Source organism: Juglans microcarpa x Juglans regia, chromosome 1D (assembly GCF_004785595.1).
Source record: "Juglans microcarpa x Juglans regia isolate MS1-56 chromosome 1D, Jm3101_v1.0, whole genome shotgun sequence".
In the NCBI taxonomy this organism is placed as follows: Eukaryota; Viridiplantae; Streptophyta; class Magnoliopsida; order Fagales; family Juglandaceae; genus Juglans; species Juglans microcarpa x Juglans regia.
In genome coordinates this window covers 44,975,901-45,044,933 of record NC_054594.1, presented here as the reverse complement: position 1 = coordinate 45,044,933, position 69,033 = coordinate 44,975,901, and the positions used below count along the sequence as shown (strand labels likewise).

Sequence of the window (69,033 nt, the reverse complement as noted above, 5' to 3'; positions counted from 1 at the left end):
GCTTTGTTTTCATTGGCTGCATCAGTTGTGCTTAATGAAGTCCATGCATTTTCAGGTAAAGTAGTTGCTAAGTTCTGTGCCAAGTATCTTCACCAACAGGTGGTCAAGCATGATGCATATGCAACTGGAGATTTAGGTACTGCAGTACAGAAAGCATTTCTAAGGTAACTTCATTTTTTCATTCTTAATCATCACTTCATCGTTATCAGTGCATGCCTCTGCTATAAATAAATCAGTGGATGCCTTTACAGAATCATAAATCAACCATAGGCTAGCTGGAAAGTGTCTTTTACCTGTCAGTAGGATGTTATGAATATCTCAGGAATTTGTAACAAAGCTGTTTGTTATACCAGCTGCCTTTATTGCCACATCATTTCAATATCCTAACTGCCTATACATATATCGTTACAAGCCATTGTTATATGATTTCTTCCCTTTGTGCTTAGCGTTGTTGTGGAATGCTTTTTTTTTTTTTTTTTTGGGCTTATACTTCTGAGAGTATAAAATATTAAGTAGCATCCTTAATAGGAAATTGGACAAATTAAATATGAGGGAAGGGTCAGTATATGGGTCTCTGGTGGCATGGTAATGTCCCATTTCATGGTTTAATTGGTGATTTAGACGGGTTTCTCTATCGAATACTTGCTCACTATTTTATTTCCATGCTGTGGGTTGGTGCAGAATGGATGAGATGATGTGTGGGCAAAGAGGATGGAGAGAATTAGCAATACTTGGAGATAAAATGGAAAAGTTTTCTGGCATGATAGAAGGGTTGATATGGTCTCCTAGGGGTGGTGAAGTCAATAACCATAACGATAATTGGCTGTCAGAGGAGGTAATAATAACAGCAGAATGGTTTTTAGCCTTTTTTGTTCTTTTATTTCATGTAGTAATTTTAAAAACGTAGCACTGGCACAGTAATTGTGCCTTTTTTCTATACTGATCACCGTTATCACATATGCTTATGAGAAATATTTTGATGGGACATCTACATGGAATTTCGTGCTTTAACGTCCATAACTATGTTTAAATTTGACGTGGTCTATTAGACCTGCTAATGAATTAAACTTTACATGTTTTCCCAAATTCCTTTTTTATTTTTCTTGAAACATCTTTGCGATTTATTTATGATATAATCTGGGTGAAATTTCGAATTGTGAGCATATCTTCTTTCATCACAAGTCATTTAAAGTTTGTCACACAGTTTGTCGTATAAAAGAACTGTTATATTTGTGAATCATTATGCAAATCTATTTCTAACCCTGAAAATAGGTTATTTTTCTGAAAATGGAGGTTTTTAGCTTGATACGATTAGGTGTAGCATTTTGGAACTTGCAAGGAATATGAATCTGAATGAAGATAACAGAATGCCAAGCTGGAAAGCATAACTCAATTAGAAACATACAGAAAACTATTACTGCAGCATCTAAAACATTTCAGAGTTGTGAAGTTGCTGGTAGAAGTTGTAAATGCGTTTCATTTTTTGTCACATAGAATATTGCATTTGTCAAAAAAAAAAAAAAAAAAAAATAATGGTTTTGACACGTTTGTAAGATACTCGATGGTTACTGAATTAGGTTTTTCAATCATGTTTTGATAGTCCAGTACTGATCGGCTTAGGCGATAGCTCAATGGTGATCATCTCAAGTTGAGTGCTGTCTAATAGTTATTTCATGCACAAACTTTTACAGCCCGATCCTGTTCACTCAGAATGACAAGCAACAAGCACATAATTGCTGGTGTATATAAACAAGGCTACTTGAATAAGTGAGGCCAAAGAAAGAAATATAGTTATAAAAATCTTCATGAGTGTATTCAAATGGTAGTTGGAGGAAATTTGAAACATTCATTTAATGGGATATCGGGATGAAGTATCGAATGTCCATGCTAATGTTTGCAATGATTAGATAGAGCCTTTGGTTGAAAAGACATAGTTGCTTGTGTGAGAGTGAAGCGCTTTTGGGCTCAAGTCCGAAGATTATTGGAAGAGTTATCTTCTCTTCCTATGATCCCTTTATCCACTATTGCTTTGGATTTTTTCTTTTGAAAAAGAAAAAAGGGGCAAGAGATGATAGAGGTTCAGAGAAAAAAGGGACATTATCAGACATGAAGATCTAGCAGGAATGGATGCTTTGATGAAGTCCGCCCCCCACCCTCCGGCTCACAACATACGCAACAATGTCGTAAAGGCTCATTATCTGAAATAAGTGTAGGATTGTAAAAGAAAAAGCTTCAACATATGGCAAAACTCATTCTTTAGAAAATTTATGGAACTGAAATTTAATCTATGAAGTGTGTTTGTGTTGCAAACTAGGGGCCTCACTCTGACTTTGACGGACCAAATTGTGGAAGCACAGCTTGTGTGGCGATCATCCGAAAGAATCAACTTCTTGTTGCAAATGCTGGTGATTCTCGATGTGTAATATCCAAGAAGGGTCAGGTATCGGTCCCTCCTGTTTGAGAAGTTTTAAAACACTTTTATGCTCTTCTTCAATTTTTGATCTGAAATGGTGAGGATTGTCGCATGACATGCATGGCCAATCTGTGCTTACTTCTTATTGGTCTTTTGATTCCATTATGGAAATGCTAAGATATTCGAGTGGCTGTCCTTATATGTTAATGGGCATTATCTATGTGCATTCTTTTGAAATGTTTACTTGATATATTATTGAATGGATGGTAAAGCTTAATTGAATGGAAACTTCAAAGTGAATGAAGTATGGCACGTATGACATGGAGGTGATGTGAGATGTGTATCAGACACCCATCAGAGAATGTCTGCCAGCGGGAGGAAATTTTATTTTGTTAAGTTTTGTTACATGCATCTTTGTAGACAATTACACACACTTGGAATCCCTTATTGTGAACAAACAACCTCAATGCTTGGGCTGGGTGCATTCCTTCCTGCATATCCATACAAGACAATTGTGGGTTGAGGTCCTACGGGATTCTGGAACCCTTTCCAATTGGTGCCACATGCACATGCGCATGGAACCTCAATGCTTGGCCAGAGTATTGAAGGAAAACAGGACACATGATTTTTCTGTGCCCTTGTGTCCATAACTTTTGAAGGTTCAGGTGAATCTGACATCTCAATGCTTGTTCCTTGCCCTAGTTAACTCTCTGCTTAAATTTTGTATAAGCCCATATAATGTGGGGTTAATTATCATTCAAAAGGAGTTTCTTCTTTCGGTGTGCCAGGGAATCCATGGTACCTAGAATTGTATAATCTTTATCAAAATGTGCTTGTACGATGCCCTATCAAAGCTTTCATGTGCAGGCATATAATTTGTCTAAAGATCACAAACCTGACCTTGAGATCGAGAAGGATAGGATTCTGAAAGCTGGTGGTTTTATCCAGTATGGTCGGGTCAATGGAAGTTTGAACTTGGCAAGAGCCATAGGTACCTTAAGCTTTCTTAAATCTTAATCCCAATTTTAAAGGATAAAATGGTAAGATTTTAATCTCTTGTACCATTTCTTGTGTTCACAATTGTGATGGTTGCAGGAGATGTGGAATTCAAGCAGAACAAACATATGCCAGCTGAAAAGCAGATTATCACTGCCTTTCCAGACATAACCACTGTATGTATCGTATTGACTACTAAATTTTTACTGTACACTTTCTTGTTTTTTACTGTGCACTTTCTTGTTTATTTTTCTTTTTGTATGTTACTTTTATACTACCATGCAGTATGTTCATTCTTTTTAATTTTCATGATTGAATGTAGTTACTTATTTTTTTTATAAGTAAACGATTGTATTAAAAAGAATAGGCATAGCCCAAGTACACAAGATGGTATACAAGAGGTGACACCTATCTAGGAAGGAAAAATAGAAACAAGAAAATCATGAAAATCAAGGCCGTTGAAATCAACAGCTTTGACCCATAAAAATAAGGTTCTAACAAAAAGTAGTCTAAGCTCTTCCAATGAGTGCTCCTTGTCTTCAAACGTCCGGTCATTACGCTCCTGCCATATGCACCACAGAATACAGATAGGAACCATCGTCCACATAGCTGTGATTTGTGGAATACCGCCTAGATTTGTCCAACTGGCTAGAAGCACGACGACAGTGGTCGGCATAACCCAGGCTAGCTCTAATCATCTGAATATTTCTTCCCATAACACATGGATGCATATATTATTTTATTTTGTATCTTCCGTTACTTCGAAAAAATTGTTGGATTCCTGTCTCTTTAAGAATTTATTTTTTGAATAAGATAAAGTTACTTTGAGACTATCGTGCTGCTCATTACTCATTAAATAAGTAACATCAGGCTGCTTATTGCTTGCTATCTAGTTTTGCAACACCATTACTGGTGATAAGTATTGTCACTTGAAGAGATTCTTCTTTCCAAGCTCTAATTTGATATCTTTTTTTCTCCATGAAATAGGTTGAGCTTTGTGATGATGATGAGTTTCTTGTTCTAGCTTGTGATGGGATTTGGTAAGTTTGTCTCCACATTAGTTTATGTAATTGACTTTACATTTTAGAACTTGGATTCAGTTACACTGATGTGGCTCTTCTTTCAAAATATGCTGTCCCCTCTGAAATTTACTCTAATGCGGTAAGAATAATACCTAAAAAGTGTTTTTTTGGAACTCTGGTTTTTGAATCCAAACGTTTGTGTATCTGGTGAAGATGTAGATGGTCTGTGTCGGAGGATTAAGCCTTAGGTGTCTGGCACTGTGTTACTTCTTTTCTTGGTAGCTCTTACAAGTTTTAAGGGGCACATCCAATGCAATGGAGAGTTGGATGTTGAAACCAAAGTTTTAAATTCTGTTCTGGTCACCATTCTAGTTTAGGTACTAAAACAGAATATTTTGGTACTGGTGTGTTCCGGTGTACCGTTTCGAGATTGACATTTTATAAAATAAATATATGTTGAAACCCATAAAAAAGAAAGGTAGTGACATTATAAAAAAAATACAAACTTTGAGTTCAGATACAACACTAAAGAAGCAAAGAAAAAAATGAGATCTAAGAAAGTTTTTTTTTTTTTATTTTTTATCAGCAAACAAGAATTTTAAAAAGAATGGAATCTAGAAAAAAGAGGGGGCACATTTAAAGTTACTAACATGATTATAGAAATGTCATTAGATTAATTACAGAAATGCAATCAGATTCAGAATTACAAAAATGCCATCCAGGTTCGAAATTTACATAAATGCTGTCCAGGATCAAGAAAATTACAAAACTGCCACAAACACATTCTGGACCGTAATGCAAATTCTGGCTGTAATGGCCAGAACGAGCCGGAATTTGAAGCCTGATAAAAAACAAACAACAGGATTTGAAGCGAAATAGAACAAGGAGGTATAGTTTCCGGTCCAAGCGGAACTGAATTCAAAACTATGGTTGAAACTCATTAATTTGGTTGAGCTCTGTTTCTTGGATTGCATTTTCGGGGATCAGTTTTTGATAACTTTAATTCCCATTTTTTAACATTTTATTATACGGTTAATTATGATGTGTTCTTATTAAATTCAATTAGCCTTTTGTTATTCTTGTTTCCAATTTTGCTTTGGATGGAAGGACTTCCTGGAATATGTAAGTTTTTGTTTTGACAAGTCAACTTTTCTTTGAATCTTTTACATGCGTATAAGACAGAGGGATAGAGGGAGAAAAAGAAATTTTATGAGATCCCTCCCAACTTTCCCAACTGATAAGGTTAGGAATTATCTTTCCTGTCTCTCACTCAAGCAAAGAATCAGCCCGGTACTTTAATCAATTTTGATTTATATGCCATTGAACCTTCTACGCGAGTATATTGTAGTGTTATTCCAACTAAATCTCTTCATACTTCTAGTAGTCCAATTTTACTGAGTTAATTTGAATTATTTTTGTAATCGAGTTTTTTTTAACCTATAAGATAATTCATTTATTTTGTAATTTCTAAAGCTATAGTTATACGTCCAATTCTTGTATGAGAGGGGAAGGAACAGGGAAAATTAATTCAATGGACTGGTTAGAATCTTAGGTTATGGGTTTGTGATGTTTGGCGAAGGGAAGATAGAGCAAGATTAAGGTGAGTTATGGCTGGGCACTACATTTTTCAATGTTCCCCATACACGTCAGTTTCATTTATAGTTGTTTTTTTCCCAAGTACAAGCCATACATAAATTCAAGTCAATAGGAGGTTTCTGATGGTGGTTTACAATGATTACTAACAACTTGTGGATTTAAAGTGCCCTCGTGCAAGTTTAAAGCTTCTATGAGGCGTCGACGTCCTCTAATAACTATAGGGTACTGCAGTTGGAGTGGCATTGCCTTGGCAAGGGTAACTAAGCATCTTTCCAAATGTCTGCTAGGGAAAATATAGTCTTGTTTTTTTTTTTGTCATAATTAGGTTTGATCCCAGGCCCTCAAAAACAATTTACTCTTCAAACTTTTGCAAGCATTTTGGTTTTCTGTTAGTTCACTGTTATTTGATGAAAACCTGTCTGTCTCTCTCTCTTGCACTAGGGATTGCCTGTCAAGCCAGCAACTAGTGGATTATGTGCGGGAACAGTTGAAAACCGTGAGTTTTTTTTCCCCCCTCTTCTCAGATTACTGAAGTACTTTGCGTTAGAAGTAACATAGATTTCTTTTAAATCATACAGGACAGTAAACTTTCAGTCATTTGCGAGAGAGTGTTTGACAGGTGTTTGGCACCATCGGCCGGTGGCGAGGGTTGTGACAATATGACCATGATTTTGGTTCAGTTCAAAAAGCCTGTTGATAATACTTCTGTTGGGAAGCAGATGGCAGGGGAGCAGCCTTCGTCATCTGATCAACCATCTGAGACTGAGACTGAGACTGATAGAAGTTCAATGGAGACTTAATCAAAGTAGCAGTAACTCTGTACACTTGGCTACAAATATTCGTGCAAGTTGAAGCTCTGCAGAGCCTAGAATTCTGGATTGAATTCATCGAGAAAGTGAATTCTCACTACATGGCTGTAAATGTTTAGGATGTTTCAGGTAGCCGATCAGCTATTTGAGTTCTTGTATATGTTGCTGGGGTCTCTAGATTTTTAAGAGACTTGCCTTTTACCACTTGTCCCGGATCAAGCACACCAATGGGCAGTTATTATACTACTAAAAGAAACAGCGTAAACGTTACAGTTCGAAAGTGTCTTGCCACTGTAATTGGGATAATGCGATAGATCTAGTATTCTGGAATCATCTACTTCAACCAGATCTCGACTATAAAGTTTTATAATCTATTGCTTGTTCTGACTCACTAGGCCTCCCCGGTCTTGCTACCACCGACATGAGTAATTCAGGCTGCATGTGTGGTGACTTTGATACTTGGTAAGTGCTGCAGTTCTCTTGATTGGAGAGAGGTTTTGAACTTTCTATGAAATGTATGCTAATGTATTGAAAGAGCATACTTGAAATTACCAAACCCACAAATAATGAAAGCATCCCGAAAACGCCCGGGGTCCAAATATGACTTTGAAGTTTGGAATTTTGAAATAAGTGGGAAACTCGAATTTCATTATTTACAAATAACGGGAAATCCTAATTTTCTACTCAGGTTGATGTATAACTAGATTGCCTACCATTACTTTTTCAACCTTTTATGTTATTTAATCAATAGAAGAATCTCTGATGAGATGAGAACTGAACTGTAATGTAACTATGGTCATGTAACCTTGGGCCTAATTTCAACCGTTGGAATTACAACACATTGCTTTTAACAGGCACGTTTATCAATTATGATGGTTCCAATTCCAACCCAGATCCAAGTTTGAGGGTGAACTTTGATTGTGCAAGAAAATATTGAGACTTTGAGCACTTCCATGGAAATTACTTATATTATCCTTTGAATGTGCAAGAAAATAATCACCGAGTCCCTGGGAAGGGGGAAAAAAAATTAAAAAAGAGAATTCAATGGAAGTTTTATTTTCTTAGAATGTATTCTAAGATAATTTGTTTTAGCTTTTGATTTATGTATTAAAACATACTTAAATTTCTTTATACTGAAAGATAGTGTACTTCGCATAAAAAAACATATATCGTATCCCCTTTTATATCTAAAAAATGATGATGCTGAATCTAAAGGACAACTGAGGGTTCAAAGCTAGATTGCTGGCTGCCAATGCTAGAGTCACACATGAGACTCTTGAAAATGACCGTTTCAGCCTCTTCGAGAAACCTGACGTTATCCAATAAAAAAAAATCATAGACACGTCACCTTTTACAATATTTTACACAATAATATTTTAAAATGAAGGTTATTTTTGTAAATTAACTTGTAAAAGTAATATCATTTTATTAAAATATTCTTATTTTACAACAATACATTGTGTGGGTATCATTATTCTAAAATAAAAGAGAAAAAAAATAAAAAAAATGCATTTACACTTATCGGTCCACTTCATCTATTAAATCATCGGTCCTAGTAGCACGATCCATTCCTATCATCTATGCCCCTCCTTTGGGGACTAGCGCATGTTAGATACCCAAATACACATACATGTAGGTATATTTTTTTCCTGATCGATGACCAGAAATGCTCAATTGCCAACAGGTTGAAGCACAGAGCACTACCCTCAGAAACAATGGGTCAAATGTCGACATCTATTGTTTATTAACAATCTATAAACAAACCTTTCATTAGAGAATGGTGAATTGGTTAATTATTTTCTTGAATTTCAAGTAAAAGCTTTTTTTAATCATATGAACAATCATATCAATTCTGTATATAATCTTATAAAGAAAATTTTGAAAAATAGAGATATGCAAGAGGTCCAAAAACTCAGTCAATATCCCCAAATAACTTCTTTCTATTGGGCTAAAAAAATAGAAACAATTAAATGAAAATGAGAATATGTAAAACCAAAACAAGAGTCTTGATATCTGCTGATTAGGACCGATTAAAGAAAAGGAAAATAATAGATAAGCACGGACTCTCTCTCTCTCTCTCTTCTCTCTCTCTCCACTCCACAAAATGCGACAACAAACGTCCGCACCACAAACCTGCCCACTGAATAAGAACCCTCGAGGATTTTGCCCACTGTAAATTTAACAATTCTACGTGAGATGGATAGATTCCCTGTTTGAAAGCTTCTTCTATCCATTATTATTATTATTGTTATTATTATTATTCTCTCATCAACATCTTTCACTTCTCAAGAAAACTTTTTAGTTTTAGTTCAAACCCGCCTCCCTCGAGGCCAGGCCTCTATATATATATATTTATTCCAAATCGGGTTGCCTTGTCCATTGGATCATCTTCAAGCAAGAACCTTTTAAATTCCTTTTGTATTTCGAAGGCAACATTTTCTTGCTTTATTTAAAGCCGGAGCTTTGAACGGTTGGTATTGAGTTTTTACATCAATGGCTGCAGCTGGCTGCGACTGGATTTATTGGTGGTAATGGGTCGTCTTCTTCTTCTTGGTTTCAGCTCGGAAATGGGCAGAGGAGGAAGAAGAAGATGGTGAATAGGGTTATGTTTTCTTCTGCTTCTTCTTCTTCTTCTTCTTCATCGTCATCTTCATCTTCATCTTCATCTTCTTCTGTGATGGACCCCTATAAGACTCTGAGGATCCAACCCAGTGCCTCTGAATCTGAGATCAAGAAGGCTTTCAGACAGCTTGCTTTGCAGGTCTTATTTTTAGGAAAACCTTGTTTATCCGATTCTTCCTTTTCTGGATATTATTGGTTTTGTATGAACTTGAAGTTCTATAATTCTATGTTTTTAGATATGGTTTCTTAGCCATGTTGAGTTTTATGATTATGGTTATTAATTTAAGGTCATCTTCTCTGATTGATTTAACTTCATATTTCAGTATCATCCAGACGTATGCAGAGGAAGCAATAGTGGTGTGCAGTTCCACCAAATCAATGAAGCTTACGATGTACGTACTAATCCTATCCTCTGGATTCAACTGAATCTTTTATGTTTTCTTTTTCTATGCCTGGAATTGTTGACTCGTAGTGAGCGGTGCTTTTGATTAATTTTTGTGTGTGAATTTATATGCAGACTGTGATGAGTAAATTGAGAGGGGAATCGATGGCGTTGTCTGAGTCGTACGATGACGATATGGACGAGTCGATGAGAGGAATGAACGATCCTGATTGGGAGTTGTGGGAGGAGTGGATGGGATGGGAAGGAGCAGGAATTCGTGACTACTCGTCTCACATTAATCCCTATATTTGAAAGTTGTAATTAATAATCATATAAGAGTTGGACCGACGCCTTTCAACCAAAAATGGCTGTTTATTTGTGTATATAATTTCATTTATCCCTCTTCCCTTGTAAATAGTTGAAGCTGAATAATTTAATGAAAAAGTGCAGACAGTTCTAACATATAATTTTCATAGTTTATTAACGTGATATATTTTAGGCCATTTTAATACTAATTATTTAAAATATATTATATCAGTCATTATATTTATATTTGAGTAATTATTTTTCTTTCTTTCCGTATATCCATAGAACTCATAAGGTGGTTATTTAATTTATAAAAAAAGAAAAGAAAATTAAATTATGTATTTCGCCACCCAAAAAGGAAAGGGATCCAAATTAGTCAGGATCCGTTGGGTATCTCGGGTCAAAGTACCGGACTCCAAAACACAAGGAACGAAGTCCCGATTTATTTTCTGAAATTTACTATTTAAATAAGTGATTTTTATTTTTATAGAAATATTATTTGAATCATAGAGGGCGCAAACGTGTCTTTTTTTTAAAAAAATAATATGAAATCTATATAAAAAAATTAAATTTTTGATAATAAATTTTACTTTTTTTTTAAAGAAATACGTGACACAAACTCATAATTTTATATGACATTACTCTTTTGTTTTTTTATATATATTTTAAATTTATCTATTTTTTTAAATAATTATGTACATTTACAACGATTATAATTTATCACACCACCATATTAATTTTATTCTCTAGCTTCCAGCTCCGAATTCTATTGCTTCGAGCACGTCCAAATTCTGTCTTGTTTATTTTTATAGATGAGATGAGATGAGATGAGATGAGATGAATTAAGATTAAAATTAAAAAATTAAATAAAGTATTATTAAAATATATTTTTTAATATTATTTTTATTTTAAAATTTAAAAAATTTATTTTATTTTATATTAAAAATTAAAAAAATTATAATAATGAGATAAGATGTAATATTTTCTGAAAACAAAAGCGGCCTAAATTATACTTCTTTTTATCATGGACGCTCTTCCTCAGCGAGGGTTCTCTTTCCGGTAAATCCAAGGCTCTTATTTTTTCCCGAATTTTTGTTTACATTTACATTTTCATATTATCTTTTCTTTTCTCTTCGTATTTTACCTTTACGTTCTCGCATGACCGATCTGTACGATCAGCGACAGTCGTTCAACCAAGATACCAGATCATCTGTCCGGGAAGAACGCCCTAATTTCTTTGTTGCAGGTAGTTACCGTTATTTCCTGGTACACAGCCTTGAGTATGATTCTTCTTTGTTTCTAATCTTTTTAATAATCGATTTAATTTACGTAAAAGCATGTACATCTAATATACATGGTCGCGCGTGCGTGTACACGCTGCTTGAGTGTTTGAAGTTCTTCTTCAAATCATGAAGAAAGATACTCGTCCTTCCTCCTTTTGTATGCGGATAGATCGAGTGAAAGAATGAATAAATATGACGTATCATGTTGTTTTAGCTCTATTAGAATGCGCTACTTTCTAAGTTAGTTGAAGAAGTCGAATTCTGTGTTGTGCCTAGCCAAATGGAGTTTTAGTTTTTATGGGTCTCAATTTTTGGACGATTTCAGTTCAAACGAGCCATGAAATTCATAAGCATGCACAATCGTATTGCTATGCTCATTTTTTTCGTCTTATGTATCACAGCCAATATTCAAGAGGATTAAGGCATCTTGTTTAGCCAGTCCAGTTATAGGCATAGTCTTTTTGAAGGTTTGATTTTTGCGTACCATGCAACATCTTTCAACTTATTACTTATAAAAAACACATATTTCTTAGATAATCCACTACACGATTACATATACTGAAAACCTAAATACAAAGTGCTTACAGTGAATGAGTTGCATCATTACATATCACGGGTAAGGTTTCTTCAAGGCAAGCAAGTGCCTTATTGATATGATTTTAAATCTCATCTTTGCAACTTGTAATTGTAACTGTACCATTAAAACAATTGGTGCATTTGATTTTTCAGCTGTTTAAGAAGTTGTGGGGGTTAAACACTCATTGTAAATGGCGGATCTTAAAGAACACCTGCTCCCTCCAAAACCTCATTCAGCTATAAACCTTCGGGATGCAGCTTATCGATCTCCAGCCAGTGGGCGGCAACCTTTTCAGGGTATGGATGTTTTGGGGCTGAAGAAGCGGGGCCAAGGCCTTCGATCTTGGATTCGTGTTGATGCATCTGGGAATTCCCAAGTCATTGAGGTTGACAAATTCACTATGATGCGGCGTTGTGATCTTCCTGCCCGTGATCTGCGACTGCTTGATCCCTTATTTGTTTACCCCTCAACGATCCTGGGTAGGGAGAAGGCTATTGTTGTAAACTTGGAGCAAATTCGTTGTATTATCACTGCCGATGAGGTTCTTTTATTAAATTCCCTAGATAGTTCTGTATTGCATTATGTGGTGGAGCTACAACGTCGATTGACAACAAATGCTGCGAGTGAGGTCTGGCAGTCAGATGCCACTGACTTGAACCAAAGGAGGGGAAGTAGAAATTTGGAAAATGTTGTGTTTGGGAGCCCATCACCAGACTATTTGCCATTTGAGTTTAGGGCCCTTGAAGTTGCCTTGGAGGCTGCTTGTACATTTCTTGATTCTCAGGTGCGTACAGGAACAACTCTAAATGTACAATTCACTCATTGTTTGTCTTTGCTCTCTCCCTCGTTTGTCAGTGTTAGAGTTATATGAGGGGTGTTTAAACTTTTGGCCAAGATGAGTGCTTTCTACCGTTAGTAAAAGACTTATTTTCTGAAAATATTCACCCAAGTCATATATCCTTTCTATACCTGTTCATGGGCTTGGCAGGCTTCATTGACTATTAAACAAACTGTAGAAGTGCAAGTCATCCCTTTCCTGGACTTCAATCTGCCGAGTTTGGTTCTTGTTCCTGTCTTCAGTTTTGCCCACATATGGGAGAGATGACACAAAAAATTATGGGTATGGACTGGGCCTTTTAGCATTCATGTGAAACAAAAAGAATTTGGTTCTCTCAATATGAGAGGGGCTGGAGACTATAAATACAGGACATAGAGATTTATCTTTAGAAGCCTGAAGGAGTTGAGAGCTAACATTTCTCATGGAAAATAAAAGTTAGAAGGAAAAGTAGTTCACCAGAGGCAACATTATGTGCACTGGTGTCTTGGTTGGTAGGGGAAAAAAAGACAAAGAAAAAGAAACATGGGTTCAAATCGTGCCATGAAAAAAATTGAAAAAGGACCAAAAGGATATATGGATAATAATTTCTCTATTTCATCCTTAACTTATAAGCAGCAGTTTGAAGATTGTTGTACACTAGATTCTAATGATTAATGGATTTGGTGAAGGTTCATTTGTGTTTGTGCATTTTGTAAGGTCCCTTTGAAGTTTTGATGGTGATACTTGTGTTCAAACAGTATTTATTTTGTGCAGAATTGTTCAGCTCCTGTTTAGGTTTGGACTCTTCTCTTTCACAATGCTTCCAAATCTATCTTCAAATCTGTAGGGGAAATCAGAGCTCTTATGGGTCTTTCTGTGATAACTATCTCCCGCCACTCTTAAGAGCTCTTTCTGTGATAACTATCTCCCCCCACTCTGTGGGACTGCTTGTGCTCTTTGTTAATGTGAAGGTCACATTAGCTTGTTTCATCATGTATTTATTGGTTTGGAGCATGTGTATCAACTGTTAACATGAATATCTCATAACTCATTTGATATTTGAATTTTCCAAAGGCAGCAGAACTAGAAATTGAAGCATATCCGTTACTAGATGAACTTACATCAAAGATCAGTACACTCAATTTGGAACGAGCACGTAGATTGAAAAGCAGGCTTGTTGCGTTGACTCGAAGAGTGCAGAAGGTACTGTATAGTTGCTAGGGCTGTTGATGGGTTTGGTACATGTCTGGCAGGATCACACGAAAAATTTGAAACCTAAGAACCTAAAACACAGATTTATAGAAAGATGAAATCAAAATCAAATTCAAATAGAAGTACAGAAAAGCACATCTAATTCGAGTATGTATTTCTGTAATATATCTGTCATGTTTATTCATTCTTTGTTAAGAAGACGAATTTATTGATGTGTGTGTATATATATATATATATATATATATATATATATGTTTCTCTACTTTGTATTATAATAAGAATCAGATCTTAATCCAATCAAATATCCAAGTTTATCTTCAATCTGATAACGACCAAATCTTAAGAAGTACCATATTTGAACTTGAACAGTTTTATCTTATTTGATACTAATCAAATTTTGATCAGTTTAGTGACCATATCCTGACCACACCTATTGACAGCCCTATATCTTTCACGTTATTCATTTTTTTTTGTACTTATCCAAATAAAATTTTGCAAACAGTATCTTTTTTTTTTTTTTGTTTCCCCTTTCCTACTGCTCTCATTTTTGAGTTGCATCACTAGGTTAGAGATGAAATAGAGCAACTCATGGATGATGATGGAGATATGGCTGAAATGTATCTTACGGAGAAGAAAAAAGGATGGAAACATCATTTTGTGGTGATCTGTCATTGATGGGATACAGATCAACAGACTGTACATCTGTTTCTGCTCCTGTGTCTCCTTTTTCTTCACCCCGTGAAGCCCGGAAACTTGAGAAAAGCTTGAGCATTGTAAGGAGCAGACACGAGAGCATGAGGAGTTCTGAGAGTGCCACAGAAAGTATAGAAGAGCTTGAGATGTTGTTGGAAGCATATTTTGTTGTCATTGATAGCACCCTAAACAAGTTGACATCGGTATTTACAGCATACATTATGTTGCTATTTTTACTTGTTCTTGGGCTATGCCTATTTATCTCATCAATAAAATTTTTGTTTACTAATAAAAAAAATAGTATTTTTACTTCTCATTTTCTTGTGTAGGATTAAGCGACTAAAAATTATTTTCTTAAACTTGTTTCAGTTGAAGGAGTACATCGATGACACAGAAGATTTCATCAATATTCAGCTGGTACTTTTTATTTTTCCTTTTAATTTCCCCTTTCTTGGTATAGAAGCTTGTACAAAAATCCAAGCACTCGATCCAAACAGAAAGAACATCACAGGATACCCTAGTGGCATTCATCTTTATGTCAAAAGGTTCCAATGCCACATTGAACGATCACCACTCATAAAGCATATCAGGAGGCATCCTCCTAGAAAATTTCATAACAATCTTATCATCTGTTGAAAATGTTTTGGTTGACCTCCATCAAGGGTGATGATATCTATTCAACCCAATAATTCCATTACAGTGAACGATCTCTATCAATGGCTTTTAGTACCCCTAAAAATATAATACAAACATATATCTAGAAGCCAATAGAAAATTCAAGGTGATAATGAGATTAGTGAAAGCGAAAAACCATACAAGTCGCAACAAACAGACCACAGAATTATTTTGAAGATTTATGATGAGGTCATTATCTGAGTCTTCAACCCCAATGACATCATTTATACTAAAGCAAGCATTTAAAAACGGAAATTGATATGAGGTTTATGCATGCAGGATAACGTTCGAAATCAGCTGATCCAATTTGAGCTGCTGCTCACGACTGCTACATTTGTTGTTGCGATCTTTGGGGTGGTGGCAGGGATCTTTGGCATGAATTTTTCAATATCCTTATTCGATGACACTAGTGCATTTAAGTGGGTACTTGTAATCACAGGAATTATTGGGGTTGTGATATTCAGCGCATTCGTGTGGTTCTTCAAGCACAGAAGGCTAATGCAACTGTAAATTTGACACGACCGCAACTAGGAAAGTACAGAGGAGAAAGTCATTATTGTTTTACCTTTGTACTCTAGAAGCTATTATAGTAGATATTATCTCTATTTTAGAGCAATTCTTTTGAGTCAATATAGGTTCAATTGTAAGAAATTTTGTTAGAATGTCCATTAATTGTATATTATGGCGAGGAACGTCCTTATCAATCAAATGTGTATTAGAAGGGCGGGGCACCACCATGATTATAATTGGGATGGAGAAGTGAACCGTTGAGTATATAGTTGGAGAAGTAGCAGTGGATAGTAGATTTGAGAAGACTGCTCTCCAAGCCGAGTCACCCGTGGATGGCACCGGCCTCTGCTTTCTGAATATTGAAGAATTCAACCTATAATCCACTGTATCTCAATGCTTCTCCAGACCCTTAAAAGCTGGTCTGCACTAGAAGATCCGGTATGCGCTCTCAGTTCCCCCTGCTCGTTTATCTTTTGTAGTGGAAAAGGTCTGCCACTATGTACTTTCTTAATAGACATGTTTTATGTTCTTTGGTAATGTGATGTGCAGCGTGCTTAGTAACACTCACATATGGAAATAAATGGGGCAGTATGATGTGTCGATTTTTAGAACTGGGTAAAGTCAAAATTTCTTTATGACTCGTGATTTTAATACATCTAATTTTATATTGGAATGTATTGTACAAACTCCGTCTGGTTACAACAGACTTGAAGGAAGTTAATATTGATTATAATCCAGCGATGGTAAAGGGTGCTGTGAAGAGGTTTGCCTGGACTCGACGTTAACGAGTGTATTGGGAAGATGTTTTTCCTTCTTGATTTGGTGGATGTGACAAATAAATGAAACTCGGGCTATATGATAAGTTACGAACATTCCCAAAACTTATTTATTTGTTTTTTACACGAAAAATTTGATGTTTACGAGACAACTAATAAAATATTTACATGACATAATATGATTTGGAAGATAATTTTAAAATTTAAATCTTACAAATTATATTTTATATTATTTATTCAAGTAATGTTGATGTTATGTTCTACACATGGATTTAAGAATAGAATAACTTTATTTACAAATCATTGATCTACCACTGTATTTTTTCTTTTTCTTTTTTTTTTTTATTTTGTTTACCATATATATATATATATATATATATATTACCTTAGTCTGTAACTTGCACGAGTCCAACCTGTTTTTACATGCAACAGCAACACTCCTGGTAAAATAGGTATTAAAACTGGTCGGTGAAATATATTAGTTACTATCAATAGGCGCTAGGAACCGGATGAGTGAGAATTCTTGTTTTACACCCAGACACATGACACATATGGATTATAGCAAAATGAGTAATAGAATTGTATGTAGTCTATTCCTCACAAAATCATCTTCTTTACGGATCTTTTTTTTCCCCTCTCTCTCTCCTACCCATCACTCTCTCTCTCCCCTTCGAAGGTGGGTATCTCAAACCCCCCCCCCCCCCCCCCCCCCCCCCCCCCCCCCTTCCTATTTCTCAAGCCCGAAAGAAAAAGAAAATCATCCCAATCAAGTTCCAGTCCTCTGTTAAGTACAACAATTGAAGAAACATTTTTTTGGAGAAATATGGAAATGTTTCTGGGCATTAATATATCCAAATTCGAAGCACAACATCCTACTACTTACTTTTTCCTTTCTCTTCTCAAATATAAAAATATTATCTTTAAAAGGTTGGGGGGAGGGAAAGGGAAATGGGAGAGAAGAGGGAGAGCTTGGGGAGACGGGGAAAACTGAAATAGAAGGAATGACCCCCTCAACTCACACCCATCATAAATAAATGTCCTACGTGTCTAAATTTTGTTGGAGGGTCCGGTTTGAAGCTTTACCCGTTAACGTTTAACTACTCAAAATGTCGCACTGCTTTTGGTAGACCCGATGGCACATCTTCCCTCCCTTGCAAGGAGACTGCCACGAACGGATCCGCACTTCTTCCTACCCCTCTCCATGCTCCACCCTATCACTTGCTCACCCTCTCCTTCTCCGGCTACGGCTATACTACAGCCATTCCTTAGTTACCTCTTTCGCGCATTTCATCAAACACGTCATTTACCCTCTCCACAGACCCGTCGCTTCTCAACCTTCCAACCCTTCTCAGCTCAAAATTACCACTATCCATTTGACTTTGACAATTTCAAATTCAAAGCCACCCACGGCACGCAAGACCCGGGTCTTCCCCGATTCCTTGAGATGCTCAGAGGAGTCTCCCAGTGTCCCTCAGAAGCGAAGGCCGTCGAGTCTCTTGACGAGTCAGGCATCGAAGCGAATCGAGAAATTGTTTGCTCTGCGATTTGGGAATCGAGGGAAGAGTGGAGACTGGCATTTTTGGCTTTCAAATGGGGTGAGAAATGGGGCTGCACTGATGAAAAAGCTTGCTATTTGATGATATGGGTTTTGGGCAATCATAGAAAGTTTAATATTGCTTGGTGTTTGATTCGGGACATGCACACGCACCGTTCTAAAATGGACACTCGTCGGGCAATGCTTATTATGATTGATAGGTGAGATTGTATTTTCTTTCACTCTACTCTGTTTAAGTATGGTATGTTACATGTATATTGTCGTTGATTGATATAAGTATGTTACAAGTATGCATAAACATACATATATTGCTTTTCTACTAGTTCACAGTATTTGTAGTTGTAAAACAGATATTTGAGATACTTATAAAAAAAAAACTGATATTTGAGATACTAACTGTAGTTTTTCTTCCATATAAAGCTTAAAAAGAGATTCTATTTGGTTGTCCAAGTTCTTGCTTTGGTGCATCCACGCAAGTTGATTTGAACTTCTAAAGTTCTAAGATTTTCACACTAATTTCTCTTTTCATTCCTGAATAACGACTTTTTTCTTGTATAATTCAAAGAGTTTTAGATCCATATATATTATGCTAAGGTTCGGGATATAGTTAGAAGAATTCAGGATCATCTCTGATTGTATTTCTTTTGTTGAGTTTCCCTTTCATTTGGACGTAGGTCAAACCGCATAAATATTTGTTTTGTTTCTCTTAATTATTTTGTTGTAGTTTCTTATTTGTATTGGGTTGCTTGTAAAAAAATATTAAACACATAATAATTAAGAAAAGAAAAAAATATCACATGGTGTCAAAAAAAAAAAAAACCAAAGCGATTAGGTTAAAACTTTCCTCGCAAAGTTTTATGATCTCCTTCTTTCTTGCTTTTCTCAAAGGTTTAACATGTCATACTTCACGTGAAAATGGATTTGCTGAAGTTTTTCTTATGAAGTTTTTATTTTAATGTTTCAGTGACAATTCTCAATAATTAAATGTGATGCAGGAGAGTACTGGATAAATATTATGCTTTATCTTGCTTGCTTTTCTCAATTTGTTAACATGTCATACTTCATGAAGATGGATTTGCTGAAGCTTTTCTTATGAAGTTTTTATTTTAATGTTTGAGTGACAATTCTCAATAATTAAATGTGATGCAGGAGAGTACTGGTGTTTCTCATGTATACTACCTGTGTACTTGGGCTTTGCCTATTTCTATGAATATAACTTCTTGATTACCGATAAAAAAAAAATAAAAATATTATGCTTTATCTTAATTATAACAAATGTTAATTCAAGTTATTGTTCTTTCTATGTTTCCATTTGGTAATAATCAGATATGCATCTGCAAATGATCCATGCAAGGCCATTCGGACATTCCACGTAATGGAGACGTTCAGATTGACCCCTGATCAGGAAGCATTCCACACCGTTCTGAAGGCACTCTGTAAATATGGAAACATTGAGGAGGCTGAAGAATTTATGTTTGTAAACAAGAAGTTATTCCCACTGGAGACTGAGGGCTTTAACATTATTCTCAATGCATGGTGTAACGTATCTCTAGATGTATTTGAAGCAAAGAGAGTTTGGAGAGAAATGTCTAAATGCTGTATTACACCAGATGCAACTTCATATACTCTCATGATTTCCTGTTTCTCAAAGGTTGGGAATCTCTTTGATTCACTTAGACTCTATGATGAAATGAAGAAACGAAGTTGGATCATAAGCCTTGAGGTTTACAATTCATTAATATACGTACTAAGTCATGCGAATTGCTTTGAGGAAGCTCTCAAAATCCTGGACAAAATGAAAGGTTTAGGTTTGCAACCGGATTCTACCACTTACAACTCAATGATACACCCTCTGTGCGAAGCAAAAAGGTTTGAGGAGGCAAGAAATATACTGACCACTATGATGCAGGAGAATCTCAGTCCAACCATGGAGACTTACCATGCATTTCTTAGGAGTGCAGGTTTTGAGGGAACATTGGAAGTTCTTAACCGAATGAAGAAAGCTGGTTTAGGTCCTACTGGGGATACCTTTCTAATAATTATTGGCAAGTTCTTGAAACTGGGGCAACCTGACCATGCATTGAAGGTATTTATGGAAATGAAACAGTATGAAATAGTGCCCAATTCCTCGCATTACTCGGTGCTGGTACAAGGGCTGGCAATGTGTGGGTGGTTGATCAAGGCCAGGGAGTTCTATGCAGAGATGAGATCAAATGGATTTTTAGAAGACCCAAAGCTTAAGAAGCTCTTGAAGGAACCAGTCCGATGCAGTGTACATGAAGGGAAGCGACAGGTCCAACAGGTTAATAGAGATGAGAGGACGAATCATAGGAAAGGCAGAAGTATGAGATGGACAAATAATACCCACCAATCAAGAAAGAAGAAGAAATCAATCGAAAAGTCCAATTTGGAACTTTGACTGGACATAAAAAGCATGACGAGTTATCTGTGCCATTTAGTATGATAAATGAGGTGCTTTTGCTGGTTGTAAATATTGAAAGAATGACCGAAGAAACTCCTGCTTCAAGAGGTTTGCTTGGGGAGGAGTCTTATGAGGCCATCTGGTTCTCACTTCTCAATAACCTACCAATTGATTTGGCATGCCCAGAGAAAAGCAGCTTTGTCATTTTTCTCTTTACAAGAAAATTTTCTTCCCAGTGTTCAAACATCTGAGAGTCAACGCTTTCAAATTGTTGCCATATACTTCCGGTATGCCTTTTTTTTTTCTTTAATTTATTCTTTTTATCATTGTGGTTCATGAGGCTCTGATGACTGGGGAGCTAAAATGTCTGGCAATTAGTTCAGTAACATGATTTTCCAATTCATAGGGTTTACAATACTGAGACTTTTTTTTTCCCTAAAGAAACATGATTTTCCAATTCATAAGCTTCTTGTTTTCTCTGATTGGACTGGAGATCTGTTTTCGGGAGCTGATGATTAGGTTCATTGCCACCATTTTCTTTTCTTTTTCTTCAATTAAGTGCTTTGCCCAACGTATGTTTGGACTGTTTTGAGTCTTTACATTCCTTTTAACGTCTTATTGTTTAGACCTCCCCCTCTTCCTCTTCCTCTTCCTCTTCCCTGCCCAAAATAATGGAAAGAAAACACAAGTTGAATGTGGAGCAAACATGAGTTTCTGTTAAATCCCAATTTATTGGAATTTTCTTATAATAGTGCCACTTCCTCATGCTCTAGGAGATGAAAAAGGATACCCCAGTACCTTGAAAGTTTGGTTTGTCCATTTTAACTGATTTAAGTTATATTGACTCCCTTATCCAACACTTGGATTGCTTTGTTTTGAGAGGGTCTAATTCCCACCACCATTTGCATCCCAGATTTAAGAGTATGTGTACTTTTGGCCACTATGAAGTTTCATTGCTCTTATGAAAACGAAAATCAGGGATCCAAGGGTCCTCTGTTTTTTTTTTCCTTTTCCCCCCTTCTATTTTTCCCCAATTAATATCGACAATAGAGTTAGGTGCCCAAAAAGGTCGACTGTTTTTAATGATGCATTTTGACTCGTGGGATGCCTGACAATGGCCAATGGCCAATGGCCTGACGTCAAGGTCAAACTACCAGGGGATCAGAGGTGCAAGGAAAAGCTCATGAGTCGGAGAAAAAAGCAATACCGTAAGGTCCACATAGGAGTAAAGTAATAATCTTTTCCGAAAAATATCAACGGTTATTTTCTGTTGGGGGTAAGGCAGTCCTGCCATAACTAGTCACTATGGTGTGCGGATTGGATTTAGGGATGGAATGCGGGTTGGACTTAGGGATGGAATAGTTTTAGATAAAAGTTAAATAAAATATTAGTTTTTAATATTATTATTATTATTTTAAAATTTAAAAAAATTAAATTATTTATTATATTTTATATAAAATTTTAAAAAAATTATAATAATGAGATTAGATAAAACATATCACAGGAACCTAATTGTAAATAATGTGTTTAAGGTAGTTGGCTGCATGTTTCTATATTTTTCTGGTAGCTACTTATTTTTTATTCAAATAATTTTTACAACTCTCAAATTCTTATTTGTAGAAAATTATTTTCTATTAAAAACGAGAGTTTCTTAATAAAAATTAAGATCTGCCCCCGCTCATTTAAAAAAAAAAAGCTTGTATGCCGCCCATAGTAGGCCGCTACAGTATACTGCTCTTAATTTTTTTTCTTTTTAACTTAGTACTTAAGAAAGTAATTTTAAGTATATTAGTGTATTTTTTTATTTTTAAAAAATATGAAAAAAATTAAAAAAATAACTAGCAATATAAATATTAGCCGTGCTACTAAAAAAAAAAAAAAAGGTTCCTCTTAGGGTTTTAAACAAATTGAGATTAAAAAATTGCATCTTCATGGATGAATGGGTGTGCCATTGACAGTCTTACACATAATTAACTTCCACTTTATTGCTTTAATTCAAGAAAAATCATTTTCGTTGTTTTTTTTTTAAATTTTTTTGTATGTGGACTGTTTTAAATAAAAATAATTCATCAAGTAAAAATGTAAAGAATAATGATAAGGTTATTACTCTACTATTATCTTTTTTTTTTGTATTTAATTTTTTTTAATTTTATTTAATAATTAAGAAAATAAATATTAGTAATGTTATATATTTTTTTAATGATTAAAGATGTTAAAAAAAATTTTAAAAATAATAAAAAAATAAAAAAAACTTAAAATGGATTTGAGTAATAAACTCTGGTAATAGAGTAGTATCACTACCCAAATGTTAAATGGGTAGCAAGCAACTACTGATGGAAACGCATGTGACCCTATCTGCAAAAGACTAGGTATTTTCAAATTTTCTTGGACCAAGTCAAAGACAATTATCCACAGCTCTCTCTCTTTCTCATCGTTAAAAGCGGCTGTCAAATCTCAACCGATACAGAAAGAGAAAAACATCATGATGTCCAGCTCAACCCACCTAATCTTCTCCCTCTTGCTCATCTCCGCCGCTGCTACACTTTGTCCCGTCCATGCCACCGACCACATTGTCGGTGCCAACCGCGGCTGGAACCCCGGCTTCAACTACACCCTTTGGGCCAACAACCATACCTTCTATGTTGGCGACCTTATCTGTAACTTCTCTCTCTCTCTCTCTCTCTCTCTACGTATATATGTTAGATCTGTTCCAAATATGCTGGTTCTAGATACACTTTTTGTATTTGTGGGTAAACCCGCTCTCTGTTTTACTACTAAAGCAAAATTCAATTCATATTCTTTCAAGAAACGAAAAATGAGAAATTTATTCAATACACGCAAGATTCACTTTCTTTTGTCAGCTCGTTACATTTTTTTCCCGTGTATCATGTGGCTAGGTTTGTATGCTTCTCTTTTTTATACGTGAAGGTTTGTGTGTTTTTGTACAGCATTTAGGTACCAAAAGAACCAGTACAATGTGTATGAGGTAAACCAGACTGGCTATGACAACTGCACCACTGAAGGTGCTGTTGGAAACTGGAGCAGTGGCAAAGATTTCATACCCCTCAACGATGCCAAGAGGTATTACTTCATTTGTGGCAATGGTCAGTGCTATAGTGGAATGAAGGTATCTGTTCTTGTCCATCCTCTGCCGCCGCCCCCATCGTCCTCCATCGCTCATTTGAATCCCTTATCGGATTCTGCTGCCCCGGTGGTTCTGCAACAGAGAGGATTCGGGGTTCTCATTGTGTCTTTTGCTATCAGTTGGCTTGGATCTGGGTGGATGTGGTGCTAGCCGGATGTTTTGGCTTTGTTTTGATTCTTTTGAAGATGGTCTAGTTGAGGGCAGTGTATTATTTGTCTGTTTAATTTTCTTAAAGTGTTTGGTGTTTGTTTTTGGATTTGTGTTGGTTTAAGTTATGGGAGCGCCTGGAGCAGGATCTTGTGTGATTAAACATTTTGCACCTCCAATCATGAGATGCCACGAATGAATTTCTCCCAATGTGAAATACAATTGGTTCCAGGGAAATAATTGATTTTACAGGGACTTCCCCCCTCTCCCGAGACCTGTGACACAACTCTCCTCACCCCTTTCGCCTTCTCGCTCTCGCTCTCGCTCTCGCTCTCACTCAAGCCGAAGTGAGGAACCTCACTCTTCAATCGAGATCTCTATCGGCCGTTGTGAGTACTCTCACCCTCCATCAATCTGAAGGTCTTAGGTATTTAGCTGCAAACAACAAGAAAATAATGAGCAATTGCAACCAAGGCACCTTGTGTTTAAAGAGAATTGAAAGCAGGAAACTTCACTCTCAAACGATATGGTCAGACTCTCAAACGAAAAATCAAACTCAGACTATCAAACTCAAACTCAGATTGTTAAAAGACAATCTGAAGTAGTTCATAGCAGCAGCAATAAATGCATACCCACCCCAAAATGGCAAGATGACTACTAGCCTTGAAATTAATGTACGCTAAATGTGATTCAAATCCATAATCTGAGAAGCGTCAAATTACTAAACCACCATCTAATCCCAATTTCTTAGATTTGCAACATAAAAAAATAATAATAATAATAATAATCAGCAATCATATTGGAGTGGTATCTAAGTATGAAAGTTTGAAGCAGAAGATGATAAACTACATAAGAGCATTGGCAATAGGCTAGTCAAATGTCAATACAAGTCCAAACTTTAGCTAGATGTGAGAAAAAGCCTCCATATTGGACTAGCCAATGGTTTAAAACTTAAGACTTGATGAATAGTAAATCTTAAGTCCTCTACAAACATGACTAGCTACTATTCACAATGGAAAGCAATATTTAATTATTTCATCACTTTCCTCTCTCTTTGAATGGTAAAATATGCATGGCATGCACATTATTTCTACTAATTGATAGAGTAGACACATTATTTCTACAAAGCATGAAGATCTAAGAATATATAAATTGTATTTGCAAAAAAAAAATAAAAAAATTATATTATATTATTATTTTAACTTTATAATGGCTAGTCCAATGTGGACTCACCTAGTCAAAAGTTGATATAATAGTCAAAAGTTAAGATTTTAGTCAAACTTTAGACTTTGGCAATGGCCATTGCCAATGCTCTAAGAGGATAGTTAGGAAGAGTTCTGCAGAAGTCAATAAGACCAATAAAAAAATAAAGGAGATGAAGAAGGCAAACAAGAAAAAATAAATAAAACATAAACAAAAATAACATAAAACTAATCGATGGGAGACAATCAAGAAAAAAAAATCAAAGGTTTTATAATTAAGTCCATATATATATATATATATGCAAATTGTGTTGTAAACGTAACAATCTACTTATAAAGATTAGGGTGAAATCGATGGGAGGAATAATCGATTTCCAATCGCGATCTATGCTCTGGCTGAAATAGATGGGTTCCAATCGTTTCCTGTGCTCTGGTTGAAGTCAGGGCTGGCTCCTCCAATAGGCCACTTAGGCAATCGCCTAAGGCCCATAATGGAAGAAGGCCTCTAAAAATATATATAAACATTATATAAAGTAGAATTTTTAAAATATATATATATACCTAATAAAAAACTTTAATTAACTCAATGGAAATGATAATATAAATAAGATCAAATAGATATTATATCATTATTAGTTTTTAAAAGTATCACATATAATAATTATTTTATATATTCTCATTCTAGGAATACACTTCTCTTTTTTCATTATTAGTTTAATATATAATTAATGTGAAAATTATAAATAACAAATTTTAATTTTTCAATGTTCATAAAATGTTTTTGTATAATCTTTTGAAGAAGCAATGGCCCACTTTTTTTTCAAATGTGTAAGTTGTTTATAGAATTTTATTGACAATAAATATTATAATTGTGTCTAAGAGTCTAAATTGTAAAACTAGATTTGATAAAATTCTCTCTAAATCAAAAATTTCCTAATAAAGATTAAGTCAGTTATTAATTGAAAATGTGGTATAAAATCTTAATCAATAATCTTACTTTACAAAATGATAGGAATTATTTATAAATAAAAATATAATATAAAATTAGAAATAAATTTATTTAATTTTACCTTTTAAAAAAAACAGCCTCACTCAAAATTTTAGCCTTAGGTCCCGGAACATATTGAGTCGGCCCTGGTTGAAGTAGATGGGAGAGAGAGATGAGAGAGAGAGATTGAAAGGAAGAGGAAAACCTAGAGAAAGGAAGAAAATTGAACAGAGGAAGCTCTTCCTTCAGGAGAATGAGACAGAAGCAGGGGTACTAGTGTAAAGTTGCACACACCGTAAATAAAGTGAACTTCTTACGTGTACCCATTCTATTGGATGGTGTAAAGTAGAAATTTACACCATCACCGGTTTGAAGTTTTTCTCTTAAGTTATAATACTGGGAACGTCTTCAAATGTACTAAATTTCTAGTAGCTTGGTTGCGGTAAACTGATATCTTAAATTATACTATGTTTTTATCTCACATTAATTATTATGGTTGTAAGGGGATTTTTCCCCCTCAAGGCCCAACCAAGTCCAGCCCGGGACGAAAAACCACAAACCCAACCCATTAAGAGAATCATCTGTACATGACTTGTAGGAGGGATGGTGTAGTAGGAGATGAGACTCGTCGGTCTGAGGTCTCTTGGGTAGTATTTAGTCATCGAGTGCTCGCCTACACGACAGGCGTGACATACAGAGAGTCGTTGATCTACTGACAGAGAACACATGGGAAGACTTTCTTGTTTATTTACTACACTCCAAGAATATTTACTAACTTTGGCATTGAAGACTTCCTGGCCCAAGGTCGCCCTCTCAAAGCCGCAGTATATTCTTCTCTATGTAGGACTTGTTTTTTAAAACCTAAGTTGTTGGAGCTTGGCCTAAGGGTGTGCGAAACATAACGTTAACAATGACACTGTTTATGGGATAGTAATAGATCTTGCGTGTCCTTCTCACGCTTGCGACAACCCATTCCGAACAACTCAGGAGAAACGTGGGAGACGCCATGGAAGCAAGGTTAAAAGTCATGGAAGAATGGGTGACAAAACTGACTAGCGAGGTGGAAACACTCTGCAAGGAGAATGCGGAACTAAAAAAACCCCAATGCGAGCACGAGAGCGGGGAAGGCAATGACACTGAGCAAATGAGGTCTCAAATATGCAAGTGGGACCAAGAAGGAAGAGGAGCATAAACATATGCATGATGAGCTCCGAAGCCTAAAGGGGAAGTGGACCAGTTGCTCACAAGCATTGGTCTACCATATACTGAAGAGGTGATGGGATTTCCTTTGCCACCGAAGTTAAGAGTCCCCGTTATGGAGATGTATGACGGTGGTTATGGCTGTAAATGAATCAGTCTGTTCAATAGCCCGTTCAGTACTCGCTCAATTAAACTAAAATCGAACTCGACTGTGAAAAAAAAAAAAAACTCGTTGGTGAAAGCAAATATCTGCTTGATTTGTAAACGACACATACCCGACAAAACTCGACTTGACTAGGCTAAGACTCGTTAAGGCCCGCTCGTTTATGCTCGAGTCAATTCGTTAGCTCGACTCGATTAAAACTCAATCATATATAAATAAATATATACATACACCTATGTATATATACATACATATATATATGTATGCTAATAATATAAGCACACTACTTTTATAATTAAACATATAATATGTAATCTAATTACTTATGTCTATATAGTGAATATATTTCATAGGTATATTTTATAATTTGTATAATAATTAGTTGATAAAATTTAATAATTTCATATACTAATATGTAGGAACCATATATGAAATAGATATATGCTATCACATTAAGTGTATGTATTAATAATATATGTAGGCATATAATATATTGTTATTTTGGATAAATATCAACTAATTAGATATTAATTATTTATAAATTTTTTAAAATTTTATAATTAAATAAAGGTTATATTTGTTAGTTGTATAAATTCAATATTAAATCTTTTATTTTTTCTTTGTTTAATTTATTAATTTTTAAATCTTATTCAAAAAATTAAAAAAAAAAACAATTCGAGCTAGAGCTTGAGCTCGACTCAAACTCGTTTGTGGGACGAGCTCGAGCTCGAGTTGAGAGTTTAGCTTATTGGGTCGAGCTCGAACAAAGAATAAAAAAAAAATCTTGAGCTCGGATCAAATCGAGCTTGAGTATTTTGAGTCAAGCCGAGCTCGACAAGCCAAAAAACAGCTCGACTCGACTCGATTACAGCCTTAACGGGGGCAGGGACCCTCTCGAGCACTTGGAAACTTTCAAGGCTCACATGACGCTGCATGGTGTCCCTGGAAAAATCGCTTGTAGGGCATTCCCGCTAACCCTAAAAGGGTTAGCACATTCATGGTTTGGGTCACTAGCACCTAAATCAGTGGACAACTTTGGCGAGCTAGCCAAGCTGTTCCTAACCCAATTCATGTCCAGTCAGTGGAGGCAGCACCCTGCTGCATACCTCCTCACTATCAAACAAACGGAGGATGAGAGCCTGAAGTCTTACTTGGCCCGGTTCAATAAAGAGCGCATGACCATTGACAACCAAGACGAGAAGATTACCTTGACGGCGCTCTTGTAAGGCGTTTGGCCGTGCTCCCAGTTTATGGCCGAACTAGCCAAACAGACTCCCTTGACATTGCGAAAATTCATGGATCAGATCGACAACTTCATCAACGTGAAAGACACCCTCCAAGCATTGACAAAGCCGTGAAGGAAGTAGAGCGCGAAGGAAGGGGAAGTCTCCAACTAAGGCCAAGCCCCATGAGAAAGAGGAAAGAGACTCCCAGGAGAAGCAGTAAGATGAAGTCCCGGCAAAGGGACCTGGGCCATGGTACGACCGACCCACGTTCACCATTCAAAAGGAGGACGATCGGGAAGCAATGCGCCGATACTACACGTACCATCGGTCCACCTCACATAACATCGAGGACTGTCGTGCCCTTGGAGGAAGGAAGGAATATGCAGAACAACAAGGATGTCGCCACTACCCGGCCAGGAGAGAAGGGCAAGAGCTGAGGGGAAGATCGAAGGAAAGGAGCCGGGACCGAGGTGACCGTCACTGGTGGGAGAACAACCTTCAATAGGGTGGCCACCGCCAGATCACCCCCAGTCGCCACCAAGGCAACATCCCCCTCTTGGGGAGATTTGAACCATAGCGGGAGGGTTTGCGAGCGGGGGCATCACTTCGTGAGGATAGAAAGCCCATATCAGGTGGGCCCGATACTACGATGTATATTCGGCTGAGTATCATCCCGCCAAGCAACGAAGTGACGACCCCACTTCCATAATCTCATTCGCGGAGGCCAATGAAGAAAGGGTCTTGTACCCCCACGATGACACCCTGGTAGTCACCATACTTGTCACCAAATTCACCACTTGAAAAATCCTCATCGACATCAAGAGCTTTACGAACATACTCTTCTAGGAAGCCTTCATCAAGATGGGTATTGAAACCTCCCGACTGCTGCTAGCCCTCATGCCTTTACAAGATTTCTTCGGAGGCATTGTCCGGCCAGTGGGAACCATCACATTATCTATCTGGTGGGAAATAGCCCCTGCACGACTCCTGTTATGGTCAACTTTCAGGCAGTGAAAACTCTGTCAGCATACAACGCCATCACCGAAAGGCCTACCCTCAACTGCTTAAGGCCCGTCACATTGACCTACTACCTCAAAATGAAATTTCCAACTCCTCAGGGAATGGCGGAAGTCCGATGGGAGCAGGTGTAGGCGAGGGAGTACTCTGTGCAGGAGCTGAAGCAGAAAGGCAAAGAACCCGCCTTAGACGACACCAAGAGGACAAAATAGGCTGAGCACTGCCGAAGAAACTATGACAGGCTTCCGTCTACAATTCACCCTGCCAAGTTTCTAGGGGGAAAGGGATGGTGCACGGCCTTGGAAAATAGGACGGGCGATACCTCCCCGGATCGGGATCCCGGGCCCCTCAAATTTTGTAACGTCTCCACACTAAGCTTGTACATTCTCTTTTACTTAATAAAATGTAACTTTTCAGGGCAACACAAAACATCTGCTACACCCTTTCATATTATCAGTACGGCACCAATAATAAAAAGCACAGCTAACAAGACCCACAGCGACAAGGTCATCAACAACTGACCTCCCCGCAGGGCACCATAAGGAAATGTAAGCCTAAGGATTGCCTTATCCCTCCTGCGGTGGGAAGTGGGTTAGTCGATGGCCGAAGATAAAACTTACCTTCCTTGCGGACGTCAACGGGAGGGTGCGGATCCAATAACAAACTCCCAGAAAACTTACCTCCCCACGAGACACTATAGGGAAAGGTCAGCCCAAGGGTGACCTTAACCCTCATGTGGAGGAGAGCAGGACTGGCACACAACCCTTTCGAATAAATTAACCAGACCTCCATCGCAACGAAGGGTGGGATCAATACCAGCCTGACCCAACACTTACATTTCCTGTGATATCAACGAGCAGGAGCGGGTCCAGTAACAGATAGTCCAAAAACTTACCTTTTTGTGGAACACTATAGGGAAAGGTCAATCCATTGGTGGCCTTATCCCTCCCATAGAGGAGAGCGGGACCACGCACAACCCTCCTGAGCAAAATTATCCCGACTCCTATCACGGTGAAGAGCAGCCAGCTAAATCACAGCCCGAACTTACCTTCTCGTGGGATACCATAGGGAAATGTAGGCCTTAAGGTAGCATTGTTCCTCTCATGACGGAGTGCGGGTTAGTCCTCAGCTACCCGACATTAGAAAAATTTACTTTCCTCATGAGTGTCAACAGGCGGGAGCGGGTACAGTAACAAATTGCTCGAAAAACTTACCTCTATGTGGGATACAAGGGGAAAGGCAGGCTTGAAAGGTTGCCTTATCCTCCCCGTAGAGGAGAGCGGGTTTGGCCTCGCAGCAACTCAAAAACTTACCCCGACCTCCACTTCGAATGAAAAGTGGGTCTAACACCACCCTGGCTCAAAATGTTACATTTTCCTATGATGTTAACGAGCGGGAGTTGGTCCAGTAACAGACTGCCCAAACAATCTACCTTCTTGTAAGACCCAAAAGGGCATCCCTCAAAGGAGAGTGGGCTACACCTGCAAGGCAACCCGAAAAACTTACCCCGACTCCTATCACGGTGAAAGAGCGGACTACCCCAATGGTAGTTTGAAGAAATTACCTCCTTGGGGAACCAAAAAGGGGTAGGCTAACTTGAGGTAGCCCAACCCCTCCCCAATAGAGTGTAGGTTTAACTCTTACGAATATCCGAAGAAATAAAACTCTACAGAAAAGAAGCAAATTGCGGCAAAAAAGGCCGCACAAAGCATCATCGAACAAGGAAAATACAAATAAGGTACAGCCGGATACACAAAATTATTTTATTACTTATGCAGGATTACACAGAAAAAAGGCGGGAAGTGCGAGAAAAAATACAAGGAAAATACGGAAACAATACTGCGAGAAAAACAGGAAACAATACGACAAGGAAAATGTGAGGAGGATACAGTCAGATACACAAAATCGTTTTATTAACTACGCAAAATTACAAGGAAAAATTATTACATCATGGTTGCCACAAATTACATCATGAAGCCACCAGGAACACATTACATCACGAAGTCAGATTACAAAAGATAAATTACATCATGAAGTTGCAACTTCACAAAAAAGTGGAAAAAATATAGATGGATGCACAAAAGTGTCTTATTAATCATGCATGATTACAAGGAAAAAATTACATCACTAAGCCACAAGGCTATAAGGAACAAATTACACCATAAGGTCACATACAACTGCATGAGCTATAAAGAGGATAAGTGTTCTAGTGCAAAGGTGCTCTCAAACGCAAGGAAACCAAACGGTAAACTGCAGGCCACATTTCTGTGGAAGGAATGAGTTCGGAGTCTGCAGCCATCCGTGTTGTAGACAGTGACGAAGATAGCGCCAAGAATCAAAACATCTCGAAGTTAGTTTCGACTTTGAGAATTGCTTACTGAACAAAGGATAGTCACCACAGCAACCAAGTCATTCACCACAGCAACCAAAGCACTTCTCCACTGTGAACAAGCAGGCAGTGAACTTGGGTGAAGGCATCCATGGAAAAGAATTTTGAAGTTGGGCCCCATAAGTAAAAGGGCTAGAACAAGGAAGCACAATAAGCAAAAGGGCAAGAACGAGAACGGAGGGTCCAAGACCCCAACAACGATGGACGGGCGGCTCCACCCTCCGACGCTCAGACCGTCCCAGCCAGCAACGGCCTGAACACCACCAGATGACCTGTCGCCCACTAAGGTGCGAAGCATCCATCAATGGAGCTCCAGAACAAAAGAGAGGCAGAGATGAGTACAATGGAAATTCTAACTAGGAGAATGGTCCTATATAAGCGGGGTGGGCTCTTGACCTGCCCAAGCGTCATAACTCCACGAAACGCCACAAGGCACCATGTGTTCCCTCCCCAGAGAGCCAAAATCTCTCGATTATCACAACCACTGCAGAACGTATCTGTTGATACAACGTGCAGAGTTAATACTAGTAAAGAACAGAGCCATAATGCAGAAATCGAAGGGACGCTATTTAATGAGGAAACGTAACTGGCACTGTGTTACCAAGTTCATAAAATACGAGCGATCACTCAACATACGACTAGGCAAGCTGGGACTATGAAAGATCTATTTCTATTACTTAGAGCCCACCGGGTTTTCTAAGTATCACCTGGCCCAACGGCGCAGAATAGTCAACAAGGCAGGAAAGCCTGACGATCCGTGGCTGCTCTCAAAACCCAGAAATGTGAAGGAAAAAAAAAAAGAGAAATAAGAGGAAGAAATGAAAAATCAAGCAACAACGGGAAAAAGTTAGCCACCGTAGTTAAACCCTCCAGTTTGTTTCCATAAAAACTTGTGTGAATTCTGTTTCACTAACATAATCATTTTATGTGGTGCGAAAATCAACTAGTTTCAATCGGCAAAACCAACTCCATTAAGCTGGAACTCCATCAACAATGCACCTTTCTATGAAGCGCAAAGGAAATGTAAGCCTAGAAGGTTACCTTGTCCCACTCACGGAAAAGTGCGGGTCGACCTTTGGTCACCCGGAGACAAAATTCTCATCAGTGGAATCTTCAGCAACGAAGCGAAGGATGCCAACGAGGTAGGCTGGGAAACTACATAGGTATGACCGAACACAGCCACCCAAATAATGACTACAACAATAGCCACATTCCAAGAACAAATACCCACAAAAGAGAGAGAAGCGCAACATGACCGACTAGTGGGATAGGCAGGGGCTCTGTAGACCCCTTTACCCCGATTTCCCAGGTCGGCCACACAACAACAAAGAAAAAAAAAAGGCAAAACAAAGGCATGACAAGCAAAGATATGTGCATTGATCAGTATACCTCTATGTACAGGCCGTTAAATAACAAAATGTGGATATGTGTAAAAAAAAAGAGTACAATGAGATGCATAAAGTCCCAAAGTTTCAGTGCCAGGAGCATCGTTCTCAACAACAACAAAAGCGGGGTCATCCTGCTCAACGGCCGCAGGAACAAGGTTGGTCGGATCCACTAACACCGGCGCGAGCACAGTTGAATCAAGAAAAGCGTTTGGCATCTCCTCCCTTTCCAGATTACGGTTGGCTTTAAAGGATGTTTTGATGGTAGGAATATCGTCAAGCACAAGTCGCTGAAGGTACCTGGTGAAATACCTTAAACGCAGCTCCGAACTCCGAAGAAGAAATGACCGCATTGATTTGTGGCCTTCAGCAACCCCATGTCCCCACGCCTTATCACCGAGCATCGGGAACCACTTTAGCTGCTTTTGTAAATAGAGGTTGGTGTCCTAAAGACTTGTGTTTAGCTATCCCAACCGATCGTTCTCTTCCCACAACAGCCCCTTCTCCTCTTGCTCTTGGGATAGGTCGAGCCGAAGAATTCGGTTGAGTTGCTCCAGTTGGGTCTTCTCATCTTTCCACTTATGCTTCTGCTTCCACTGGCGAAGCTCCAACTTCTTCGATCTCTTGCGCTTTTCCGATAGGTCAAGCCTCATTGTCTCAAGCTCAAGCTCCAGCAGTTCCTTTTCCTCCCTGTCGCTGCAAGCGCAGTCCAAGCACTCTTGAGCGACCACCTCCTGATCATCCACAATAAAAGCCACAAGCTGAGAAGCACGCTGACAAAGTAAAGACAAGACTAAGGAAAAATGAGGAGGTAGGAAGAAAAAAGTAAAAGGCGGGAAAGGAACACTCAAACCTCATGGAAGAAAGCCGACAGACATTCGACAACCCGGCCAATAGTTTCCTCCCGACTCCCTTCCATGGCTAGCTGGGACAAAGAATGAAGGGTCTCCGCAAGACCTGCAAATTCAAGAAGTCCCCTAGAAACCTCGAGAGAAGCGGGCGGGACCACACTTGAATGGCCCAACAGGGGGTCGATTGCAACATCTGATGGGAAATTGTCCTCTAATGGATAGTCAGCTAGGGTGAGCAGTCCCTCATGCAAACCCTCGCCGGTTGTATCACTTACAAAATGCCACCTGCAAGAGGCTCTACCTGGACAAGTGGATCGATGACTGGACCCCTCGAACCTTCGTCGGCTTGAATGAGAGGATCTGCAACAGGTTTCGTAGGGCTCCCCAGGACGTCAATGTTTGGAGGAGATTGACCTCTTGTGCAATCTTCTACCTTTGCGTAATTGCTAGAAGAAGGTTCCCCCCCTCATTGACCGCCTTGAGAGAGTGACTCCTAGCGGTTGAAAGAGACGAGGAAAAAGGAGAAATCTAGGAAGAAGAATGTTGTGTTGCTCTTCCCCATGAGGGGAAGATGCGAAAATACTTTCGAGAAGGGTGCCCATTTCAACCGCAACCCGGGGTGCCTCACCCATCGTCGTAGGAAGGAGCACTGCGTGGAAACTACCCACTGGTTCGCCCATCAAAACCAGTGCAAGGGCCATTTTAGTAATCGGATGGCTAGCTTCCAAAGTAACCGTTTCTTGCATCAAAGGGTCCTGAACCCCGGGAAGAGGTTTGTCCTCAGCCTGATTGGCTTTCTTCCCTTTATCCAGAGAAGGAAGGTCCAAGGAACGCTTCTAGAATGGAACAACCTGTGACCGTATAGCCATCGGCCTATCGCCAAAAGGAAGGTGTCCCAGTTGAGGTAGAGAACTCTCCAGACTCTCCTCAGAAAGGAGGACCTCGGAACAAACGCTGTCAAGATGTTTTTGCACCCATTCTTGCACGATCGCAAGACGCTTTGACTCATAAGGAGTGGTCGTCGGATGCACGACCCTATCCTCCGGAATCTTTCCCCAATCTATCCATATGGGAAACTTCTAGTGGTTCACCTGGCCTACCGAAAACTCCCAACCACGACCAGAAACAAAGAAAAACTTTGGAGACCAGTCTTTTTATCTTGCAGTACCACTGCTCCAAGGTAACCAATGCATGGGACGCCTTGAAACTGTATACATTCTCCTTTAGGCGTAACACCCTATGGGCAAGAAGAAACTCATGGCCGGTGAGATCTGCATCGTCTGGGTAGGATTCCAACAAAGCCTGCCGCCAGATAATGTTACAACAAATCAATAACCGCCAGGCGTTCAGGTGTAATTGGGAAGGGGCCAAACCAAGGCGGTCCAGAAGGTAACAAATGGGGCAAGAAAATGACAATCTCAAGCCGCACGAAAACATAGAAGGGTATAGGGCTACCTTATTGGAGTGGCCCTTTGCATCAACGGCGCCCTCGTCAGGGCCAGGAACTTTAAAGGAAACAGATTCTAGCACTCGATAGGTGAAGGCTAAAGAAGCCAATGTTGACTTGTAAGTAGTTGAGCACCATCCGCTACCCAAAAACACTGGCCTGACGTTGGCAGGAACACTAAGTTGAACAAATTTGTCATAAGCCATCACTACTAAAACACGAATAATAGAGGAGACTGGTCGAAAATAAGAAAAATCAAGAGGACAAGAATGGCGGGGTACTCGCCACTTCAGCTTCAAGAAACATGGTTCACGAGGCTACGCCAATATGAAAAGCCGTCTGACACCCCTTCAATAATGATTTTGAAAAGATATAATGAAGGAGAGTCCATCATGGAAAAACGCCATCAAGGGTGGCTAACCCACAAAAGCTTCCAGACGTCAGAGAACCTAAATAGAGTGCCCGGCCTTGGGAGGAAGGCGGAATTAAATCATGATAAATTCTCAGTGAGAATTAGCTGGGTAAGTGTAAGGGGATTTTCCCCTCAAGGCCCAACTAAGCCCGGCCCGAGACGAAAAGCCACAAATCCAACCCACTAGGAGAATCCTCTATATGTGACCTGTAGGAGAGATGGTGCAGCAGGAGATGAGACTCGTCAGTCTGAGGTCCCTCAGGTAGTGTCTAGTTATCGAGTGTCCGCCCACACTACATGCATGACATACGGAGGGTCGTTGATCTACTGACAGAGAACACACGAACGGACTAGGAAGAGGGCAGGCTAAGAGAAGAAAGTTGGAGAACCACGCTGTATTAATGGCTCAGCCACCTGGACAACACACTACATTAATGACGACATCGCAGAGCGACACCACATTAATAGGGCCATCCCAGAGCCACACCGTATTTAAAGATTCTGACAACATAAACAGTACAGGGAACCCAAACTTCATGAAAGCAAACATGATATGCTCTTCAAACCTATAGTATAAATAATTGATCCCAAGTATGAGGAAATTCTCTCTGATTCTTAGACTTTCTTACTTATTTACTACACTTCAAGAACATTTATCGACTTTGGCATCAAATGTTTTTCGGCCCCAAGGCCGCCCTCTCAAAATCATAGTATATTCTTCTATGTGCATGATTCGTTTTTAAAAAATCTGAATTGTTGGAACTTGGTTTAAGAGTGCGAAACATCATATCAATAATAGTAATACTATCATTTCAATACTAAAAAAAAGAAAAGAAAACTGAGATGAGTGTATTATATGATATTTTTCTTTCTTTAAAACGTATCGAAGACTAGGCCTCGTTTGTTTTCAGGAAATATCTTATCTTATCTCACTTTATCATTACAACTTTTCTAAATCCATACATAAAATAAAATAAACAATTCAACTTTTTTAAATCTCAAAATAAAAATAATATTAAAAAATATATTCTAACAATATTTTATTTAACTTTTTAATTTTAATCTTATCTCATCTTTCAAAATAAACTAGTCCTTAAATTTCCATTGACTTTTTTTTTGTGTGGTAGGAGGACAATATCCAGTCCTAGCCACGCCTCAGTTGGATCTTGCAACATCACTAGTTGCGTCATACTGCAGGCGTAAAGATGGTCTAAACAAGCTTTTATTTGTGTTTTGGAAAATGATAAAAACTAAAATGCTAGTTGAAAGAAAAAATAACAAATAAAAAAGTGGGCTGGTTTCATTACCGACAGAGCCAAGAAGAATAAGAAGAACTCAAAGGTTTTTGAAACCAAGGCCGAGAAGTAATCGTTGAGAACATGAATCTGGGGTTCCTTGTTCATGTGTTGAAGTGAAGTATGACTACAATAATTGTCGATGGGCTGCAACACCAAAAAAAGCTGTCAATCTTTTATGCTTGACAATTGAGTGCCGACCAAAGGTTGCCTCTTGATGAAGCAATATGCTTCATTCATGCCACTTGTTTTTTCTTTTTCCTTTTTTTTTTTTTAATAAGAAGAAAGAAAGAATGGTAGTCAACTGGCTAGATTGTTTTTTGTTTATATGGAAATATACAACTTGTGCCCAATCATGCAATTAGTCTCAGCCCCTCGTGGCCTGATGATGTACATATTATAGTGTTTGAGTAACTTTATCCCGTGATTATGGCTTCTTTGCCTTTCTATCCAGTCAAAGAAACACCAAAGGGGAAGAAAGGGTAGACAATCTTCTGTAGTTAAATGAGGGAGCCAAATTGTCAGGTGAACAGAAATCGCTTTAATTACTAGGGTTTTTATGGCGGACCGACTCTTTTCCATCCAGGCACAGTTTAGACTTCATGACGCCGGAAGTAACCTTTCAAAACATGAACATCTTACCCAGTTGAAGAACATTTTACCCAGTTCATGACGCCGGAAGTAACCATAGTTAAGATGGTGCCCTCTTTGTAGAGTATGGATGAAAATCAAGAAATTATCTCAAAATCTGTTTTATTTTTCTTTTTTTTCACCATTTTTGCACTGTAATTATTGTACTAGGACGTTTATTGGGCAATCTCACCCCCTACTCATGTATCATCTTTTTCGTTTCTAATAAAAATTTGATTGCTTAAAAAAAAAAACAAATATATACCGCTTGTCCTTCCATCAACATGGGAGGCATTTTGGACTGGATTTTGAGTTTTTGGCTCGCAGGCTAGCAGCTTTGTTTTGATACATGCTTTACCACTTCATCAAGGTGTTAAATCGAACGAGCAACGGAACAAATGTAAAAATATTAATACGAAATACGCGCCTGCTAACATCCTTGTTGCAGCATACTCTTGAAGTCTTTTTTGTTCATGAATTCATTGCCAAACGTTGAAGCACTTTTGATGGTTTGAAGCGTATATCACGGTAATTACTAATTTATGGTGATTCCCCTTTGCAAGAAGATTAGTGTCTCAAAGCTGAGCATGAGGAAAAAATATCACAACTTGCTTTGGTTCTGCTTCCTGATGTTCCAAGGGTGCAGTTGACTGGTAGTAAGATGACAATGAACTTAATGGAACAATTGCAGGATAGGATCTACAATAATGGTTTTTGAAGATCTTAAAACCGAGAAAAGCAAGTTGGAGAAGACGGATAGAGGTTACTTCTGAATGGTAAAACCTTTAAAGAAAAGGAAAGATGGAGAACCATTTTTCCAGAACCGATTATTAAAGAAAAGGAAAGATAACCATTGATTTCTTGTGGCTTTTTTTATAAAGGAAGAGAACTTTGAAGCAACTTGTGGAAGCTACCAGTCTACCCTGTAAACTTAGCTTGCATTGGCTGGATAAAAAATGAGTGGCAAAGCAAGAACATGCGCCATCAATATTTGCATTCATTAAGTGGCCAAAAAAAGAAAAAATTATTTATCTAATGTACACATAAAAACAATTCTCACAGTACACACACCTTCAATTCCCTGAGACTGTTCTCTAATAACAGCTACAAGTCATCACTCCTGTATATTACACTCAGCATCACCCCAACATTACAAGGTAAAGTAAATTAAACGAACTTTCTGATCCAAATACTACTCTGCATTGGCTTTTTGTTTTCTTCTTGACCTGCTGTATAATTTGGAAGATGGGGAGGGAGAGAACTCAAGTGGAAGGGGTGGGAGATCCATCTCCCCTTTCAATATCTTTACAATTTCCCCAATATCTGGCCGCAGCTCCGGCAATTTCTGTAAGCAGGTGAGTGCCAGGTTAATACACAAGGTTACCTGGTCCTTATTATAATCATCTTTCAACCTCTCATCCACAAGTTCTAAAATGTTTCCAGCTTGAGCTAAGTGCCGACACCAGCTTATCAAGTTTGCTTGCTCAAGCTTCATAGGGGAGGCAAGAACATGTAATGGCCTTCGACCAGATACAATCACAAGTATCAAAACCCCTAGACTGTAAATATCACCCTTCTCCATTAAGTACCCACAGCCACCATATTCTGGTGCTACATAGCACAAAGTCCCTCTCATACTCGTGGTACTGCTGAGCTCGCGGCTAAAAAGATCTCCACTCCACATGTCACTACCAATAGACCGGGTGCTCTTTTTCTTCCATCCCCTTCTAAAACTGAACTCCCCATTTAAATCACACTCATTCCGATTCTGCTCCCCAAAGTTCTTTCGTCTGTGAAAGCGAAAACGTCTTCCCAAACCAAAATGCGGCATTTTGAAGCCAGCCCTCCACTTGGTTTCAAGCCTTTTGAGCTTACTACCCTTCTTGCTAATTTCAGCAAGATGCTCTTCTTTCCACCACTCTTGCATCTTTCTCTGTTTCTTCTTACGATTTTTCTTGCCCTTTGACTCTTTCTTCTCATGCCCTGTATTGAGGTTTTCATATCCAATTTCTTGTGGTTGGGCTTCATTCAGGTCTTCTAATTTATCTAATGGTGTTGAATTATCCAAGTTATTTAGCTCAGGAGCACTCTTCTTTTCTTCATCCCAATCAGGATTTGAAGACGGGCAAATCTGGCTCCCTATCCATTCCATCACATAATCCTTACTACACAATTCACCACTCCCATCCTGCTTCCACCACCAATTCTTTCCCCACTGTTTTGTATCCACATCCTCGTCAACAGCCGAAGATGCATTAAAATTCAACTCCTTACTGTGATCAATGCTGGAGAACTCGTCATCATAAGGCACAAACCTATTATTCCAATCATCCCCACCCACGTCTACAACCGAAACCTCCTTCCCCTTTGCACTACTAGTCTTGCCATCATTCTCACTCGCCATGTTAGCATTATAATTGAAAGAATTCGTGTTCAATGCTCTAACACTATAAGATATCCTACTATTTTTGGATGAAGTAGAGGCTTGTAAAGCAAGAGCAAAATCTACCTCATGAGCACTCTCCACCGGAGTACCGATTGCTGGAGTCTCCGCGGCCAAATTCCCTGAAAGCTCTTGGCTTTTCCACAGCTCCTGACTCTTCCCCAAGTCCTGGCTAAACAAATCCACCCCAAACTCACCCTCCACCTTAATCCTTGACAACCCGAAATCGGAAATCCTTGCCCGGTACTCCGAATCGAGCAAAATATTGCTGGGTTTAATATCCCCGTGAATCACCGGTGGATCGCATCCAAGATGCAAGAATTCTAGAGCTTTAGTAACGTCCAAGATTATGTCAAACCTCCTTTCCCAACTCAAACTAAAAAGCCCATCTCCAAAAAGCGATTCTTGCAGGCTGTTGTTGGGAATATACTCGTACACCAACACTCTCTTGCTCTTTTCAACACAGTAACCCAAAAGCGCGACCAAGAATGGCGACCGTAGGCCACCAAGAATCTGCAACTCATTTTGAAACTCTCTCTCCGTCTGCAGAGAAAGAGCGTCCAAACGCTTAATAGCAATGAGTTTTCCATCTCTTAGAATTCCTCTAAACACGGTACCTGACCCGCCTTTGCCAATGATATTGGCAGTGTCAAAGCCATTGGTGGCCTGCTTTAGCTCTCTGTATGAGAATCTCTGGAGCTTAAGAGGAGCGCTGGAGTCAAAGGGAATGGTTTTCGCTCTGTGCACAAGGGAGTGCCAGATATGATAAAGAAAGTAGAAGATTGAGACCAATATAACAACAGAAGCTGAGATGGTGAGGGTCAAGAACAAGACCCTAGTTTTGGTGAAGAAACTTGGCCCCGGAGAGCTAGGAGTTGGAGCTAGGGGTCTCGAAGGCATGGCGGGTTGGTTTGTGTTTCTGGGTCTTTACTGTTAGTGGCTTTGGATGCAGGAGGGCAGGAAGGAAAGCAAATAGGCATGGATCTTCATGTGTGCATCAGAATCCAATGTGGGTTTGCTTTACAGTTGGGTTGGGATAATCATATTGGCATTGTTAATTCTCGTTTACTAGTATAATCTTTTGTTTTTCCTTGGATTTTTTATGATGAGTTTAATGGTGACGGTTGAGGAAAGGGACTGTTAGGTTTGATTTTCTTTCTTTTTCTTTCCTTAAAAAAAATCTTGGTTAGTATATTAGATTATAGAAAACAAGTTTAGTGACTGGTAAATGAGGATCGGAAAATGTGGGGAAGGGAGTTAACAAGGTGCTTCAGATATTTTGACTAGCTGGTTTGGATAAAGTAACATCATCTCATTTTTTAATTTTTTTAAATTTTTATATAAAATATAATAAATAATTTAACTTTTTTAAAATTTAAAATAATAAAATATTAAAAAACTTCTTCTCATTTCATTTTACCCTGAAACGAGACCTAAAGATAAAAAAAAAATGTGCAGAAAAAAGTCGCGAGTCATAACAATGGAGGAAAAAGAAGTAAAGATAACTGGAGGGGGAGTTGGGTTACAGTTGTAGCGTGGAGAAAGTTGTTGTTTTGTCTTACGCGCCATGATGAGAGTGGGGCAGGGCACGTGGCATTTGTCCAGACAGTGGACTGAAAGGGTGTCTCAATTTGTTTGTCTTTGACTGAAAGAGGTTCACATGTCAATAGAATCCATTGCTTTGCTCCCTTAACATTCTCTTCTTGAATTAATTACAAGTCATCATCTCGTAGAATCCAGCTCTTCGCTTATTGTTCCCTCCACACCTCTAATCAAATTCAACAACTTGACGTAACAATTGCTTTAATTCCGGATTAGTTTTTTGGAAGAAACTCAAAGCTCTTTGATCAGTACTGGACTGATTTTTTGATATACGCATACGCAGTTTTATTATCTTTAAACTTGAGATAATAACACAGTAATTTTCTAATGGTTGATAAATGATTAGAAAGGTGAATCTCGATCCTATCTCTTTTAAAGGTTCTCATGAGTAATCTACGTGAGAAGCAATAATTGTAGTTAAAAGGTCCATACGTTAACCTTTTTTGTTTGCTTTGCACTATGGAATTTTGATGGATCTCGTCAGAAACTAATTAATATAACTGATTGTAATTAATATTTCCTACGTACCCATAAAAAGAACAAAAAAAAAACGACCATGTTTAAAGATAAAGAAGTAAAAAGCTGTAACAAAAATGTAAAAAGGTCAAAATGCGCTTGTCAGGGAGAGCTAGCTAGCGTGTAGTCTCGTTTAAAGAGAGAGTGTTTTTTACCAGATTAAATAATTAATTAGATGGCTAATATGATTATAATTAATTTGATTAAGGATGTTTTATATATGTCCAGCACGGACCTTTCATATCGATGGCCTTTCTAACCCAACAACCGGGACGTACGACATGTATAGATCTAGCTAGCTTTCGTTTGTTCTCTCTTAATACTGCACCTTAATTCCCATACTGCTGCGGTGTCACTGCATGCGTAGGGTTGTCGTTGCTATTAATCTTAGCAACTCCTTTTATCCTGTTTTGTTCCAGTACTTACTGTCACTTGGAGTTGCTGATCAATACAACATGAAGAAAGCTATAGATAATTATATGTTTTGGCGCATGATGCATGCAGTGCAATACAGCACTAATTAATGTCGAGTTTGCAGTAGTACTTGGGATTGGATCTAAAACGAGATCCACAAAAGAACAGACATAATACTACAATAGCATATAATAATATGCATATATATATATATATATATATATATATCTTGATGGGTCATGCATGATGACCAGTAGTACCGATCTTGACACCAATCCTTTTGTAGTTATGTGATGCCAACCGTGGAGCCCCAAAGGCACATTCTCTACGACACTTTTAACCAACTTTACACGTGCAATGAGGGCATATATGCAACTGTGTTTGAGGTATCCATATCCTTGTTAGATAATGTACTAGTTTCGAAAGAAAGAGAGACAGAAATCATGAGGCTATATATCTATATATATAGATATGGTTGCAACGTCGTTGCTTTTGTGATAATAGTGCCCGCGCCTACTACTGCTCAAAGTTTGTTTTGTGCGCTCGACAGCTATTGAGCAGATAACATGGTTGCTGGTGGATTGTGGGGTCTCTCCACCAACGGGAAGGTGATAACTGTGCAGAAGTAGTACCACTGATCAGACCCTGATTTTTGCTTTTATGTTCTTGGCCATGCATGAATATAATCATGTTTGATCAGTACATCTTAACCCTTTTTCTTTTGTTTTGAATTTAATACTATATATGCTCTGATTTAGATATATATATATAAATATATATATATATATATATATTGTGTTAGATTATTATTTATTAATTTATTTTCAGTTTTAAATTGATAGAAAGAGGTGGATCTAAATTATTTCTTTTAAACATTTTTATAATATTTCTACGTGTCAATATCAACATGTTATATATTTTATCCTCTCATAATAATAATAATAATAATAATAATAATAATAGAAAAAACAAGAAGATCTAGAACTTTCTCGAACTCGTTCCCCATTTCTATATTTTCGTAAAACGAATTCAGAGAGTCATGATTCATGAAGTGCGATATTGCATTTTGGGGCGGACAATCATAGGAGCTAATTCCGCATAGAAGGCCTCTTATTTTAGAACTTAATTGACGTGTATAATTATGAATTTTACACCATTATATAATATATATATATATATATATCATGTTAATAGAGCACTGTTATTTTAAAACCTCTACATCACATATTGTTTACCTGACATAATTTAATTTAGAAGATAAATTTTAAAATTTAAATATTATAAATAAAATATTATCATTTAACTGATATGTTTACACTCCGATTTAAAAATAAAATAATTCATATCAATAATATGTCCTAATTAATATGTAACGTGACACATTATTTAGTGGATGGTTTAATTCAACTCCAAAGAGAATATACAACTTGGGGGAGATGCATATCTGGCAACGTCGGGCATGCAGCTTAACTAGTTTTTTATTTCTTTCATCAGAAATATCTAATTGTTCTGTATCTAATAATTAATATACAGTATAATAACAGTACTCCTATTTGTCACGTCTAATATATATGATTTAAAAATAAAAAATAAAATCGTAGATTAGAAGAGAGTGGGGTACTTTTGACTTTGGTTATGATTTCAATTATATATATATATATATATATATATGTGTGTGTGTGTGTGTGTTTACTGCGATGGTGTTGCCTTTATATGGTTTAAAGTGATGAAGTGACACTATCAATGGATGCCCACCACATCAGATCATATTAAAGAATCGATTAGATATGTTAAAGCATGATTGTGTTTTTATACATTAATGGAATCTCATCTAACACTATGTTGGATACACATTTCTTTTCTTTTTTCTAGGTGTGAAGGCCAGAAAGCGTACGTACGTGGACTGAGTGGTAGTGAACTTTTTTTTTGCTTCTTTTTTATGCCAATTTCTTTTCATGCACAGATTAAAGTCGATCGGCTAGTTGCTTTTATGAACATGTAGATCATGGATCTTATCTTTCGGTGGATTTTTTTTTTAAAAAGATTAATTTTAGATATAGTTTTGGGTGTGTAAGTTTTGCAGACTTTTTTTAAAAAAAAAAAGTGAAACTCATTATTAAAAAAATAATTTTTTATATGAATCCTAAATTTATTTACTTTTTTTAAAGGAAGTGCACGAGATTTATATAAATTAAAACTGTAAATATCATTTCTCTTTAAAAAAATACATTTAAAATAATCTTTCTCTTTATCAAATATCCAATGAAAAAAAAAAAGGAATATAATTACTTCAAAAAATCACTTAGAGCCAAAGTAATTATCTGCTTATATGTTAAAGTTTGTACATTTTCAATTTTTTTTTTTTTTTTTTTGTTGGATATGAATGTCAATTTTTTTAATTAAATCGCTTGACAGGCATCATGAAAAGGCTAATTGGGACCAAAAGCTTACACTCCACTCATAAAAAGATTAGGCACAGCTAAAGAGAAAAAGGGGTCATCATATTTTGCAATAAAGTGACGTAGTTTTGTTCACAGGAAGTGCAAAAGCAGATTCTTTATAAGTAGGCCCATTGTCAACAGGCATGAGACCATTCTGCTTCAGCTCAAGTCCACGATATTTGGACTCGGGCCTTTTTGTGGGCTCGACCTTTATCTCATCCATATCTCCCACCACCTTCTGATTCTTTAGTTAGGCCCGATACAAGCTCCATTACTTGGGGGAGTTCCAAAACTGGGCAAGAAAGGTCGTTAAATTGCAAATATTTGCAACGTACAAGGTTTGGATTTCTTTTTGTTAGAGCATATAGAAAATTGCCGCCGGGTCCTGAGAAACCCGTCGGGTATGGCCCGCGCATCAAAACTCGTTTTTGAGCTTCTACTTCCGCATAACCGTAATAACGGTCTGGCTCTCGTCAATACCCTCGAATCAAACCACCCCCCTCTTTCCCCTTTTTCTGAAACCTAGTAATAAATTATTGTGGAATCAACAACTGATGATGATCACTGTAAGTTTTTCCTTCCATCTTTCATTCTCCGCATTTCTTTTTCTTTTGCCTTATTTTTGTGTATTTTTACTGTAATTTTAATCAGCATTTGATTTAATTTTTCCAAAAACAATCCTTTCATCTGATTTTCTTTTGGTTTATTTGTGGTTTAAATTATGTTCCTTTCTGTTTTTGGTTAAAACATGATTTATTATCGCTTAGAGACAGTATTTTGATATATGCTATGATTTTAATGCCAGCATCTCACATTCTTTTTGTTTGCAGAGCAGGAATTTCGATAATCAAATTTGATCTCTCGCTCTCCTTTTATATATCTATATATATATATATATATCCATCCCATTTTGTGATTTACTTGAAGCTTGCCCTGGAATTGTGCCATTCAAATCTGTTATCTATGTACTTGAATCCAAACAATGTTTGATTGCGGTTACAAGTCGCAGTACATCGGTGGTCAGAAGGAGAAATTTGTGAGGTACAGATCTATATTGCACATGGTGTCCTTTGGCATAAGAGATTTTCATTTCTCTTCCCTCTGAACTTTATAGATTACGATTTTTCTTTGTTGATTCGTAGGTCTTATGTGAGACTTGTGATTTGTTTTAATAATGAACACATTCCTATGCAAAACGAGGCCACTGGATTTTGAGCCCTCTTATTGTTTCTTTCCGAGTATTTCTATTGTACATTTTCTCAAGGAATATGAGATCCCAATAGGTTTGCTCTGTCAAACTATTAGATACCACAGATTTGTAGCTTTGTGTTAGAAAAAGGTTTAAAAATAGAACTGATTATTTTCATGATTCTTATATGTTACTTTTCTCAGCGTGAAAAATGGGAAAATTAAAGCAGTGATTGATTTCAAGGTTGTTGGCACCTGTAGGTTGGATGAGTTGGATTCTGCATTGTCTATGCCTTCTAATACAGTTGGAATGAAGCGATCTAAGTTTAATTTGGAGGGGCTAGCTCTTCCCGGCCGTGCAAAGAAAAATTCGTCGAAATCTTTCAAGCACGGCATGAAAATGGGATCAGATGGACTGAGGACATTTGGGCGATCACTCAGGTTTGGCGTTAGCCGGGCAGTGTTCCATGAAGATCTTAAAATATCTGAGAAAAAGATATTTGACCCTCAAGATAAATCCCTCCTGTTATGGATTAGGCTTTTTGTCCTATCTTGTATTCTTTCGGTATCTCTTGATCCTCTGTTTTTCTACCTTCCTATCTTCAATCATGCATCGTATTGCCTTGGTATGGACACAAAGTTAGCAGTCACAACTACGACTCTGCGGACAATTCTTGATGCTTTTTATGTTATTCGTATGGCTCTTCAATTTCGCACAGCTTATATTGCACCATCCTCTCGGGTTTTTGGACGAGGTGAACTTGTGATAGATCCTGCAAAGATAGCTAGGCGATATCTACGACGATATTTTATTGTTGATTTACTTTCTGTGCTACCCCTACCACAGGTTCGAGAAGCCATGCTAACTTTGCTCCACTAGCTACAGCTTTCTGTCTCTCAAACTTTTCATCTTTTCTGGATTGCTACATGTTTTGGAACGGGAAGGAAAGCATTAGTTTATTTTATTTTGTTCACATTGTCTGCAGATTGTGGTGTGGAGATTTCTTCAGAAGTCAAAGGGTTCAGAAGTATTGGCTACAAAACAGGCATTGCTACGTATTGTCTTATTTCAGTATATTCCAAGATTTGCCCGCTTTGTTCCTTTGAATGCAGAACTCAAGAAGACTGCAGGTGTTTTTGCTGAAAGTGCTTTGGTTGGTGCTGCATACTATTTGCTTTGGTATATGCTTTCTAGCCATGTAAGCGTTTCTTTTAGGTTGTCGCTAGTTCTTTTTTACGTGTTTGTAAGCCACCCTGACGTACGTGAGTTGTAAATTTAATGTGAGGTAAAAGATTTCATTAGCCTGAAACCTAATTAAAAATATAAAATAGAAGAGTGTGATAAGATTGAGAAAGTAATGAATGAAGGAGGTCTGAAGAATGGAACTTGTGAACTGTTGATTAGCATCTCACCATTTCTATTGAAATTATCCCCCCACATATTGGGTCAATATTTTATTTAATGAACACCTTTTGGTCTTGAACACAATTTCACTTTACATAAATATTATCTGGACTTTTAACAGATAGCCGGGGCTTTCTGGTACTTATTTGCTGTTGAGCGTAATGACACTTGCTGGCGGAGAGCCTGTAAAGATAGCGGGAAATGTGACATAAATTACTTGTACTGCGGGAATAAACATATGGGAGGCTACAGTGAGTGGCAAAAGATCAGAGAGAGAGTTCTTGTTCATCGGTGCTCTATTGTTGATGATTTTTCAGCGTTTAATTATGGAATTTACACGCAAGCTGTAGCATCAGGCATTGTTGCATCCAAGGCTTTCTTCTCTAAATTTTGCTACTGTTTGTGGTGGGGCCTGCAAAATTTGAGGTATCTTACTTTCTGATGTTTGATATGTGGTAGCTTATTGCATCACCCAATAGTGTTCCTTTCTTAAGCACATTACTCATGGCTGAAGTTTGAGTACAACTGAAAATGCTAATTTTCTTGGTTTGTGAGCACCCAACGTTCTTAGTTTAAGTTCGTTTCAATTTCAATTTCCACAGCACGCTTGGTCAGGGCCTTCAAACGAGTACCTATCCTGGAGAAGTTCTCTTTTCTATATTTATAGCAATTTCTGGGCTCCTACTCTTTGCACTTCTGATTGGAAACATGCAGGTGAGTTTAATGCTTTATAGAAAAAATTCGTTTTGGATGCCTAAGATGCTGTACGTTGTAGATTCTGCTCATGTTAGTCGAAATTATTAGGTACTAAACGGTAAAAAGTAAATGGATATAATAAGATTATTGTTTTTATTTTTGTCATGTGATTGCAACAGACCTACCTCCAGTCTCTCACAGTTCGTGTTGAGGAGATGAGGATCAAAAGGCGTGACTCCGAGCAGTGGATGCATCACCGCTTGCTTCCACAGGATCTTAGGGAGCGAGTTAGGCGATATGACCAGTACAAGTGGTTGGAAACACGGGGAGTAGATGAAGAGAGCTTGGTCCAGAATTTACCAAAAGATCTCAGGAGGGATATCAAGCGGCATCTTTGTTTGAATTTAGTGAGAAGGGTAAGTGAAATAATGGATCAGTTTCCTTTGGGGCTGCAATATCAAAAGTATGCTGTTTTGTATCCTGCCGGAGTTCTGTATCTTAAGAAATTATTCCAGCCGTGTCAATTCTATAAAATCGTGTGTGTGTGTGTGTAGGTTCCTTTGTTTGCCAATATGGACGAGCGGCTGCTTGATGCCATTTGTGAGCGACTAAAGCCAAGTTTATACACAGAGAGCACCTACATAGTCCGAGAAGGAGACCCCGTGGACGAGATGCTCTTTATCATCCGTGGTCGCCTGGAGAGTGTCACTACGGATGGTGGTAGGAGTGGATTTTTCAATCGAGGTATACTGAAAGAAGGGGACTTCTGTGGAGAAGAGCTCTTGACTTGGGCACTGGACCCTAAAGCTGGCTCCAACTTACCCACATCTACTCGGACAGTGAAGGCTTTAACTGAAGTGGAAGCCTTTGCTTTGGAAGCAGAAGAGACGAAGTTTGTCGCCTCTCAGTTTAGGCGCCTTCATAGCAGGCAAGTTCAGCACACCTTCCGTTTCTACTCACAGCAGTGGAGGACGTGGGCTGCCTGCTTCATCCAGGCTACCTGGCGCCGTTATGCCAAGAGAAAATCTGCTGAACGCCGCCGTCAAGAAGAGGAAGAAGAAGAAGAAGAAGAAGAAGAAGCATATTACAGTGAAGACGACGTTGATGCAAGGGCGTTAGTATCGCGAAGTGGTGGTAGCTCCAGGCTTGGTGCAACTATCTTGGCTTCCCGCTTTGCAGCTAATGCTCTTCGTGGTCATAGGCTTCGCAACCCAAGTAGGGGGAACCTGGTGAAACTGCAGAAGCCACCGGAACCTGACTTCACTGGTTCTGATGCAGATAACTAGAGTGTTTTCTATAATATTAGATGTTAAAAAACCAAAGGGCTGAATTCCTAGCTCATTCTGTACACTGTATATTGCGTCCGGTATCTCGGCTTCAAAATGTGTTATTAATGATTTTTTTTCCCTGCTAGGTGCCAAAGGTTTTTTTTTTTTTTTTTTTTAACTTTTTATTGGCGAATCGTTTCTTCATTCTTGTAAAGTCTATTTTTTTTTTTTTTTTTAACTTTTTATTGGCGAATCGTTTCTTCATTCTTGTAAAGTCTATTTGGCAATCTGGTAGGCTACTATTATGGACAGCTCCCTTCTAATAGACCTTAGTAGTAAAAGCTCATTAAAGTCAATGAAGTTATCCAATTTAAATCCCATAATATGAACTCGTTTTCCTTTTTCGCTTACGACGCTACAATTTATTTTTCTATCTTTTCTTACACACTCCACAATCAAACAGGGCACGAAAAAAAAATCTCCGGTTCAAAGCGGAGAAAGTCAAATCATTTAAAGTGAAAAGGAAAAAAATAATACATTACACAGACAAAATTTAAAGAAAAAAAAAAGGGAAGGAAGGAAGAGAAGAAATGATAGTGCAAGCTTTATGCCTGGATCTTCTGGAATAATATAGGGTTGAGTGACCCTGATTAATTGGAACTTCAACATCTGTCTGTTAACTGCGCCATGCAGAAGATGCTTCCATGTCTACTTCCTCTTCCCACCAAGTGGAAACCTGCAAGATTAGAGATCATACAACTTGAGAGATTTTCAAGTCACCATCTTTCATAATAAAGCTTCTTAGAACAACTAATAAAACTAACTATTGGGAGAGATGGGAGGAAATTACTCTACAAAGAAAGAAATTGTCTATATTATTGCTAAGCATTTACACCTAAGTACAAATGGAAGAAACTACTTAGATAATCAGAGGGACCTTGTAGCCTCTGCGGAGAAATTCTAGTGAGCTCCCTTCTTCCTCTTGCAGTCCCAGCACCCTCAACAGTTCTTCTTTGGTCTAGGTCATATGAACTAATTAGTACAAAAGCATATCCAATTATTTTTAACAATTAAGAGAAGAAGTGGGCCTGGAGTTAAAAAAAGATACATACTTCACCCAGTGTAAAGCGTGTTGCACTCTCAGCTACACAAGCATAAGAACCATCTGTCTGTTTAAGCATCACCTGCCAAGGTCCTGCACCGATTCTAAAAAAGATAAGGGCTTGAAACTAGCTATGCAAAAGGATATGAAAATGAAGCATGACATAGAAGGAGCTTCCACTAAATTATCAAGAGCTAAAATAATGTTTTTGAAAGCATTGTTTCCATCATAAGTATTTCCTATGGTTTTTCTCTTTATCTTCCTGACACATTCGGGCACTTCCCAGTGGATGGAATCTAGGATTTTATAAAGTTATCCATCTTACCTTCAACCTTTCTCATTTTGGTGGCACATAGTTATGCAACTTAATGTTGCACCAAGATGGTGGTGCAGTCTTTCTTATCAGGTCCTTTTTTATTAAAAAAAAAAAAAAAAAGGGTCTGGACATTATCAATCAAATAAATTAAGGACCGCTAACCCCTGCTGACAAAAATGTGAAAATGTGGTTCTCAAGAGATGCATGACTTGGTCAGCATGATAAGAACAATATTTTCTCCAAAAAAACGCATGTAATTGGGTATAGAACATAGTTTTAATTCTCAGGGAAATAATTTTAATACCTGGGTACTGGCGAAACAGTGCTCCACTGTAATTCACAATGTAAGGTGCTACTGCTACTGTCTTCAATTAAAGATCAAGTAGACACACCAAACTTGGATTGAGAAAAAAATTAATGAGTAAAGAAGGTAGACAAAATAACAAGTACCTTTGAGTATTCTCTGATTCGGATATAAAACACGGGAGTGAATTGAGAAAGAAATCGGTAGTGCAAATCTCTTGTCGGAAATCCCAGAATGCCCAAGTCAGCACTGCCAAGTTAACATCTTTTATTTGACAATGGAAAGTGTATTCAGTATAACAAGAATTAAGTGTCAATCAAAGCTAAATAAAGGCATAAATCGAACCGCAATGTATCAAGTTCCAGATTGAAGAGAAGTGTAGGAGTTGATTGAGCAAAATTTTCCTGCACATCCCAAACAGAGTCATGAAGGAAACAGGAACCCACCTCGGACATTTTTTTTATGAGTAAAAAAGATCTTTACTAATCAGTGCAAAGGCGCAACCTGAGTACACCACCTCCAACATTGTTTTTAAAATGTGGAAAAGGGACATGGTTATGATAGCAACATAACTATCAACAAAATTATTGTGATTCTGATGTGCATTCTCAACTTAAGAAAAAATCAATACAGATGAATCAGGTTGCGATACCCAATAGCCTATGACCATTGAGGAACAGAACAATACATATAACTATGTTAGCATATTATGGAGATCCAATTTTTATGTCAGGGATTCGAGAGTAGGAGAGATAATACTCTAACAGTGAAGATGCCATACCACATACTTCTCTATGGACGCAAGTTCTCGTGTGCTGCAGTTAATAAATATATAGATGGATGGAGGATCATTAGACTGCCAACGGTCTGCATTTGTAAGAGACGACAGAGAGTGGAAAGTTAACATAAGATGGTTGGTGTGCACAATTCAATTAACATGGCATCAAAAACTCTAACATAAGAAGCGTAGGAGCTTTAAACAACAAAACAAGCCCATATCGCTTTGTAAACAATATGGTTAATGCTAAAACTATAATAGCTAAGGGTTCAGATGATCATAGCTAATGGCTTTTCTAAATCTAAACTACATTTTTCCCCATGAGTTCCGCATTTACTTTTCAGGTATTGTTTAACATATATTCCCAAAAAGACAAACTCATGCGCACATATAGGTCCATTATCAGTCTACATCATTTGATTGTGTACTTGTGTGGAACCAACCTTCGTTGTCATCTTCAAAATCAAAATCAAGAGTATTCCTTATAGACCTGAAGAATTTTGTGACAGGACCACTTGGGACGTCATCCAGGGAACCTATGGTTACACCATCAATCTGAAAGGAATAATCCAGTATTAAACTTAGATAAAGCATCAAGGACTTCAACATTGAAGGTTCTCTAGTTACTAAAGGATTTTCATGGAAACGAGTCATCAATATTTGGTCAAACTAAACAACTGGTAAGTTCACAATGAATTACTTTATTACCGAGTCAAGAGCTGCTTTAAAAAGTTGAGAGGCCCTGCGCCTCTCTGGCTTATCAGGAAACACCTAAAATTAGAAACAAAATATTAACATGGTTTCAAGTCAAAGATATGCGTGCTAGATGAAAAGAAGTTCCCTTCTTACAATGCAAGCTCTGGTTTCCTTTGTTTCCCGGAGCTTCCTCACGACAGCCAAGACTAGTTGAATGTTGGCATCAATGAACTCATCTGAAGATCCCTTTACATATTTAGGAATTTGAGAAAATCATGTATCGTGTATTCAGATCAATTTGTCATTAACAAGCAACTTCGAGTCCAATAATAAGATTGCATCAAAGAATAACATAGATTGTGCCATGTCATATGGAATATTCTGAAAAACTGTTGATACGAGTTTTTCTCCAGCATTAAAAAAAGTAATCACGAATACTATATAAAGCCAATGATTGCTTTAACAGTGGGATTCATAGAAGCCAGGGGCTTAATCACCTAAAAAGACATGAGCGCAGAAGGATGTACCTTATAGGAAGAAATGTTGCTAGGCAAGGGCCTGACCACACAAGCAGCAAAGAAAAAAACGCAGGGAATAAACCAAATATTAGCATACAAAATGGTCACAAATTATTGACAAAAATAAAAGAATTTTTCATAAAGTGTAAACGCGAAAGTTCAAACATCATAGCAAAAGACAGTGAAAGAGAACAAGTACGGGAAATCAATCTCCAGGCGGGTCTTGCCGTCCTCAATAGCACGAGCAAGAGAATTTGCTGCATCTGTAACTAAAACTTGGTAGGACTTGGGCTTGTAGACCGAGACTCCGGCCTTGGGATCGGACGTGGAGGTTGGCCGGGCTTCGTCTTTGCTAATGCATTGGAATTTGGTAGTGAGTGGGAGTTTGGAGAGAGAATGAGAAGTAGAGAAGAGTTGAAATAGTCGAAGATGGGGTTGAAAGGTGGGGGAAGCGAAGAGCGGTGGCGAGAGAGAAGGGTTGTAGGTTGGGCGGAGGAGAGAGAGCGTGTAAGGCGGAGATGAGAAGGCCATGAATGCGAGCATGGCCGTCTCCAAGGTTGGCTTAGTGGTTCCGGTCTGGGTGCGAGAGAGAGGGCGGAAGAAAATTGGATTAGAAGATAACGAACAATTGGCTCGACGGATGGGAATACGTGTACAATTGCAGCAGTTGGATTGTCGGGTTTAATTCTTCCCACTGTATCCTTGGTTCTTCCCACTACAATGCAAGGGCTCGAGTGGACCTTTATGCTAAACTACAGGTCCAAGCTTCTATCAATCTAGAACTTAAAATAATATCAAGGCAACGAAAAATAATACAGATAAAATCTAATTAGATCCTGGTTATCACAATAAGCTTCGCATAACTCACTTTGAAAAATATGGTTAAATTTGAAATTTATATAAAAAAAATTATTTTTTAACGATTGACCTAACTTTTTTTTAAAATGAATACATTTGATTTACACAACCGTATTTAATGTTACTTAATAAATATTGTAGAGTTTACTTTTATATACTTATTTTCCTTTTCACTTTAAACTCTATAGTTTGAACATGAAATTTAATTGAACTTGGTTAAGAGACGTGAAGGCCCTGTTTAGATGTTAAGATGAGTTGAGATGAGTTAATTTATTCATAAATAGTAGTAAGTTGAGATAGTGAAATTAGTTTTGTGGAGTCCACTTAAAATAAGTTTATATATGTTTTGATGTTAATATGAGTTTATATATATTTATGAAAAGTTAAAAAAAATTATGAATCTCTCGTATAAATAGGTGTTTAGTTAAAAAATATTGTAGGTCTCAAAAATATGTTAAGTTAATATGAATTTAATAATTTGAGAGTTGGGTGTTTGATGTTAAACTAGGGTTAAAATTAAACTAAACTGAGTTTATCTCAATTTAGTCAAAGATCCAACCGAACCTGATTTTTATAACACTTATTTTATCTCATAAAATTCATTCTGAATGAATTTAACCATATTTATTTGCAAGACCTATTTATTTTACTTATTCCTCATTTTAGATATTAGAATTTGAATAAAAACTATACAATATCTTAATCTTTTAAGTACATAAATTTCATCAAAACCTTTCAGGCTTGATGGAAGATTAGAAACTTTTCTTCTCTCAATTCATCTCATTTGATTATTATAATTTTTCTAAATTTTTACACAAAATAAAATAAATAATTTAACTTTTTCAAAACCTAAAATAAAAATAATATGAAAAAAAAATATTTAAATAATATTTTATTCAACTTTTAACTTTAATTTCGATTCATCTCATCTCATTTACTTATTGAGTTCCCTTCATGTGACCTTGCAAACATCCATAGCTGAAAACTGTTGACAGAACCTGATCTTAGCTCTCTTGTTTCATGCCATGATATAAATTTACTAATTGAACTATGCAATAACCAAGTTTAAAAAGTTTAGATTGAATTAAGATATTCCATCTTTCATCTTTCTTCAATTTTCAACAGAAGCATTTCTAACCCAAAGTATCTCTTCATCTCTCCTAATAAGATTTAATCTAACCATTTATGATTCCAACATTTTCAAAAAATATAAAAATTAAAATTTATTTTTTCAACAACAAAAAAAAAAAAAAAACGAAATCAGAAATACAGATTTTTTTAAAAATGTAAATATCTTCTTACTCTCTAGTATTAAGCCAATCTGACCCAAAGTTAAGTATCTCTCCATCTCCCCTACTAAAATTTAACCTAATAGTTTATGATTCCAACATCTTAAGAAAATATAAAATATAAAAATTAAATTTATTTTTACAAAAAAAAAAAAAAATCAGAAATACAGATAACTTTTTTCGAAATGCAAATATATTGTTACTACCTGGTATTAAGCCAATCTGATGCATTGGGCTTCCAATATGAGCCCAAATCCGTCCAATGTTGAATGAGCTGTAGGTGACAAGACCAGGCGGCCCAGCCCATAGACGGGTGGACTCAGGAGTCAGGACTCCTTCGAGCTCGGAGGAAATCCGTATTTCACGTTTGAATCGTTTGTTGAATTGGGTAGCATCTTGCTCGTGAAAGATATCCACCACGTGCCTTCGTTTTACCATGTAATATTAGATCAGAAGCGCTTCCAAGCGGTCGAGCCATTTTTCCTTGTTTAATTGTCTCACTTATATGTTGTCATCTCAAGTTTCGGGAATTTTATGTTTTATTTGAAAGTTTAAAATATTATGTTTTAATATTATTATTATTTTGAGATTTAAAAAAATTGAATTGAGATTTAAAAAAATTGAATTATTTATTATATTTTGTATAGAGATTTAAAAAATGTGTAATGATGAGATGAGATAAAAATTTTGTATTTTATCTTCTGCCCTAAACCAGCTTAACTGAAAACAAAAGAATATAAGTAGTCACAATAGGAAGATCGATCTATGCTTCCAGTTTCACCGTTGCACAATAGAAAAGCAGCTTCCACTGCCACCAGTCATCACCAAAATAACTCCACTACAACTCACCAACTCCACTTTTCATTTCTGCCTACACTCGGTGTTGATATTTTGTAATAGATAACATTAGTTTCACCCGTCTCTCTTGTTATTTATTTTATTTTTTATTTTTTGCATTCAAGTTTTGAATTTTGAAATAGGCTGAAATCTGGGTTTGATATCGTTGACTCCATCAACCCACGTGCTTGTAATGCTAGTCAAACTGGCTCTAACGGATAGAAAACGAGCCGTCTCTTCAGTTTCTAGAATTTAGGAGCAGTTATGCGAGTAGGTTCCGTAATATAGTAAAATTCTTGTTATTTTGGAGGACTAAGTCAAAAACCTTCAGCTTTTACCTTTAAAAAAGTTCACATAAAGGTGGCTGGGTTCATGTACAAGAAGATACAGGAAAAAGTTAGGGTGCGTTTTATTATTAAACTCACTTCAATTCATCTCAATTCATTATTATAATTTTTTCAAATTTCAATATAAAATATAATAAACAATTCAATTTTTTCAAATTTCAAAATAATAATAATATTAAAAAATAATATTCTAACAATATTTTATCATCACAACTCAACTCAACTCAACTCATTTCAATATCCACACACACCCTAGTCTTTCAGCTTGCTATGTATAATGAAGGAAAAAAAAAAATTTAAGAGAGTGTCAAGATATTGAGAGTTTCCAAACAAACGAGAGATATTGTTTTTAGAGGAGCTTTGAGCTCAATATCTTGTGTAAAATTTATTTGAGCTATACGACGATCAGTTGGGCTGTTATATCCTGGCTTGAATCTCCTTCAAGAGAGCGAGATTTCCGTACCTCAGTCCAATCTGGTTTCGTTTGAATTTTTCATTTCATTGTAATTTTTTATTTTTATTACTGTGAATTTCTCTAACAATTTTTAAGGAGAATTCAAATATGGAGCTTTCAAACGAAAAATTCACGGAAAACATTGGAGATCTCAACAAGCCATTTCGCTTCAAGGGAGCTCATTTCAAAAGATGGAAGTGCAATGTGCTCTTCTATCTAAGCCTTCTCGACGTCTCTTATGTTCGGTAGTACATGATCACTACCGAGAACATGACTGAAGCACAAGTCAAAGTTCACGAAGAAAAGATTGAAAAATATACTAAAGATGAGTATAACTGTCAATGTTACCTTTTAAATTGTCTTGCGGATCAATTTTATGATTTCTACAATACCACTTATTCCTCTGGAAAGAAAATTTGAAAAGTTTTACAGAATAAATATGATACAGAAGAAGCTGAAGTAAAGAAATATGCAGCAGGTCGCTTCTTTCGATATCAAATGGTAGATGGAAAGTCTGTCACAGAACAAGTACAAGATTTTCAAATGGTTGTAGCTGAAGTTCGATTCGAATGCATCAAGATTGGAGACAATCTAATTGTTTGTTGCATCACTGACAAGCTACCATCTTCATGGAGGGAGTTTCAAAAGTCGATGCACTACAAACAAAATGAGACATCCCTATAGACCTTAATTATGCGTATTCAAGTAGAGGAGAAAGCTAGAGGCCAAGATGCTTTGATGGTTCAAAATGGAAATGAGAATTCCATGATGAAGGTAAATTTAATTTCTAAAAATGGTGGCTTGCCCAAATGTCAGATTTTAAAAAATTGTCATTTAAAGCCGCAAAGAAAAAATTTCAAAAAATTTAATAGACCTCACAAAAAAGATTTTTCAAATCAAAAGAATAAGAACCAAGGACTATCTTCACAAATTCAAGCTTGTTTTGTCTGTGGCAAAAGTGGGCACTTTGCTCGAATTTGTAAATTTTGAAAGCGATGAAATAATCCTCAAGTGAACGTAACTGAGGAGCCACTTGTAGCAATGATTACAGATATTAATATGGTTCAATTTGTTAAAGGGTGGTAGGCAGATTCTGATGCCAATAGGCATGTCTGCTATCATAAAGATTGGTTCAAAAGGTATACTCCATTTGAAGAAGAGAAATTTATTATGCTTGGTGATTCAAGCAAAACAAAAGTCCTTGAGAGTGGTAAGGTCGAGCTGTAATTCACATCTGGACGTATATTGACGCTCAAAGATGTGCTCTATACACTGTTTATGAGGAAGAATTTGATGTCAAGCTTTCTACTCAACAAAGTTGGCTTCAAGCAAACTATAGAATTTGATCAATATGTTATTACTAAAAATTGAGTTTTTGTGGGCAATGGTTATGTTTGTGATAGAATGTTTAAATTGAACATTGATAATAAAGCATCGAATGTTTTTATTTATATGCTTTCTTCTTTAAATTTTTGGCATGCACGTTTATGTCATATTAATAGTAGATATGTTGCAATCATGAGTAGTTTAGGATTAATTTCCATACTGAAAAAAGATTTTCAAAAATGTAAAGTTTGTAGTCAAGCAAAAATTACAAAACGACTTCATAAAAGTGTTGAAAAGAATACCAAATAGATCTAACTCACACCGATCTTTGTGAATTTGAAGAAATTTTAACTCGTGGAGGAAATAGATATTTTATCACTTTTATTGATTTTTTTCAAAATACACGTATGTTTATTTATTAAAAAATAAAAGTGATGCTTTTGAAAAGTTGAAAGAATTCCTCCATGAAATTGAAAATCAATTTGGTAGAAAAATAAAAAGATTTAAAAGTGATAGAGGTTGAGAGTATGATTCAAATGAGTTTAATTATTTTATTCAATCATTGGAAATTATTCATGAAACTATGGCACCATACTCACCTGCTTCAAACGGTGTGGCTGAAAGGAAAAGCAGAACTTTGATTGAATTGACGAATGCCATGCTTATTGATTCAGGTGCTCTCTCAAGTTTTTGGGGTGAAGTAATTTTGACTGTTTGTCATGTTTTAAATAGGGTGTCTTATAAAAATTCAAAAACTACACCTTTTGAATTATGGAGAGAGTATAAGCCAAGCTTGAGATATTTTAAAGTTTGGGGTTGTTTGGCATTTGTGAGGCTAACAGATCCTAAAATGCCCAAATTGGGTGTTAGAACTACCACCTGTATCTTTCTTGGATATGCAAAAAATAGTACAGCCTATAAATTTTTTGATATTGAAAATAAAGTGATTTTTGAATCAGGCGATGTAATTTTTCATGAAGAAAAATTTTCTTTTAAATTCAAAAATAATGGAGGTCAAGAATTTAGACAAAATATTTTTTCTACAACTAGTTCTTCTACTCCTTTAGAAAATGAAGAAAATTTTGAATTAAGAAGGAGTAAGAGAACTAGAATTGAAAAAATTTTTGGTCCCAAATATTATATTCATAATATTGAAGAAAACCCAAATACTCCACTAGAAGCTTTATCTTCGCCTGATGCTGTATTTTGGAAAGAGGCTATAAATGATGAGATAGATACACTAATTTCTAATAAAACTTGGAAATTAATTGAGTTACCACCATGTTGCAAAACCATAGGGTGTAAATGGTCCTTAGAAAAAAAAATTAGACCGGATGTAACCGTTGAAAAGTTCAAAACTAGGCTTGTGGCTAAAGGTTTTAAACACAAAGTTGACCTTGATTTTTTTAATACTTTTTCTCCTGTTACACCAATAACATCCATTAGATTATTGATTGCCATTGCAACAATTTATAATTTAAAAATTCATCAAATGGATGTTAAAACAACTTTTTTGAATGGAGACCTAGATGAAGAAATTTATATGGATCAACCCGAAGGCTTTGTAGAGCCTAGTCAAGAAAGTAAAGTGTGAAAGTTGACAGAATCCATATATGCCTTAAAACAGGCCCTAAATAATGGCATGAAAAATTTGACTCTTGTATGATTGAAAATGACTATAAGTCAAATGAAAGTGACAAATGTATTTATCATAAATCTTTGGATAATTTTCATGTTATTATTAGCCTATATGTGGATGATTTATTGATATTTAGTTCTAATTTAGATGTTATAGATGAAACAAAAAGCATGCTCAGAAACCATTTTGATATAAAAGATCTTGGTGAGACTAATTTTATTTTGAGTATGAAAATACCAAAATATGTGATGGTAGTTTTCTTAATCAATCGCATTACGTAGAAAAATTATTAAAGAAATTTAATTATGTTGGATGCAAGCATGTTGTTACTTTTTTTTATCCTAGTATTCATTTATTTTCTATTGAAAATGATGATGATGTGATTAATCAAAAGGAATATGCTAGCATGATTGGTAGTTTACATTATGCGACTGATTGTACTAGATCTGACATTGCTTATACAGTAGGAGTACTAAGTAGATTTACTATCAAGCCAGAAAGAGATCATTGGTATGCAATTGATCGGATAATGAAATATTTATCTGGTACAAAATATTATGGCTTGTTTTATAGAAAATATATTGCTGTACTCGAAGGCTTTAATGATGCCGATTGGAATACCTTATCAGGTGATTCTCTTTCCACTACTGGTTATATTTTTACTTTGAGTGGTGGTGCTGTGTATTGGAAGTTTAAAAAACAAACTATTATTGCTAACTCAACTATGGAAGCCGAGCTTATAGCTTTAGCTTCGACGAGTGAGGAAGCAAACTGGTTGAGAGATCTACTACATGAGATTTCATTATGGGAAAAACCAGTTCCACCCCATACTAATTCATTGTGATAGTACTGCTACTATTGGTAGAGTACAAAATCGTTATTACAATGGTAAATCCATACCAATAGAAAGAAAACACAGTACTGTGAGATCCTATTTGAGTAGTGGTGTCATTAACGTGAATTATGTTAAATCATGTGATAATCTAGCAGATCCACTAACCAAGGCCTTAACAAGAGAAAAAATTTGGAATACATCGAGGTGGAATGAGATTAAAGTCCATACAGTCATGAACCACATATGAGGATACCCAACCCAAAGATCAAAGATCCTAAGACCTGGGTTCAATGGTAAGAACGAATCATTTGGTGGTTGTAAGAAATGCATAATTTATTTTAATTGAGAATTTTTCCATTCCTATGATGTAAGTGCATTTATTTTGTAATGGTTGAAAGGATGAGTTGCTTTAAATACTCTTAATGAAAATCTATAGCTCTTATGAGTAGGGTGTCAGAATTACATGAACATCATTGACAGATTTCACCTATGTGAGTGTGGGAGTGAGGCCGCTTTTTATGAGAATTGAACTTGTTATCAAATACACTCATGAAACCGGGAATAGCACAAGGCCGTAATGTGCTAGCTAATAAAGCTCATGTCAACATCTGGACTGTTATGTGTGAGCAGTAATTTTTTATTTTCTTTTAAAAGTTATAGTTCAAGTCTGAGATTACTATTAACTCTAGAGTAAAAATTATTGTTTCACTAAATGAAGATTCAATATAGAGCATACCTTCATGATGTATAATAATCCTTATTTATCTGAAATTATCTCTCTTATTTATTTATTTTATCATTAAAAAATAATAGGGAAATATTGATATTTTTTAATAGATAATATTAGTTTCACCCGCCTCTCTTGTTATTTGTTTTGTTCTTTTTACACTCAAATTTTGAATTTTGAAATAGGCCGAAATCTGGGTTTGATATCTTTGACTCCATCAACCCACGTGCTTGAAATGTTAGTCAAACTGGCTTTAACGGATGGAAAACTAGTCGTCTCTTCAATTTCTAGAATTTAGGAGCAGTTATGCTAGTAGGTTCCGTAATATAGTAAAATTCTTGTTATTTCGGAGGACTAAGTCAAAAACCTTCAGCTTTTACCTTTAAAAAAGTTCTACATAAAGGTGGCTGGGTTTATGTACGAGAAGATATAGGAAAAATTTATTCCTTCAGCTTGCTTTGTATAGTGAAGAAAAAAAAAGAAAAAGAAATTAAGAGTGTCGAGATATTGAGAGTTTTCGGATAAAAGAGAGGTGTTATTTTTAGAGGAGCTTTGAACTTAATATCTTGTGTAGAGTTTATTTGAACTATACGATGATTAGTTAGGTTATTGTATACTGGAGGAGACAAGTCAAGAGAAGATATGTTACACTGGTTTGATTGAAATTTTACATACCGTAGAGGGTTTGAATCTCTTTAAAAAAAGTAATATTTCTGTACTTCAGTCCAATCTGATTTCGTTTGAATTTTTTTTTTTTATTGTAATTTTTCATTTTTATTACTGTGAATTTCTCTAACACTCTGGTTTGGCAAACAAGAAAACAGTTATCATTCAACTTGCTAAACCCAGAGTTCATCCTTCCATTCCTTCAAACTTCAAAGAAGAAGAAAATGAGCGGTAAGAAAACACCATTTCGTTCATTCGAGCTGTTGGGAATAAAAATGTAGCTAAGACTAACACGAAGTATAGTAGCGGAACTAAACGAAAGAAATAGATGACAATCACACAGAAAGAACACCAAGAATTAAGTGGTTCGACTCAAAACGAGCCTACGTCCACTGGTGGGGTCGGTATCGAAGATTTCACTATGAACAAAGATGGAGTACAAATCAATACAACAAAACTTCACAAGGAAGTTATCTCTAAACTCACTCTAGACTTCTCTCTCAAGAAAACACTAAAAACAACTAACAAATGAATTCAGAAGAAGTGAATTATGAGAGGGGGCGCCGTTTGATATTTATAGGAAAAGTGAGAATTCACTTTTGTGAACATTGGCTCGAGCGAACGTCGAGCGAGTGTCGAGCGAACGTAGATATTCTGTACTTCGCTCAAGCTAACAGTTGTGCGAGAGACGAGCGAAGCTCTCTGCCTGAACTCGCTCGAGCTGTGTGTCGAGCGAGGGTCGAGCGAAGCTCTCTGACTTGGATATTGCTCGAGCTGAATGTCGAGCAATACTTGAGCGAAGCTCTCTGTCTGAATTCGCTCGAGCTGAACGTCGAGCGAATGTCGAGCGAAGCTCTCTGTCTGAATTCGCTCGAGCTGAACGTTGAGCGAATGTTGAGCGAAGCTCTCTGTTTGACTTCGCTCGAGCTGAGTGAACCTCCGCTCGAGCGAACGTACGACACTTGCACTGTTCAATCAGAATTCAAGCCACCTCATAACAAATCTCCACCTTGGCTTGAACTCTGCCAAAACACCAAAAAACCTCCGACCACAAAACCAATCCCACCACCACCAAATCCCTTACGGGAATAACAAAATGCGAACACCAATCAAGTCCAAACAAAGTTTGAACTTGTATACTGCAACTGGCTTAGTCATCATATCTGCTGGATTCTCTGTAGTAGCAATCTTCAGAATCTGTATAGCACCCTTTATAACAATCTCTCTGAGAAAATGGTACCTGACATCAATGTGCTTCGTTCTTTCATGATACATTTGATTTTTGGTCAAATGTATTGCACTCTGACTGTCACAGAATACTGAGATCCTATCTTGTTGTAAACCCAAGTCATTGACCAAGCCTTTCAACCAAATGGCCTCCTTAACAGCCTCTGCTGCTGCCATGTACTCTGCTTCGGTAGTTGATAAAGCAACAGTGGATTGGAGTGTTGCTTTCCAACTGATAGCTGACCCACACAGAGTAAAAACATAACCTGTCAATGATCTTCTTTTATCTAAGTCTCCAGCATAATCTGAATCAACAAAACCAGTAACTTTGGGACTGAGATCGACATCTCTATCAAATATTAACCCAAAGTTCAGGGTTCCCCTCAAATACCTGAGTATCCATTTCACAGCCTGCCAATGAGTCTTACCTGGGTTAGCCATATACCTGCTAACTACGCTCACTGCCTGTGAAATGTCTGGGCGGGTGCAAACCATTGCATACATGATGCTGCCAACTGCATTTGAATAAGGAACACTAGCCATGAACTGTTCCTCTTCATCTGTCTGAGGAGATAGGCAAGCTGAAAGCTTAAAGTGCGTAGCAAGCGGTGTACTTACTGGTTTGGAATCAAACATCCCAAATCTCTGAAGCACTTTCTCAATATACTTTCCCTGGGACAAGTACAACTTTCCAGCTTTCCTATCTCTGAAGATTTCCATTCCCAAAATCTTCTTTGCAGCACCTAAGTCTTTCATTTCAAACTCATTTCTGAGTTGGGTTTTTAACAAACTTATGTCAAATATGCTTCTAGCAGCAATAAGCATATCATCAACATATAATAGCAAATAAATGAAAGACTTATCAGATAATTCCTTATGATAAACACAACTATCATAGTTACTTCTCAAATAACCATGATCAATCATAAAGGAATCAAACCGCTTATACCATTGCCTTGGCGACTGCTTCAAACCATATAAAGACTTCTTCAATCTGCACACATGATCTTCCTTGTTTTCAACAATGAATCCCTCTGGCTGATGCATGTAAATGGTCTCTTCAAGTTCACCATGTAGGAACGCTGTTTTAACATCAAGTTGCTGTAGCTCTAAGTCATACAATGCTACTAAAGCTAGTAGCAATCTGATCGAACTGTGTTTCACCACTGGAGAGAAGACTTCAGTGAAGTCAATGCCTTCTCTCTGACTGAAGCCCTTAGCAACTAAGCGTGCCTTGTACCTTGCATCTGTATCACCCTGGATTCCCTCTTTTCTTTTGAAAACCCATTTGCAGCCAACAGTCTTTACCTTCTTTGGCAACAGAACCAAATCCCATGTTTGGTTTTTGTGAAGAGACTCAATCTCTTCAGTCATAGCTGCGCACCACTGTGCAGATTCTACGCTCTTGACAGCTTCTGAATAACTGGAAGGTTCCTGACCAACAAAATTCTCTGCCGTAGTAAGAGCATACATAACCATATCTGCATGAGCATATCTCTGAGGTGGTCTAATCTGCCTCCTCTGTCTACCAGTCGCTATACTGTAGTCTTGCTCACCTTGTGCGCCGCTACTTGAATCAGAATCATGCTCATCTTCAATCGCATGATCTTGGGCACCGTTGGGCAGCCCTTGTGATGCTTCCACCTGAAACTCCACCTGCTTTCTAACATCCTGTTCTTGTCCTGTAGACTCAAAATTCTCCTTCCTCGGTCTAAGCATGGATTTTTCATCAAAAGTGACATCCCTACTGATTACAAACTTGGGTGATTTAGGATCAGTACACCACAACCTGAATCCCTTCACCCCACTGGCATACCCAATGAATATGCCCTTCTTTGCCCTTGGCTCAAGTTTTCCATCATTAACATGAAAATATGCAGGACAACCAAAAATTTTCAAATTTGAATAATCAGCAGGAGTATCAGACCATACCTCATTTGGAGTCTTCAAACCAATCGCTGTGGCTGGAGAGCGATTGACCAAGTAACAGGCCGTGTTGATTGCTTCGGCCCAAAAATCCTTAGCCAAGCTTGCATTAGAAAGCATGCTGCGAGCTCTCTCCAAGAGGGTCCTGTTCATCCGTTCAGCTACCCCATTTTGCTGTGGAGTATGTCTAACTGTACGATGTCTGGCAATACCCTCATTTTTGCAAAATTCATCAAACTCACCTCCGCAGAACTCCATACCGTTGTCAGTGCGAAGTCGCTTGATTTTCTTGCCCGTCTGATTTTCAATCAAAGCTTTCCACTGTTTGAAGTTGACAAACACATCACTTTTCTGCTTCAAAAAATAGACCCAAACCTTCCGAGAGAAATCATCAATGAACGTAAGCAAATATTGAGCTCCACCTTTTGACGGGACGGAAGATGGGCCCCAAAGATCAGAATGAATGTAGTCCACAGAACTTTTGGTTCTGTGAACCCCTGTAGAGAACTGAACTTTGCACTGTTTGCCAAACACGCAGTGCTCACAGAAATCCAGTTTCCCTATCTTCTGATCACATAACAAACCCTGCTTACTCAGAATTGACATTCCCTTTTCACTCATATGACCCAACCGCATATGCCACAAACGAGTGACATCTGAATCTGGATCATCAGAAACTGACACTGCAGCTGCACCTGTCACGGTAGAGCCCTGAAGGAAATAAAGACCATTTGTCTTATCTCCTTTCATCACAACCATAGAGCCCTTACTGACTCTGATAGCTCCACCTTCACCAATGTATTTATAGTCCAGAGAATCAAGAGTACCCAAAGAAATAAGATTCTTTTTCAAATCTGGAATATGTCGAACATTAGACAAAGTCCGGACAATTCCATCAAACATCTTGATTCTGACTGAACCAATTCCAGCAATTTTACAACCCATATCATTCCCTAACAAAACAGAACCTCCGTTGACCGATTCATAGTTAGTGAACCAGTCCCTCTTGGGACACATATGGAAAGTGCAAGCTGAGTCCAAAACCCACTTGTCACTAAAGCGACTATTGGAGTCGCTTATTGCTAGAACAAGATCTAGGTCGTTAGACCTATCATCAGCAACACTAACGGCATTAGATGAACTAGTGCCGTCCTCTTTGTTTTTCAATTTTGGACACTCGTTCTTGTAGTGACCAAACTTATGGCAGTAATGACATTTGACGTTTTTCTTACTGAACGTTGTTTGTGAACTGCCCCTGGATTTCCCCTTATTCTTCTCTGAACCCCTGTCATTCGATCTACCCCTGCTTGAGGACCCCTTAACAAACAAACCACTAGCTTGTTCATTAGTGTTCTTCACACTCAATTTATTCCTCAACTCCTTAGAATTCAAAGCAGACTTTACATCTACCAAGGAAATTGTATTTCTACCATACAACATGGAATTCACAAAGTTCTCAAAAGATGTGGGTAATGAACATAAAATAATTAACGCTTGATCTTCTTCTTCAAGCTTAATATCTATGTTCCTCATATCCATAATGAGTTTATTAAACTCATCTAGGTGTTCAGAAATAAGAGTACCTTCCTTCATTTTTAGAGTGTATAACCGTTGTTTCAAATACAACCGGTTAGTGAGAGATCTCTTCATGTACAGATTCTCAAGTGCAGACCAGAGACCAATTGCTGTTTCCTCATCAGCAACCTCTCTTAAAACTCCATCAGATAGTGACAAAAGAATAGTACTGTGTACCTTTTCTTCTTCTTCTTTCGAAGGAGGCGGAGAATCTTCAGATACTGACGCTTCTAATACTTTTGACAAGCCCTGTTGTCGCAGTAAAGCCTTCATCTTGATGCGCCATAGACTGAAACTGTTCTGACCGTCAAATTTCTCCACTTCGAACTTAGCCATAGCCATCCCTCCAGATCCTGAGCAAAGCTCTGATACCAGTTTGTTGGGAATAAAAATGTAGCTAAGACTAACACGAAGTATAGTAGCGGAACTAAACGAAAGAAATAGATGACAATCACACAGAAAGAACACCAAGAATTAAGTGGTTCGACTCAAAACGAGCCTACGTCCACTGGTGGGGTCGGTATCGAAGATTTCACTATGAACAAAGATGGAGTACAAATCAATACAACAAAACTTCACAAGGAAGTTATCTCTCAAACTCACTCTAGACTTCTCTCTCAAGAAAACACTAAAAACAACTAACAAATGAATTCAGAAGAAGTGAATTATGAGAGGGGGCGCCGTTTGATATTTATAGGAAAAGTGAGAATTCACTTTTGTGAACATTGGCTCGAGCGAACGTCGAGCGAGTGTCGAGCGAACGTAGATATTCTGTACTTCGCTCAAGCTAACAGTTGTGCGAGAGACGAGCGAAGCTCTCTGCCTGAACTCGCTCGAGCTGTGTGTCGAGCGAGGGTCGAGCGAAGCTCTCTGACTTGGATATTGCTCGAGCTGAATGTCGAGCAATACTTGAGCGAAGCTCTCTGTCTGAATTCGCTCGAGCTGAACGTCGAGCGAATGTCGAGCGAAGCTTTCTGTCTGAATTCGCTCGAGCTGAACGTTGAGCGAATGTTGAGCGAAGCTCTCTGTTTGACTTCGCTCGAGCTGAGTGAACCTCCGCTCGAGCGAACGTACGACACTTGCACTGTTCAATCAGAATTCAAGCCACCTCATAACACGAGCTTCATCTGAAGAAGAAGAAAATGCAGTGTTAGATCTCGTGCATCCTCTCTCTCTCATATCTCTTCCTCTCTCTCAAATCTCATAAACTGCAAAATATAACAAGATGTCAACTAACATTCAAGAAGAAACTACAACATATTAAAATAAAGGTGAAAAATAATATTTAAAAAACAAAAATCTTCTACACAAATAGCCACAAATTGATCTCCCCTCTCAGATCTCTTCTTCGTCCACCTAGAAAAATTCCAAAGCTACAACTAGTCCACCGCCACATTTTCTTCCCTCTACCTCTTATACCCGATGACCAATAAGTATGCTAACAATTTAAAATATATTAATGCAAGTGAAAATCATC

General features: G+C 37.4%; 9 protein-coding genes across 9 annotated transcripts in view; 7 read left to right on the top strand and 2 right to left on the bottom strand.

Annotated features, from left to right (window-relative positions):
• The window catches only part of LOC121262480 (probable protein phosphatase 2C 60), an 11,368-nt gene extending 4,141 nt beyond the window's left edge, over window positions 1–7,227 (top strand). Inside the window, exons 4-11 of the mRNA XM_041164970.1 lie at window positions 56–164; window positions 682–835; window positions 2,315–2,440; window positions 3,281–3,404; window positions 3,509–3,585; window positions 4,397–4,449; window positions 6,469–6,523; window positions 6,606–7,227. Of these exons, the coding sequence (XP_041020904.1) occupies window positions 56–164; window positions 682–835; window positions 2,315–2,440; window positions 3,281–3,404; window positions 3,509–3,585; window positions 4,397–4,449; window positions 6,469–6,523; window positions 6,606–6,827 (920 nt within the window). The 3' untranslated portion in view covers window positions 6,828–7,227. The remainder of the gene's footprint in view (window positions 1–55; window positions 165–681; window positions 836–2,314; window positions 2,441–3,280; window positions 3,405–3,508; window positions 3,586–4,396; window positions 4,450–6,468; window positions 6,524–6,605) is intronic.
• A 1,753-nt stretch (window positions 7,228–8,980) lies between these two features.
• Window positions 8,981–10,307, top strand: LOC121262471 (chaperone protein dnaJ 8, chloroplastic-like). Its single transcript, XM_041164958.1, has 4 exons — window positions 8,981–9,459; window positions 9,490–9,597; window positions 9,782–9,850; window positions 9,976–10,307. Exons 1-4 carry the CDS (start codon window positions 9,427–9,429, stop codon window positions 10,150–10,152), a joined length of 387 nt encoding a protein of 128 aa, XP_041020892.1. The 5' UTR covers window positions 8,981–9,426; the 3' UTR covers window positions 10,153–10,307.
• A 977-nt stretch (window positions 10,308–11,284) lies between these two features.
• On the top strand, window positions 11,285–16,112 carry LOC121262460 (magnesium transporter MRS2-10-like). The gene is given in 7 exon segments (XM_041164946.1): window positions 11,285–11,392; window positions 12,159–12,790; window positions 13,898–14,026; window positions 14,600–14,677; window positions 14,680–14,931; window positions 15,098–15,145; window positions 15,683–16,112. Coding segments are annotated over 6 exon segments (1,332 nt in total). The 5' UTR covers window positions 11,285–11,392; window positions 12,159–12,196; the 3' UTR covers window positions 15,914–16,112.
• A 1,648-nt stretch (window positions 16,113–17,760) lies between these two features.
• On the top strand, window positions 17,761–20,663 carry LOC121262446 (pentatricopeptide repeat-containing protein At1g80880, mitochondrial). Its single transcript, XM_041164923.1, has 2 exons — window positions 17,761–18,444; window positions 19,571–20,663. The coding sequence occupies exons 1-2, from the start codon at window positions 17,822–17,824 to the stop codon at window positions 20,661–20,663; spliced, it is 1,716 nt and encodes a 571-aa protein (XP_041020857.1). The 5' UTR covers window positions 17,761–17,821.
• Window positions 20,664–20,795: 132 nt separating this feature from the next.
• On the top strand, window positions 20,796–26,635 carry LOC121262453 (lamin-like protein). Its single transcript, XM_041164934.1, has 4 exons — window positions 20,796–20,953; window positions 23,028–23,323; window positions 23,615–24,080; window positions 26,533–26,635. The coding sequence occupies exons 1-3, from the start codon at window positions 20,796–20,798 to the stop codon at window positions 23,959–23,961; spliced, it is 801 nt and encodes a 266-aa protein (XP_041020868.1). The 3' UTR covers window positions 23,962–24,080; window positions 26,533–26,635.
• Window positions 26,636–28,434: 1,799 nt separating this feature from the next.
• On the top strand, window positions 28,435–28,737 carry LOC121248119. The gene has a single exon (XM_041146482.1). The coding sequence runs from the start codon at window positions 28,435–28,437 to the stop codon at window positions 28,735–28,737; it is 303 nt and encodes a 100-aa protein (XP_041002416.1).
• Window positions 28,738–39,140: 10,403 nt separating this feature from the next.
• LOC121262439 (putative receptor-like protein kinase At1g80870) lies at window positions 39,141–41,800 on the bottom strand. Its single transcript, XM_041164910.1, has one exon. It carries the CDS (start codon window positions 41,504–41,506, stop codon window positions 39,356–39,358), a length of 2,151 nt encoding a protein of 716 aa, XP_041020844.1. The 5' UTR covers window positions 41,507–41,800; the 3' UTR covers window positions 39,141–39,355.
• A 3,815-nt stretch (window positions 41,801–45,615) lies between these two features.
• On the top strand, window positions 45,616–50,275 carry LOC121262428 (putative cyclic nucleotide-gated ion channel 8). The gene is made up of 8 exons (XM_041164899.1): window positions 45,616–46,145; window positions 46,410–46,620; window positions 47,029–47,614; window positions 47,754–47,966; window positions 48,294–48,598; window positions 48,775–48,886; window positions 49,048–49,284; window positions 49,423–50,275. The coding sequence occupies exons 2-8, from the start codon at window positions 46,562–46,564 to the stop codon at window positions 50,152–50,154; spliced, it is 2,244 nt and encodes a 747-aa protein (XP_041020833.1). The 5' UTR covers window positions 45,616–46,145; window positions 46,410–46,561; the 3' UTR covers window positions 50,155–50,275.
• Window positions 50,276–50,542: 267 nt separating this feature from the next.
• On the bottom strand, window positions 50,543–54,535 carry LOC121262416 (protein LOW PSII ACCUMULATION 3, chloroplastic). Its single transcript, XM_041164897.1, has 12 exons — window positions 54,050–54,535; window positions 53,860–53,890; window positions 53,486–53,578; window positions 53,345–53,407; window positions 53,080–53,191; window positions 52,640–52,725; window positions 52,204–52,262; window positions 52,005–52,107; window positions 51,859–51,919; window positions 51,249–51,331; window positions 51,074–51,154; window positions 50,543–50,872 (listed from the first exon to the last, which is right to left on the bottom strand). Exons 1-12 carry the CDS (start codon window positions 54,391–54,393, stop codon window positions 50,813–50,815), a joined length of 1,176 nt encoding a protein of 391 aa, XP_041020831.1. The 5' UTR covers window positions 54,394–54,535; the 3' UTR covers window positions 50,543–50,812.
• Between the last annotated feature and the right edge of the window lie 14,498 nt (window positions 54,536–69,033).

What these genes read in the sequence shown, in the direction of transcription:
- LOC121262471 (XM_041164958.1), top strand. Translation starts at nt 9,427, where the DNA reads ATGGTGAATAGGGTTATGTTTTCTTCTGCTTCT. An exon ending in TTATGTTTTCTTCTGCTTCT is followed by an intron (nt 9,460 to 9,489) that starts TCTTCTTCTTCT and finishes TCGTCATCTTCA; the next exon opens with TCTTCATCTTCATCTTCTTC. An exon ending in AAATCAATGAAGCTTACGAT is followed by an intron (nt 9,851 to 9,975) that starts GTACGTACTAAT and finishes ATTTATATGCAG; the next exon opens with ACTGTGATGAGTAAATTGAG.
- LOC121262446 (XM_041164923.1), top strand. Translation starts at nt 17,822, where the DNA reads ATGGCACATCTTCCCTCCCTTGCAAGGAGACTGCCACGAACGGATCCG. An exon ending in ATGCTTATTATGATTGATAG is followed by an intron (nt 18,445 to 19,570) that starts GTGAGATTGTAT and finishes GGTAATAATCAG; the next exon opens with ATATGCATCTGCAAATGATC.
- LOC121262453 (XM_041164934.1), top strand. Translation starts at nt 20,796, where the DNA reads ATGAGGCCATCTGGTTCTCACTTCTCAATAACCTACCAATTGATTTGG. An exon ending in ATTGTTGCCATATACTTCCG is followed by an intron (nt 20,954 to 23,027) that starts GTATGCCTTTTT and finishes CCCTATCTGCAA; the next exon opens with AAGACTAGGTATTTTCAAAT. An exon ending in CTATGTTGGCGACCTTATCT is followed by an intron (nt 23,324 to 23,614) that starts GTAACTTCTCTC and finishes GTTTTTGTACAG; the next exon opens with CATTTAGGTACCAAAAGAAC.
- LOC121248119 (XM_041146482.1), top strand. Translation starts at nt 28,435, where the DNA reads ATGACGCTGCATGGTGTCCCTGGAAAAATCGCTTGTAGGGCATTCCCG.
- LOC121262439 (XM_041164910.1), bottom strand. Translation starts at nt 41,506, where the DNA reads ATGCCTTCGAGACCCCTAGCTCCAACTCCTAGCTCTCCGGGGCCAAGT.
- LOC121262428 (XM_041164899.1), top strand. Translation starts at nt 46,562, where the DNA reads ATGTTTGATTGCGGTTACAAGTCGCAGTACATCGGTGGTCAGAAGGAG. An exon ending in CAGAAGGAGAAATTTGTGAG is followed by an intron (nt 46,621 to 47,028) that starts GTACAGATCTAT and finishes TGGCACCTGTAG; the next exon opens with GTTGGATGAGTTGGATTCTG. An exon ending in TGGGGCCTGCAAAATTTGAG is followed by an intron (nt 48,599 to 48,774) that starts GTATCTTACTTT and finishes CAATTTCCACAG; the next exon opens with CACGCTTGGTCAGGGCCTTC.
- LOC121262416 (XM_041164897.1), bottom strand. Translation starts at nt 54,393, where the DNA reads ATGCTCGCATTCATGGCCTTCTCATCTCCGCCTTACACGCTCTCTCTC. An exon ending in CGCCTGGAGATTGATTTCCC is followed by an intron (nt 53,891 to 54,049) that starts GTACTTGTTCTC and finishes TTGTGTGGTCAG; the next exon opens with GCCCTTGCCTAGCAACATTT. An exon ending in CTGGAACTTGATACATTGCG is followed by an intron (nt 52,108 to 52,203) that starts GTTCGATTTATG and finishes TTAACTTGGCAG; the next exon opens with TGCTGACTTGGGCATTCTGG.